The sequence below is a fragment of the Carlito syrichta genome, unplaced genomic scaffold (assembly GCF_000164805.1).
Source record: "Carlito syrichta isolate Samal-C Ts95f unplaced genomic scaffold, Tarsius_syrichta-2.0.1 Scaffold304415, whole genome shotgun sequence".
NCBI lineage: Eukaryota > Metazoa > Chordata > Mammalia > Primates > Tarsiidae > Carlito > Carlito syrichta.
This window is the reverse complement of record NW_007248511.1, coordinates 140523-212611: the sequence shown is the minus strand read 5'-3', so window position 1 is coordinate 212611 and position 72089 is coordinate 140523.

Sequence of the window (72089 nt, the reverse complement as noted above, 5' to 3'; positions counted from 1 at the left end):
TCCTCTGGGAAGAGGCTAATTACTGTAAGAAGTCATCTCTACTTTATGAAACCCTGCCAGATGGGATTCTGCTTGTGACTTTTTCTGCTTCATTCAGGCGTGGGAAGAAGACTTTCACAGGATGAGTTCTTTTTCCCACTAGTTAAACTTTGGCAGCGATCACTGGCTCCACATCTGCAGAGTTCTGTGTCATAACATTGATATTGTTTCTATAAAGCTGAAATGATATTTATTGATCTCTGGGGGATGCAGCGACAAATATAACATGAACTCTGTGCTCAAAGAATATACAGTCAGGTGTTGAAGACAGATACGAGGTAACACATGCACAAGACAGTGGAGTGTTCTGTATTGGAGAGAAGTGTGGAGTGTTAAGGACACAAAACCGAGGGTGTAATGTGACTTGTGCTCCTAAGACTGCATCCTGAAGAATGAGTAGGAGTCAGTTGGTCAAACAAGGGGAGGAACCTCTTCTTTATAGAAGAATTTAAACCAATGCTTGGGACTCTGAGCCAGTATAAGGTCTTCAAAGGAGTTGGGTGAGACAGTGAAGTGCAAGGTACAACTGAAGTAGGACACCAATCCCAAGACATTTTCCAAGCCCAAAGAAGTTTAGGATTTGTATTGTGATGCTGGGAGAACCACTGAAAATTAGAATAGATTTTTATTTTAGAAGAATTATATTGGCTGCAGTAGAGAGGAAAAAATGCAAAAGAGAAAGATTAAAGGAAGGGAGACCAGTTGTCCAGCTGTTGCAACAACCCTGGCAGAGATAAACGGGGATCAAATTAGGATATACATATGGTGGGATGTAATAACCAATTGTGTGATGAGAAGGTGTGAGAGAAATTCAGTTTGACTCAAAGATTTCTAGTTTAGATCCTGGGTAGATAGCCATGCTGCTGTACAAGCATTACAGAAGCAAAAGCTAGTCTGGGATGGTATGTGTGTGTGTGTGTGTGTGTGTGTGTGTGTGTGTGTGTGTGTGTGTGTGTATGTGTGTGATGAATTGGCTTAAGATTTGCTTGGTTTGAGGTATCCGTGAGTCTTCCCGGTTAATATGTCCTGTAGAATGTTAGATTCCATAGGAAAGGATTGTTCTGGATCTGAGAAGAGCAATCTGGGTTTGAGATGAAGATTTAGACACTACGAACATATAAAAAGTAGTTGGGAGTGGGGAGGGAGGAAGGTGATTGAGTTGTCCAAGAAAAAATAAGCAGAGAGAGAGAAGACAAAGAGTTGGATTGAGTGATTTCTCTATTTGAAATTATAAGTCAAAAACTTCAGATCTTATTCATTGTTGACACAGCCTTGAATGTTTTCCCAATGGGCAGACTTTGGCTGACAACAAAGTGTGAGTGCCAGGAACTAGATTTAATCTGTGAAGAAATTCTTCCCAAAGCAGGAAATTTTGTCTCTCACTCTGAGACAGTGTGTGCTCAGGCTCCAACAACGCTTGGTAGTTGGTAGTTGGAATCACATGTGGGCCAATATTTTCACACTAGTATTTTGAATGAAATAGCTTTGGAGCTTAGAAATGAATGGACATGCGCTAGGCCTCACAGCTAGTTAACCTGTCTCGATCTGAATGAGTTTGGCATTTGATCTTCAGGTTTTATTATGAAACAAATTGGGATTTTATCTTTGAAAATGAAGAAACTAGAGACAAAGTCACTTGTCCTTTCTTCTTCAGAAATAGAGCATGGGAATATTTGAGATTCCTAATCTGTCTTCCTTTCTCTTTCCATTTTTTTTCTTCTTTTCTCTATTCTTCTCTAGGAATACTAATAAGACAACTAAAATGTTCCATGTATTATGATGGGAGATTTTATGAACACAATACAGTTCTGGCTCTTCAGTAGTGTAGTCTACTAGCAAAGATGGCAATGTAAGCAAATAAATGCTGGGAATGTTTGGGGTGCTATAATAGGGATGAAAATAAATAGATAATAGATTTGTTCTGGGGGCGGGGGTAGGGCTGGGTATAGAAGACTGATGTCCTCTGGTCAGCATCCCTCCCAGAACTTCTTATATGGTCCCCTCTCACACTGACTCTTGTGTGGTTAGCTTTGAGTAATAAGTATACACTGGCAAATATAATGTAAGCAGAGGATTGATGAGCACTTGAACAGTGGGTCTTGTCTTATTGTAATGCTCCTTCTTGTGACCTGGCCACCATTTTGTGAGAAGCTCAACTAGTCACATGGATAAGCCTGCCTTGGGGAAAGTTGAAGCTCCTAGCCTACAGACACAGCTGAGTTCTGCAATAGTCACTACTAGTAGTAACTGCCAGCTATGTGAATGAGATAATTTGTGTTACCCAGCTGTCCCAGTACCCCAGCTGACATCATATAAAACATAACAAACAGAATTATGAGAAATAATAAATTGATGTTATATTCAGTCACTAAGTTTTGGATTGATTTACTGTTAGATAACTGAAAGACTTGTCACAATTTCTTGACAGTGGCTCCTTCAGTGATCAGAGCCTCTTAGATTGTTCTTTCTTTCTGACCCACTATAGCCAAGCACTCATCAAACCATGCTGTTAAGCTCTTTCTTATTCACCTTCTTTCTACATTTTATAATTTGCATTTCTAGATTCATCATTTTCTTCTTGGATTACTGATACATCTACCTTACTTGTTTTCCTTCTTCTGGTTTTTGACCCTCTGTGAAGTCATTCTTCCCACATCTTTCAAATCAGGGTTTCTCAATCTTGACATTACTGACATTTCAGACTAGATAATCCTTTGTTGTCATGGTAGTGGTGGAAAGCTCTTCTGTGCTTTGTAGGATGCTTAGCAGTATCTCTGGTCTCTACCTACTAAATGCCAGTAGCGCTCTTCCAGTCATAATAATGTAAATTGCCTTTGGATATCAGCACATATTCCCTGTGAGGCAAAATCACCTCCAGTTAAGAAACCATTTAAAATTGTATCTAGAACATTTTTATTTCTCTGTTCAAAAACCCTTTGATGGTTAGACATACTCTTTGGTATGTTTCCCAGATAAGTCCCAGATAACCCCATGACAGGGAAATTAATGGTAGGGGAGGTAGGATAATGTTTTGAATGTTTTCACCTCACTTCTGATCTGAAATCAGGAGCTTCATTTGGTAGCTTAATCTCTCTGCTCCTGGGCAGAGGATGTAAAAAATCTAAAGAAAGGTGCTTCATGTAAAAATACAAGTTTTTTTTTGTGGGTGTCAGAATTACACTCACTCTGATCTGCAGAAGATATGATCTATCTTTCCACTTTGTAAAATTGCTAATAGATCTTACTTTTCAGACTCTCACTATGTGCTAGACACCACCATGCTCAGAACTTTAGGGGAATTAATGTATTTAATCCTCACAGAAGCCCTGGGAGTTTAGTACTATTTTTGTTCCTTTTTTTCAGTGAGAAAACTTAAATTATCTTACTTCCCTTAACAGCACAACTAACCAAGGCCAGAGTCCAGAGTCCAGTAGCTGAAACCAACTATCTCTAGAGCCATGCCATATATTGTTGTGGATATAGCAGTAATGTTAGGAAATGCGATCTTGGGCTAACTCTGCCACTTACTAGCTTTGTGTTCCTGGCTGAGTTAATTTACTTGCCTGGATTTAGTTTCTTTTTCAGTAAAAATGGGGGGAAATAATTTCTATACCATATGTGGTTGTTATAGTATTGAATAAGTTGTGTCTTGTACAAAATAGATGCACAATAAAAATTCATTCCTTTTACATTTTTTATTTTAAAGAAGTGGCACACAAGTCAGAATTTGGTACATTAGTAGTCTACATACAGGTGAAGCTTGGGCCTCCCACTGGTCTTTACTTTGCCTGGTTTAAGATCAGATAACCTTAGTGATGTCATGTGCCCCCTCCCCTCACCCTTGCCAGTGTCCTGCTCTTGCCAATCCCTTTCTTGTAGTATTAGGATAAATGTTCAGGATCTACTTATGAGTGAGAACATGTGGTATTCAGATCTCTGTGTCTGTGATAGTTCACATTCTTCTTGATGTTTATATAATGGCTATAATAGTTGACCTAACTATGTCATCTATGGTTGGGAACAGAATATATGTATGGTAAAAGGTATTAAAACTGTAAAACAATATATACATATTTCAAATTTTAAAAATAGTGTGTGTGTGTGTGTGTGTGTGTGTATGAGAGAGAGAGAGAGAGAGAGAGAGAGAGAGAGAGAGAGAGAGAGAAGAACAACAAGATAGTACTAGACCTTTGGAACATCTACTACGTACCCAGTACTTGCATGAATTGTTTCACTTAATTGTCTTCAGAATAGTTGTTATTATCTTAATTTCTAAGAAAGCAAAATCTCACAAAAGCTATAGCTAGTCATGGACACTAAACAGCATGATGCTGAACAACTACTGGGTCAACACTAAAATCAAAGCAGAAATTAAAAGATTCCTGGAAACAAATGAAAATGAAGAAACATCTTACCAAAACCTCTGGGATGCTGTGAAAACAGTTCTAAGAGGGGAATTTATATCTCCATGAGCATACGTCAAGAAAATGAAAAGATCACAAGTGGAGAGCCTAACAAATCACCTAAGAGAGTTGGAAAGAGAAGATCATCCAAACTCCAACTTTAACAGAAGAATCCAAATCACCAACATAAGAACCCAAATACAGGACATAGAAGACAAAAATATCATAGAAAACATCAACAAAACAAGAAATTAGTTCTTTGAAAGAATTAACAAGATTGATGAACCCCTTGCCAGAATGACCAAGAAAAAGCCCAAATAAACACAATCAGAAATACAAAAGATCAAATCACAACTGACCCCGAAGAAATACAAAAGATTATCAGAGATTACTATGTATACCTATATGGAATCAAACTTGATAACATAAATGAAATGGAGGACTTTCTGACATCACTCAACCTCCCCAGGTTGAAACAAGAAGATATTGAGTAACTAAATAGACCAATAACAAACCAGGAAATTGACTATGTCGTACAAAAACTACCTACCAAAAAAATCCCTAAACTGAATGACTTTCCAGCAGAATTCTACAAAACATACAAAGAGGAGCTATAGCAATCCTTTTGAAAATATTCCAGGCAATTGAGAAAGATGGAATTCTCCCCAAATCATTTTACGAGCTAACATCACACTAATACCTAAACTGGGTAAAGATCCAACAAAAAAAGAGAACTACAGGCCAATATCCCTTATGAACATAGAAGCAAAAATACTCAATAAGATTCCAGCAAATCAGATCCAAAAACACATCTCAAAAATCATCCACCATGACCAAGAGGCTTCATCCCCAGGATACAAGTTTGGTTCAACATTTGCAAGACCATAAATGTAATTAAATACATCAGCAAATGTAAAAACAAGAACCACATGATTATATCATTAGATGAAGAAAAACCTTTTGATAAAATCCAGCATCACTTCTTGATAAAAACCCTCAAGCACCTAGGTATAGAAGGAACATACCTCAAAATACTAAGTGCCATCTACGATAAACCCACAGCTAACATATTGCTAAATGGACAGAAACTGAAAACATTTCCCCTAAAAACTGGAGCAAGACAAGGCTGCCCACTCTCACCCCTCTTGTTCAAAATTGTGTTGGAAGTCCCAACTTGGACAATTAGACAAGAGAAGGAAAACAGGGGTATCCAAATAGGAAAAGAGGAAGTCAAGTTATTTCTCTTTGCTGATGATATGATGCTATGCTTTGAAAATCCAAGAGAATCTGTCAAAAACCTGCTTGCACTGAAAAAGGACTGGCAAAATCTCAGGGTACAATATAAATGTGCAAAAGATAGTTGCATTTCTATATACTAACAACAAGCGGTAGAGACCCAAATTAAAAGCACGATCCCATTCACAATAGCCACCAAAAAAATGAAATACCTCAGCATGTTCCTAATCAGAGAAGTGAAAGAACTTTACAACAAGAACTACCAAACACTGCTCAAAGAAATCCCAGAACACACAAACAAATTGAAAAATATTCCATGTTCATGGATAGGAAGAATCAACATTGTTAAAATGTCCATCCTATCAAAGACAATCTATAGATTCAACGCAACACCCATTAAGTTACCAACACCATTCTTCTCAGACCTGGAATGACAATACAGAAATCCATATGGAAACATAAATGACCATAAAAGGCCAAAACAATCCTTAGAAAAAGAAACAAAGCAGGATGTATCACACTTCCAGACTTCAAACTTTACTATAAGCCTACAATAATCAAAACAGCCTGGTATTGGTATAAGAACAGGCACATAGACCAATGGAACAGGAGAGAGATACCAGAAGCAAAGCCTCAATTCTTCAACCAACTAATCTTTGACAAAGCCTCCAACAACAACGACTGGGAAGAGGAGAATCTATTCAGTAAATGGTGCTGGGAGAACTGGTTGACCACATGCAGAAAATTGAAACAGGACCCCTACCTAACACTATACACAAAAATTAACTCTAAATGAATCAAAAACCTAAGTGTAAAACCTCAGACTATAAGAATCTTAGAAAACACAGGAGACACCCTTATGGAAATTGGAACTGGCAACCAATTCCTATTCAGAACCTAAATGTCTACACCTTAAGAAATAGGATAGACAAGTGGGACCTCATCAAACTAATGAGCTTCTGAAAAGCCAAAGATGCCATCAAGAGAGCAGGGAGACATTCCACAGAATGGGAATAAATATTTGCCAACTGTATATCTGACAAAGGCCTAACATCTAGGACCTACAAGGAACTCAAACTTGCTGAAAGGAAAAAACAAACAGGCCCATTAAAAATTGGGCAAAAGACATGAATAGACACTTCTCAAAAGAAGATATATGGGCAGCCAACAGACACATGAAAAATGCTCAGCCTCACTCATCATCAGAGAAATGCAAATCAAAACCACATTGAGATACCACCTAACCCCAGTAAGAACTGCCATCATTAATAAATCAAACAACAACAGATGCTGGTGAGGATGTGGAGGAAAAGGAATGCTTCTACACTGCTGGTGGGAATGCAAACTAGTGCAACCTCTTTGGAAGACAGTGTGGCAGTATCTGAAAGAACTAGAATTTGACCTTCCCTATGACCCAGTAATTCCCCTATTGGGAATATACCTGGAGGAACTCAAATCATTCTACAAAATAGATACCCACACACACATGTTTGTTGCAGCTCTATTCACAATAGCAAAAACATGGAACCAACCATGTTGCCCATAGTAGCTGAACTGCATAAAAAAAAATGTGGTACATATACACAATGGAATATTATGCAGCCATAAAGAAGGACAAACTTATGGACTTTGCAGCAACCTCATGGATTTAGAGTTGATCATATTCAGTGATCTATCACAGAAACAAAGAACAGAGTACCATATGTTCTCACTCATAAGTGGACCTTGAACAATTATAATACTATAAGAAAGGGATTGGCGGTAGTGGGAAGCTGTCGGGGAGGAGGGTGGAATTGGCAGTCGAGGGAAACTGCTAGGGGAGGGAGGGGCATACCTCATCAACCAGGGTACCTGCATAATCAATGTTTGTATACCTAACCCTGAATTGTACCCCACATATTTATAATTTTAAAAAAAGTTGTAGCTTATGTTCTATTGAATGGTAGAGCAGTTATTCAAGTCTGGATCTATTTGCTCTGAACTCCAGACTTTCATCACCACTTTGCCTTTGTGTGATATTTTAAGTTTTGTATGAATAGCTGTATTACATGTTTTAAGATAGGTAAGTGTTTGAAACCCTGATTATATAAACAAATCTGTGGATGTTCATGTTCTTCCTGAAATGTTCCACAGTGTTGATGTCATATAGCCTATGTGGCAGAGCTGCCCCTGAAACCTAGCAGATCCAAGAGAGAAGCAGATACAGGGGGCCTGCGATATTCACCCTGTTTCACTCTCCCTCTGCCAACAAGGAATTTGAAACGTCATCAGGATAATGTGAAGGGCTGTGGATAATTGTTTTATGTTATAAGTACCTGGAGAAAACAAGAAGCTTGGACATTTATAGAAATTTTCTACAAGAGAAGCTCCAGGGAAATTAGGCTCCACAATAAATATAAATTACCCTGAGATAATTGCTAACTTTGTAATCATTCCAAAGTTCAGTGAAAAATTCAGAAAAAAAATAGAATGTGTCAGGATGGAGAAATTTAAAAAATTATGTCTTGGAGGCTGAGGTCAGGTGCCGTGGCCTTTGGCACCCACCCCTTCTCCAAAGGTACAAGAGAAAGACTGAAGGTCAGGATTAGGAGTCTTTGGAGGAGGGGCCGGTGCCAAAGGCCACGGCACCTAACCCCAGCCTCTAGACTTCTCAATCCCCTTTTCCCCCACTGCTTAATAACCTCCTGGTGGCAGCCCTACTAGCTGCTACAATGTCTGATGCCATGAAAGTAGTAGGCATGTCAGAAACCTTCTGATATTTACATAGATGGGCCTCAGGGACACACTCACTCTTTGGATCCAAGTAAAGAAATACATCATGTAAATAATTTGTTTGTTAGTGTAGGGTTTCTGCTATTGTTTTTTGTAGAGAAGCTTTAAGATATCAGGAGATTACAAAGAAAACAAAAGAAAATGTGATGCAGAATTTCACAAAAATAAATGAGCTGAGTAGAACATGTACCCCCAGGGAGGTCTGACAACTAACTGAAAATAAAATGGAATGAATTTTATAAAGAAAAACTGCCTTGGCAATGCAATGGAATGATCAGCATTGTCTCAGAGACAAAAAGACAAACTGGAGATCATTCTCAGTCATTTAGGAGCATTTTCCAGAGAAATTCGATCCTGCCAAACTTCTTTTCTTTAGATTGTTGGTCTTTGCACATTTTAGTAATCAGGATGATTTAGATTTTTTAAATGAGTGATATATTTCATTGATTATTTTGGCTAAGAGTAAAGGTTTTTTGGCATGTGATTAGTTTCATAGGCAATGAAAAAAATTGGAAATTGTAATTCTAGGGTACATGTTCATGGGTGAGAAACTCTAGGGAACTATGAGTGGTTTGTATGGCTAGAACACAGGTGGGTATGTGGTAGAAATTATATGGAATGGCTCCTTTAGAGTGTGATAAACTAAGGTGATCAAAATGATCATTTATGCCCAAGAATCTTCCAAGGATAGATAGGTTGAAACATTTGTAGGAAATAAAAGAACTATATGCATCCAAGCTCAACATTTCTACACACATACACAAAGACACGTAGTGAAAGATCATGACACATGAGATAGTGGAGGTAATAACCTTCAGGACCTAGAAGGTTCACAGTCTGAAAAATTTCAAGGTGTGGTCCATGAATTGTTAGCTTTATCATACTTGGAAACTTGTTTAAAATAAAATTTTCAGTTCTCTTTTAAGGTCTACTGAATTAGAAACTCTGGGGACAACCATCTGTTTTAAAAATTCACCAGAAGCCTTCCTACATTCTAGAATTTGGGAGCCACTGATCTACAGCATGTTGTAACATCTGTGTTCATTGAAGTGGGGGGTGGGTGTATGAGACATAATGCTTGTCCTCAAGAAGTTCTCAATCTAGTTGTGGTCTAAAATAGGGTAACAAGTGCTTATCAATTTTGAAGGGTGTTATAGTGAATATGAGCTATGAAAATAGAGATTAAGAATAGATGGATTCTTGTAGATATAAGTGAAAGTTTGAAAGTAGAGGTGCACTTAAGGATGAATAGGAGCTTTCCAACTGAACAAAAGCAGGAACTAAAACTCAAGCAAGAGAAAAATGGATGCCAAAGCAAAAAGGCATGAAAGAAATGATCTGTATGGGGTGTGGTAGGAGCCTTAGTGTGACTGAAGCACTGGTGAATGAATGGAATTTTGAGAGCAGCACTGCCATAATTCAGAAAACTATGATCTTACCTGGTGGCAACTGATGCAACCTCCTCACTGGTCTTCGTGCCTCCAGGATTGCTCCCCATCAAATCCATATTCTACACAGCAATTAGAAGAACAATTTGCAGGGACAAATCTGGCCACCACACCTTCATACTTAAAACTCTTTCATGGCATATAAGGTCTTGCATGATCTTGCTTGCTTTCCTCTCTACCCTCAACTCTTTTGTCTCTTCCTAGGTCTCCTGAATCTTTAATATGCTGCTTCTCTAATTGCGACTCCCTTGAGAAACTATTTGACCTATTTAAATTTCTCCAAGATGCCCTAGGACCACCCTCCTCTCCCTAAAGCTTACTAGAGAGATCTTCTCTGCTTTTGCAACAGCCCGGGACGCATTTCTCCTAGTACTTATCACACTGTACTGATACTGATATTGTCTTCCTGTTCTTCCCCATCTGATTCTGATCCCGCAAAAGATGAAGACTCAGGATCTATAGTTCGTAGCCTCAAATCTGAGCACAAAGGTTGGTACATTGTAGATGTGGAGTGAATATTTATTGAATGAGTGAACTATGAAGGGATTTGTGTTTCAGGAAAAAGCAACTGTGAGAAAATCCTAAGAAAATTACTTTTTTCTTCTAGTCAACAAGGTCATTCTGTTTGGGGAAACAAGGATGCTGGAAGTAAATTCATAATTCTGAATGCCCTTCAAACTTGTTCTTTTTTCTAGCTACTTAACCTTTCCAATTCCTTTCCAGTAACACAATTATATCTACCTATTTTATTATCTTTATTACAACTACATAGCTGAATTATTTCTTCCTTTCATCAGACTGAACATGGCATGAAAAACCTCTGAGAGAACATAGATATTTATGTACTTTACATCATAGCTAAAATAAAGTCTATTTTCCTTATTTCTCATAGTTGTGTTCTTGAAAGTCAGCATGCAAATTGAATTAGCAAATATTGAACCATTACTTCTAGGAGAAATAAAGGGTTAGGCTCCTATAAGCCTCTGGTCACAATATTTTGTTAACTGGTTGATTTGTATTTTTGTTTTGATGTGTATTTCTCTGTAAAGATATCTTATATAACATGTCTTGTTGATTCATTAACATGGAACTCACAGCCTACCGCATAACTCACACCTGAAGGAAACTTACCTAACACATACTTTCTCTATAAAGCACATCACAGCCTTCTTGTGCTTAGAACACTGGACAGAACTTCAGTACTATGCTTAGGGGCCATTTTAAACAGTAAAGCCACTGATAAAAAGCATACACACACAAAAGTGGCATTAAATAAACTGAAAAGGACATTTGTTTATAGGATGAGAACCGAAACAAGAAGGCAGAGGTAGCCTCGTACAACCTCAATTGGGCATGCGTTCATTGTGTAACTTAGATGTTTCACCATTAAGTGTTTGTTTGCAAATGTGTCACAAGTACTGACCCTAGGATTACGAATTAGCAAGTAGATGAATTCAAAATTCATGAATAATGAGGATAGACTACATGTACATTTAGAATTTGTATACGTTGGTCAAGATGGAGTGTGGCAGACCAGATTTTCCTTTTCATCTGTAACAACTGAAAAAGACAGACAAAAATATGAACAACAATTTTTAAGACATTGAACATCAGACAGTGAAGGTCAGTGATCCCTGGGTGATGGGAAACAAATGAGATAAGCTTTATAACTGTCTTAGCTTATTGCCTGGGGAAAGATTTCCAAAATGTAGTACAGAGAGAGGAAACTCAAGAAGAGCCCAGAGGTCTCTAAGAATCAAGAAGGAGCTTAGAGTCTTAAAAGACTAAGATAGCTAGCTGGAGTACACAAGGCAAAGTACTGGACAGGATAGAACTACACAGAGAGAGGGCTCCAGAGACCTGCAGAGGGTTCCCCTAAGAGTACTCATCTAAGTAGTAGTCAGCACATATGGGTGAAAAAAACCACTAAGGGGATTGCAGGGGACAATCCTTAGAGCTCACACAGGGCCAGGAATAATGTTTACTCCCTCCTGCTAGAGCACAAACCTCAGATTTCATGGAGTATTAGAGAAAGTATTCAGTAACAATTTTACTGAGGATAACTTATTCCTAGACTACTATGTTACAATGGTTCTGGTTAACAAAGTTTAAGCAACCCCTTCGGGTCCCCTTCCACTGTGGGAGCTTTTCTGTTCTCTTAATAAATCCTGCTTTAAAAACAAAAAAACACCAAAGTTTAAAAAGGAAGCTTCAAAGTGTCAAGTTGTTTTTAGAACGATTCGAGCTCCCCTAGGTATATTACCAGAATGGACATTGCTGGGTTATATGGAAGGTCAATTTCTAGTTCTTTTAGAAATCACCACACTATTTTCCACAGAGGTTGAATTCGTTTGCATTCCCAAACACAATGTAGATGCATTCCCTTTTCTCCACATCCTAGTAAGCATTTGTTGTTTTTTGTTTTATTAATGATGGCCATTCTTACTGGAGTTAGGTAGTATCTCAATGTGGTTTTGATTTGCATTTCACTGATGATTAGTGAGGCTGAGCACTCTTTCATGTGTCTGTTGGTGCCAATATATCTTCTTTTGAGAAGTGTCTATTCATGTCTTTTGGCCATTTTTTTTTTTTGAGGAAGTAGCATTTATTAAGAAGACAGAAAATTTCCTACAGTGAGAGGGTCCTGAAAGAGGTTGCTCTTTTGCCCATTTTTTAATGGGGTTGTTTGTTTTATTTCCTTTCAGCACATTTGAGTTCCTTGTAGATCCTGAATGTTAGGCCTTTGTCAGATATACTGTTGGCAAATATTTTTTTCCTGCACATGCAAGTTTATTGTAGCACTATTCAAAATAGCAAAAACATAGAACTAACTATATTACCCATTGAAACTGCACTGGATTAAAAAAAACCGTGGTATATATATACATGATGGAATATTATGCAGCCATAAAGAAGGATAAATTGTGAACTTTGCAACAACTTGGATGGACTTAGAGTCTATAATACTGAGTGATCTATCACAGAAACAAAGAACTGTGTACCACATGTTCTCACTCATAAGTGGACCCTGAACACCTATCATCATATTACACAAAACAGTTTGGCAGTATTGGGATGCTGCCAGGGGAGGGAGGGAGGCACATAATATCAGTAAGGGTGGCTGATCCTAATCCAGGTAAAGTGAGGTCCAACGGGAGACCCCAAACTTCACCTGTACCTAAACCACTTTTGTACCCAATCTTGATTTGTACCATGCAACTTAAAAAAAAAATGTTGGGTTTATGATTTTTCAATGGAAAAACATGAAACTAATTTGAGGTGATAATGCTAATATTTGTAACTTTTAAACAAAATATATTAAAGCCGAAAGGGACATTATACAAAAATCCTTTTTTAAGGGGAGAAAAATAAAGGTTAATATGTCTACAAAAAATTTTAAAAATGGAAAATTGTTTTAAAATAATTTAATCACATCCCAGAATAAAGTTCTAAGATATTTATAGGAAAAATAAAAATATCTAGTAACCAACATAATAACATTTACATGGTTGAAATCCAATAAATATTACCAGGTATGCAAAGAAGAGGAAAAACATGACCTATAACAAAAGGAAAAAAAAAAAAATCAGTGAAAGCAAACTCTAAAATGACAGAGAGGATAGAATTGTGAATTAATTACAACAATATCGAAACAGTATTCCATATATTCAAGAAGCTATAGAAAATATTGAATATATTAAAGAAATAAAAGATAGAATAAAAATAGACCTATTATTTTCTAGCAATAAAAGCTACTATGTCTTAGATTAAAAATATATTGAATGATATTAAGAGTAGATTAAACATTGCAGAAGTGAAGATTGGTGACATTGAAATCATAGCAATAGAAACAATTTAAAATGAAATATAGACAAAAAGTTTTTTAAAAAGGGAACAGAGCAGTGGAGCAACTTTAAACAAACTAATATATATGTAATTGAATTTCTTGAAGAATACGAAGGGAATGAGAAAAACCTTATAATCAGAAAAGAAATTCAAACCAAAACAAAACAAACCAATCCCTCTCCCTCAGACACCAATAAAGGAAAATTATATTAAAATTACTTAAAACCAATGCTAAAGAGAAACTTTTAATGAAAGTAGGTGGGGTGGGAGGGACATTACATACAGAAAAAAGGATGAAAGAAATGTACCATCAGAAATATTACATACTAACTGAAGTACTGAAAGAAAAAATGTGTCAGCCTCGAATTCTATACCCAAAGGAATACAGTTCCTAATCAAATAAAAGCTAAAATAATTCATCACCTGCTGAGCGACACTATGATAAATATTAAAGAAAGTACTTCAAACACAAGAGAAATGATACTAAATAAAAATTCTGACCGACACAAAAGAATGAAGAGCACTGGTAATGGTAAGTAGGCAAATACGAATGCCTTTTTCTTTTAATTTAAATCTTTAAAATCACCCATTTAAAGGGAAAATAGTAGCAATGTTCCATGAGGTTTACAAAATATGTAGAAGTAAATTATAAAAAAACTGGTAGGGAGAAATGGAAGTATATATGTTTCTGAGGTTTATAAATTTAATGAACTGTCACAACTTGACAGTTATCACTGATACCATGATAAGTCTGAAGATGTATACTATATGCCTTAAGTCAAGCACTAAATAACACAATAAAGAGTTTTAACAAATAGGGCAATAAAATATATAGCATAGAGTTATAAAAATATTAATTTAACCCTAAAGGAAACAAAAGATACATGAAATTAATCTAAAACAAGTACCAAAGTGCAAGATTTATATCCAGCTATATCTATAAAAACATACATGCAAGTGGTCTATGAATTCTATTTAAAAGGCATATATTGTCAGATTGGATTTAAAAAAAGACAGAACTATGTGTTGATTATAGGACACGTTAAATATAAAGACAAAAATAGATTAAATATAAATGTATGGTAAAAGATAATCCATACTAACCTAAACAAAAGATGACTGAAGTGACTATATTATTATCAGACAAATTACCCTTTAGAATAATGGATATTATCAGAGACAGAGGATCATTTTCTAATGAAAGATTTGTCAATTAATCAAGAAGATAAAACAATTATAAATATTTATACACTGAGTAATAAAACTTAAAAATACATAAAGAACAAGCTAATGGAACTACCAGGGAAATAGAGAAATACACAACTGTATCAAGAGACTTTATCACCTCTCTCTCAGGAATTGATGAATTCCTGTAGATGGAATTCATCCGTAGATGGAAACTTGGTAAAGAAACAGATTATTTAATTAAACAACATTATCAGCCAATTTAAGCTACTGGTATTTTAGAATAGAGGACAAACAACAGCAGAAATATACATTTTTTTCTACTCAAAATAGAACTTTTACCAAAATGGATCATAAAATAAGCCATAAAAAAGCCACAATAAATTAAAAACTATTCAAGGAAGACAAATTTTGTTCTCTATCAATAATATAATTAAAGTCAGTAATAGATAACTGAAAAATCCTTAAATATTTGGAAACCAAATAAAGTTCTAAATGACCCATAAATCAAAAAGAAATCAAAGTACAGAATGTATTTTGTACTGAATGAAACTGAACATGTAATCCATCAAAATTTGTGATTGATAGTGATCAGAGTTAACTATTAAGCGAAAAAGGTAAATTTATGGCAGTAAATGCCTATTTAATGAATTAAGAAGGATCTCAAGTAAATGAGCTTAATTTCTATCTTAAGAAATTAGGAAAAGGAGGATAGATGATGCTCAAAATAAAAGAGAAGAAATAATGAACAGAAATCAATAAAAAATAAAGAAAAACAAGAAAACCAAAACCTAGTAAAATTTTCGCTAAGAATATTACAAAATTTTAAACATATTGGTCAGAAAAAAAGATACAAGTTACCAAAATCAAGAATGAAATAAGCTGGGTGTGGTGGCTCATGCCTGTAATCACAGCAATTTGGGAGGCCAAGGTGAGAGGATTGCTTGTGGCTGGGATTTCAAGACCAGCCTGGGCAATATAGTGAGACCCTGTCTCTACAAGACATAAATATAAATTAATCAGGCATGATGGCATGCACCTGTAGTTCCAGCTACTCAGGAGCCTGGAGCAGGCAGATTGCTAGAGTGCCTGAGTTTGAGACTTCAGTGAGCCATGATCATGCCATTGCATTAGAGTGAAATCTTGTCTTGAAAGAAAGAAAGAAAGAAAGAAAGAAAGAAAGAAAGAAAGAAAGAAAGAAAGAAAGAAAAAAAGAAAGAAAAACAGTTTCTATAGATCTTCAAATGATAATAAACAAATATTATGAATAACTTTATGCCAATAGATTTAGTCACCTAGATGACTGAATAATAATTTGAAATATACAAATTAACAAGCCTCACTTAAGAACAAGTGGATAACCAAGGAGCCTTACATCTTTTGTCTGTTTTTTAATAAACATGTAGCTAAGATTCTTTTTACAGAGAAAACTTCAGGCTCAGGATGAATTTACTGGGGAAATCTACCAAATATTTAAGGAAAAAGAATACTAATTATACACTAACTATTCCACAAAATTGAAGTGAAAGGAATATTTCACAACTCTTTAAGGCCAGCATTATTATCATTATTATTATTAGTAGTAGTACTTTTTATTTTTTATTTCAGTAGCTTTAGGGGGTACAGATAGTTTTGATTACATGGTTGCATTGTGTAGTGGCAAAGAAGTCTGAGTTTTAAGTGTACCCACCACCCCTGCCTGTGCTCATTGAACCCTTCACCCCTTCTTTCTCCTTTCTGAGTCTCCAGTGTCCATTATATAATTCTCTGTGCCTTTGCAGATCCTTAGTATAGTTTAAGACCATGTGCTTTTTTTTTCTATTTTTGTTTTAATTCACTTAGAACGATGTTCTCCATTTCCATCTAAGTTGCTGCAAAAGTCATTATTTCATTCTTTTTGATGGCTGAATAGTATTTCATAGTGTATATATACCACATTTTCATTATTCACTGACTTGTTGATGGGCATTTAGGTTGATTCTACAACTTTGCAATTGTGAATTGTGTTGCAATGAACATGTGAGTACAAATGTGTGTATAATAATAATAATAATATATACCTATGTATATGCATATATATATATAACAACCTCTGTTTCTTTGGGTAGATACCTAGTAGTAGAATTGCTGAATCAAATGATAGATCTACTTTCAGTTCTTTGAGAAATATACATACTGATTTCCACAGAGGTTGTACTAATTTACACTCCCACCAACAATATACAAGTGTTCCCTTTTCACTGCATCTGCACCAACATCTAATTTTTAAAAATTTTTAGTAATGACCATTCTTACTGGTGTAAGGTGGTATCTCACTATTATTTCAGTTTGCACTTCCCTGATGATGAATGATATTGAGAGCATTTTTTTCATACGTTTGTTGGTCATTTGTATATCTTATTTTGAGAAATGTCTATGTCATTTTCCCACTTTTTAATGGGGTCATTTGCTTTTTTTTCTTGCTGATTTGTTTGAGTTCTTTATAGATTATGGATATGAATACTTTTTTAGATGTATAGCTTGCAAATATCTTCTCCCATTCTATAGGTTGCCCATTTGCTCTGTTGGTTATTTCTTTTGCTTTGCATTGGTCCATGTGTCTGCTCTTGTACCATGCTGTTTTGGTTACTACAGCCTTTTAGTATAAATTAAAGTCAGGTAATGTGATGCCTCTAGATTTGTTCCTTTTGCTTGGAATTTCTTTGGCTATTATACCTTTTTTTTAGTTCCACATAAATGTTAGGATTGGTTTTTCTGATTCGTGAAAAATGACATTGGTATTTTGATAGGGATTGCATCGAATCTGTAGATTACTTTGGGTAATGTGATCACTTTAATAATGTTTATTCTTCCAATTCATGAGCATGGGTTATTTCTCCATTTGTTGATGTTCCCCACAATTTCTTTCATCAGTGTTTTGTAGTTCTCCTTGTAAAGATTTTTCATCTTCTTGATGAAATATATTCCTAGGTATTTAAGCTTTTTGGCTGTAAATTGATTTGAGTTCTTGATTTGATTCTCAGCTTGGTTGCTATTGTTGTATAGCAGTGCTACTGATTTGTGTGTGTTGATTTTGTATCCTGAAACTTTACTGATTTCATTTATCAAGTCTAAGAGTCTTTTGGAGGAATCCCTGGAATTTTGTAGGTATAAGACATCGTTGGCATACAGAGATAGTTTGATTTCTTCTTTTCCAATTTGGATACTATTTATTTATTTATTTATTGCTTGATTGCTTTGGCTAGGATGTCCAATACCACATGGAACAGGAGTGGTGAAAGGTGGCATTAGTTCAGAGGGGGAATGCATTCAACTTTTCTCTTTTTAGTATGACATTGGCTGTGGGTTTTTCATATATGACTTTTATTGTATTGGGGAATATCCCCTCTATATCTATTTTGCTGAGGGTTTTTATCATGAAATAATTTTTGTTTTTAATTCTGTTTTTGTAGTGGATCACTTTTATTTTTTTCTTTTCTTTTTTATTTTAAAGATGAGGGGTACAGCTCAGGATTAGGTACAGAAATGGTCATTATACAGCTAAAGTGTGGGTACCATTATTAATGTTATGTGCCTCCCCCTTGGCAATGTCCCCCTACTGCCAATCCCTTTCTTATAGTATTATGATAATGTTTGATTTGTGTGTGTTGAATCATCCCTTCATCCCCGAGATAAAACCCACTTGATCATGATGGATTATTTTTTATGTGCTGTTGAATTTGGTTTGTTAATATTTTTGTTGAGGATTTTCACATCTAAGTTCATCAAGGGTATTGGTCTGTAGTTTGTTGCTATTGTTGTTGTGTTCTTTCTTGGCTTTGTTATCAGGCGATACTGGCTTTATAAAATGAGTTAGGGAGGATTCTCTTCTTTCAATCTTATGGAATAGCTTCAGTAAAATTGGTACCAGTTCTTTGGACTTTTGTTGTTGTTGGCAGACTTAATTACTGTTTTAATCTCACTACTCATCATAGGTCTGTTCAGGGTTTCTGTTTCTTCCTGACTCAAGATTAGGGGATTACATGTTTCCAAGAATGTATCCATTTTCTCTAGATTGTTTAGTTTGTTAGCATGGAGGTACTCATAATAATCTTGAATGATAGTTTGTTTCTCCTGTTGTGTGAACTGTAATGTCTCTATTTTCTTTTCTTTTTTTTTTTTTTTTTTTGAGTTGGAGTCTCACTCTGTCTCCCAGACTGGAGTGCAGTGGCCGCTCCAGGCTACTGCAGCCTCGACCTGCTGGACTCCGGCGATCCTCCCGCCTCAGCCTTCCAAGTAGCTGGAACTACAGGCGAGCGCTACCACACCCAGCTAATTTTTTGCTTTATTGTAGAGATGAGGTCTCGCCAAGTTGCCTGGGCAGGTCTCGAACCCGTAGGCGCAGGCAAGCCACTCACAATGTCTCTATTTTCAATTCTGATTGAGCTTATTTGAATCTTCTCTCTTCATTTATTAATTAATTTAGCTTGTGGTCTATCACTTTAATCTTTTCAGAGTACCAACTTTGTTTTTCATTGATCCTTTGTATTTTTAAATTTCAATTTCATTTAATTCTGCTGTAATCTTTGTTATTTCTTTTCTTCTGCAAACTTTAAGTTTGATTTGTTTATTTTTTTGTTTAGTTCCTTGAGATGTGATGTTAGTTTATCAATATGCAATCTTTCAGTCTAATTAAAATAGGCCTTAAAAGTTCTATAAGTTGTCCTCAGCACAAAATTGGCTGTGTCCCAAAAGTTTTAATAACTTGTTTAATAGTTCTCATTCATTTCAAGGAATTTTAAAATTTCCATTTTGATTTTATTGTTGACCAAATGATCATTCAAAAACAGATTGTTTAACTTTCATGTTTTCTATTTGGTTTTGCAAGTTCTTCTTGGAATTACTTTCTAATTGTACTCCACTGTGGTCTGAGAGGGTGCTTGATATAATTTCAATTTTTTTTTTGCATTTATTGAGACTTAAGTTGTGGCTTATCATGTGGTCTATCTTGGAGAATGTTTCATGTGCTGATGAGAAAAAGAATATATCCTGTAGTTTTGGGGAGGAATGTTCTGTAGATGTCTGATAGTTCCATTTGCTCTAGCATCTGGTTTAATTTAAATATTTCTTTGTGAACATTCTGCCCTGATGATCTGTCTATTGCTGTCAGTGGAGTGTTGAAGTCTCCCACTATTATTGTATTGGGCTTTGCAGGACACTAGTCCTTCACGAAAATCTGCCTTACCCACAGCCATGCTCTATCAACACCCACATGGAGTTGTAAAGAAAAAAAAAAAAGGCCTGATCAGTTCCAGCTGGTAACTCAACCTTTGCTGGTGGCTGTTTTCTAGTCTGGGAGGAGATGGGCTCCAAGGGCAAACTCCTTGGTGGCAGATGGGTCCTGGCTGTGGTGGGCCAATGTGAAAATATCTGAGGCCAGCTGCACTTTGACATTCTGAACACTGTCTCCCTGAGGCTAATGTGGGGGAGCTGGATGGGAATCATTGCCCTAGCAACCTTTCAATTCTAAAGTAAACTCTTTCATGCAGCTTTAGCACAACAGCATTATCTTAGTGGCCAGGGGCTCCCTTCCAATTCCCACTGAAGTAGCCTAGAGTGCACACAGTTGAAGAGCTGGAGCTCCTTTCCCCAGCACCCCCTCTAAGACTCAAAGCAGACAGATAACTCGGGTAACCCTCACAACCCCACTCACCATCTGGGTTGGCTAGGCATTTCCTTGGAGCAACATACTCTAAGCAGAAAGCCCAGAGTGACTGTCACACCTGGCTCTCTCCTGAAAGTGCCACCTCTAGGCCAGTGGTCAATAGTTTAGCTCATCACATCTGACATAATACCTCAGCTTTGGTGAAGGTCTTATCCTAGAACCCAGTTAACACCACTATCCAAACCACCCTGGTCATTTAGGATGCCTTAATCCTATTCAGATACCCAGCACAGAATTGCCATGCTGACAATTGAGGAACTCAACACATCAAAGCTGTATGTATCTAAGGGAGCCATACAGTGCCTATTGTCAGTCCCCTGCCAACCTCAAATAAGAAGAAATAGTGTAGCCAAATAAGAAGGAACCAGAAAAATAATTCTGACAATATAAAAATAACAGAGTTATTCAACATCCCCAAAAGGCCACACTTTCTCCTCAGCAGTGGACTCTAACCAAAATTATTTGGGGAGAATTATATTTATCTTTCTCATTTGCCTGGAGTACTTTCAATAGAATTGGTATCAGCTCCTCCTTGTATGTTTTGTAGAATTCCACTGGAAACTGTCTGGCCTAGGTCTTTTCTTTCATACATAGTTTTCTTATGATGGAGTCAATTTCCTGTGTTTTTATTGTTCTATTTAGTGTCTCAGTGTCTTCTTGTTTCAATCTTGGAGGTTGTATAATGTCAGAAAGTCCTCCGTTTCATTTAAGTTATCAAGTTTGTTTCCATACAGGTGTGCATGTTAATCTCTGATAATCTTTTGTATTTCTTCGGAGTCAGTTGTGATGTGATCTTTTGCATTTATGATTGCGTTCATTTGGGCCTTTTCTCTCTTTTTCTTGTTCAGTCTAGCTAGGGGGTCCATCAATCTTGTTTATTCTTTCAAAGAACCAGCTTTTTGTTTTTTGATTTTTTCCTATGACATTTTTGTCTTCTATGTCCCATAATTTGGCTTTTACTTTGGTGACCTGGATTCTTCTGCTAAAGTTAGGGTTTTGGTTATCTAGTCTTTCCAGCTCCCTTAGGTGACTTTTTAGTCTATTAACTTGTGATCTTTCCATTTTCTTTATGTGTATTCATAGAGATATAAATTCCCCTCTTAGAATTGATTTCAAGGCATCCCAGAGGTTTTGGTAAGATGTTTCTTTATTTTCATTCTTTCCAGGAATCTTTTAATTTCTGTTTTGATGTCTGTGTTGACCCAGTAGTCATTCAGCATCATGGACATTATTTAGTGTCCATGTCTTTGTGGGTTTTGGGGGAACTTTGTTGGTGTTGATATTTATTTTTATTCCACTGTGTGGAAGGTGCACAGCAGTATTTTGATCTTATGAAGTTTATTTATGCTTGATTTACAGTTGAGTATTTGATCAATCTTGGAATACATTCCATGTGGTGATGAGAAGAATGTATATTCTGTGGTTGATGGTTGGAGGGTTCTGCAGTTATCTATTAAGTCCATTTGGTCAAGCATCAATTTGAGTTTCTGGATTTTTTACCTCAATGATCTGCTCAGTGTTGTTAGTGGGATATTTAAGTCCCCAGCTATAATAGTGTTAGAGTCAATTCCATTTTTTAGTTTACTTTGTGGTTGCTTAATGAACACTGGTGCTCCTGAGTTGGGCGTATATATGTTTAGGATAGATATTTGTTGTTGATGGATTGAACCTTGTATCATTATGTAGTTCCTTCTTTCCATTTTAAAAAATTTTTTGATAGCTTAAAGGTTATTTTGTCTGATATTAAGATAGCAACTCCTGTCTCCTTTTGCAATCCATTTGCCTGGAAATTCATTTTCTACTCTCTAACTTTGAGTCTGTGTGTGTCTCTTGTGGTGAGATGAGTTTTCTGGATGCAGGAAATCATTGAATCATGATTTTTTATCATTAAATCATGGTTTTCCATTCTGTATCTTTTCAGTGATTCATTTAATCCATTCACATTCAGGTTGATTATTGAAATGTAATTGCTTATCCCCATCATGAGGTTCTTATAAAGTTTTTTGTTTGCTTGTTTGTTTTCTTTTAACTTTTGAGTTGATATATGTAAGTGTTTCCAAGTGTACAGTTGCACTGTATTCTCTGTCGATTCTGTGCTTTCCTATTCTCTTGGGAAGAACGTGGTCATTCTTTCTTTTTTCTTTCTTCTGTGCTTAATACCTTGTTAAGCATTTCCTGTAAAGGTAGTCTGGAAGCTGCATAATCTCTTAGGGATTGAATGTCTGGGAAGTTTTTAAATTTTCCATCACTGATGAAGTTGAGTTTGGCTGAGTAGGTAATTTTTGGCTGAAATTGTTTGTCTTTGAGGACTCTGAATATTAGACTCCAGTTTCTTCTAGCTTATAGTGTTTCTGCTGATTGGTCTTCTGTTATTTTGATTGGTTTTCCTTGGTAGGTAGTCTGATCTTTCTCTCTTGCTGCCTTTAGGAACTTTTCTTTTGTACCTACTTTGTGTAGGCAAATTACTTTGTGTCTTGTGGGGGTTCTCTGTATCTCTTGTGTTTGGATGGTCACATCTCTGATGAGATGGGGAAAGTTTTCTTGGATAGCCACCTGGAATACTTGTTCCAAGGAGTTCTTCATTTCCATTTATTCTTCTGGGATACCAGTCAGGCATGGGTTCAGCCTCTTGATATAATCACACATCTCTTGGAGGCTTTGTTGTTTCCTTCTGAGCATTCTTTCTATGTTTTTTGCAGATCAGGTTAATCCCATGTTTTGTTCTTGATGTTCTGAGATTCCTTCTTTTGCTTGAATAATTCTGCTTTCCATGCTTGTCATCTTGTTATTTATTTCCTGAATGAATTTTTTTTTAATGGCCAAAATCTCTGTTACAAGTTCTTTCAGTGTTGCATCTTGTCTTTCTTGAGTCTTATTCACTCTTTCCTTCTATTTCCTAATCCCTGTTGGATTCTGGGGCCAGTAATTGGTGACTTCCATTGTTTGGGCTCTGAAGTCTGATTTTTTAGGTGTTTTCTCTTTGTTACACTGGGAATTACCTGTGTTCTTCCATTGATTTTTCCTCATTTGTGACAGATCTCTTTATTTTCTCTTTAGTTCTGTTATTTACTGGCAGTGGGAGAGGCTTTTGCTTCTGATGATTGCTCAGTCCTCTGTTCTTCCCTGATTGGGACTCCAAATTTGTTCTATTTTGAAACAGGTTGGTGGGTGGGAAGCTTTGTGGTCTGTTGTAGTTTTGAGAGTCAAATAAAGTGGAGGATGAGGAGCTACGATTCAGAAACAAATTGCAAATTGCAGTGTTCACTGATTTTGGTATGGGTTACCTGAGACCCACTCCCCCTCACCACTCTATATAATAATGCAATGGGTATGTGTGTGTACTCCCTGAGTCCAAGATACAGGACCAGCTATGAGGAGAATAGAGAAAAGTAGAATGGATGAAGATGAAAAAAAAAAAACCACAGAAAAACCAAAGCAAAAAACAATTCATACACACACACACATGCGCACCCAGAAAAAAGAGAGAAAAAAAGGAATTCAAATTGAACTCTCACATACATTCACACACATTCTAAAAAAAGAGAACAAAAAACAATACAGACAATCAAAAAACTGAAAGATGAACACTGAATCATTCACACACATACATAAACAGAAAACACAAAATGTAAGGAGAAAAAAAGAAAAAATGAAGAAAGAAAGGGTGAAGGGGATTGCAGATTGAACCCTCACATACAAATTTATGCACAAAGGAAAAAGATAAAAATTTGAAACAAACAAACAAAAACCAAAAAAAATCCTGTTTTCTTATGGCAGGTTCTGTAATTGTTTCTCTCAGCTGTTCACAGATAAGCCCCTCTATCATCTCCTGGGGGAGCTGTGGCCTTATTCACAATCTACCCAGTGTCCAATCTGGGGAAGGAGGTGGTGGGGGTGGGTGGGGCCTCAGTCCTCCCCTCCCACTCTTGTATGGTCTGAGGGGATCCCTCTGGTGGGGAGGTGTGGGATTGTCTATTCTCCAGGTACTGGTGGTAGTGGGGTGCTTCAGCCAGGCTTTTCCTGGAGTTGAGTCTTCCTATTTTGGCTGGCACCCAGAGTCTACCTGGGTTCATCCCTGTCAGTCATGTCCCAGCCATGCAGGGTCTGATGTTCAGTGGATTGCTTGAGGGGAGGGAGTTGGGTCAGTCCTAGGCTCACCGCTGATCTCTTCAGGACTCTTTCTTAGCCTTTTCTGGCCACATCCTTTGTCCTATGGCTGAATCAGGGTAGGGGTGCAGTGCCTGAGACTCAGCACTTGTCCTGTCCCTCTGGAGTTCGTGCTTTCAGGATATTCCCTCTTAGACATGATCAATCCCTGAGGAGTTAATCCACCAGTCACAGAGATAGGGTCTGTCACTCTGTGGTGAGCAAGCCAGAGTACTTTCCTGCTCAGTTTTTAAGATGATGGCAGGGTGCCTCTTTCATCTTCTCCAGTGGGACTCTGCCTCTGGGCTCCCTTGCTGTGCATCCTCCATGACCCTTGCTGCCAGTGTCTGGCTAGGCACTGCAGTGGTGAGGCAGAACCTGGAGCCAGCAGTAACTCCGAGCAGCTTCTTCCAGGGAAGGGTTTTGCTTATTTTTTAAAAAATGGTACTCAGCTTCTGCACCCTGGGAAGTGCTAGGGTCCAAGCAGAGCAGCTATGGCAACTTGCTCCAAGTCCCTTCTCAATCAACCATTCACATACCCACTTACTCATAGACATGTACTCAAAATTTTCCATACACTCACTCACTCACTCACACTGTGTCTAGCATAGTCCAACTGGCTCCATTACTATCTTCTTCCCTTGAAGGAAATAATTTTAAGAGCAGCGAGACAAAATCATCAAATAACTTACAAAGGTAAGCCTATCAGACTAACAGCAGACTTTTCAGAAGAAACTCTACAAGCCAAAAGGTATTGGGGTTCCATCTTTAATTTCCTCAAACAGAATAATAGTCAGTCAAGGATCTTGTATCCCATAAAACTAAGCTTCACAAATGAAGGAGAAATGAAGTCTTTTTCAGACTAGCAAACACTGAGAGAATTTGTTACCAGTAGACCGGCTCTACAAGAAATACTCAAAGGAGTTCTAAATACTGAAACAAAAGGTCAAAATACAGCATTAGAAGAACAGTGGAAATCATAAAGCTCACAGGGCTTATAGAATGCTGACACAATTGAGAAAATAAAGAAAGAAAGAAAAAAAAAAAAGAAGTAAACTACACGAGTAATTCAAAAGCCAAAGAATCATTTAGAATGTTAAAATCACTTAGAAATATTCAAGACAGTCACAGAATTAAAGGATTAGAACTATTGTTCATCTACTCATTATAAAATGACATGTAGGCATTTTGATAAATCTAAGTATGCATTTGTTGTAGTTCCAGACTGAAGTCACATCATAGCTATGAACATTTATAATGCAGTTCATAATGTTTTATAAATTAAGTGATACTTTAAAAACTGAAATATGTACAAAACATTTTTTGAATTTGACTTTCAAGAAAACTCTCTGTTGGTGATTACAAAATATACCAACCATTTCACACAGCCCAGACAACTGCTCTGTCAATATGTATGCTGTCTCCAGTGCACATTTGGCAGATTTTTGTACCATCATGTTCATACATAAATGCTTTTAAGAGTCCCCAAATAAATATATATAAAGACATAAATGTGCTTGTAAAGATATTCACAAAAAATACTATCTAGATATCGACACTAAATTACATGTGAATTGTATCTCTTGTTATTACGATTTTGTTAATAAACTCAATTAAAACTGTAGATATAAAAAGTAAAAATAATAATAAAAAAAATATATATATACACAGCTAATACCAGAGCCACCAGTTTTATAAAAAAGTTTTTCTAGACCTAAAAAAAGACCAACATTATTCTGATAGTAAAATAGTTCGTTATTTCCAAAAAAGACAGACAACTGCATTTACAAACAGTTACAAAAATTTTAGGAAAAATTTCAACAAATTGAATCTGCCAACATACATTAAAAAAAATATTATGAACAAGTGGAGTTTATCCCAGGAATGCAAGGTTGATTTAACATTCATCTATGTAATTCACTATATTAACATACTTAAAAATAAAATCATGTTATTATCTCAATAGATTTAGAAAAAGCATTTGACAAAATCCAATGTCTATTCCCACTAAAGTATCAGAAAACAAAGAATTAAAGATTTTCTTAGCCTGATAAATGGCACCTACCTTAAGCCTATAGCTAATATCATACTTAGTCAAAGATTGAATGCTTTCCTCCTAATATAAGAAATAAGGCAAAGATGTTCATTCTCATCACTTATTATATTTGCATTGTACTGAAGGTTCTAGGCAGTAGAATAAGGCAAGAAAAAAAGTAATATTTAAACATCTCTGTTAACAGATGGCATAATCATCTCTATAGAAAATCAGATGGATTTGACACATACATTACCTGAAATAATAAATGAGTTTAGCAAAGTTGCAGGATATGAGGTCAGTATACAAAATTAATAGTATTTCTATATATTAACAACAAAAAATTGGAAATTGAAATGAGAAAAATAGTGACATTGACAATAGTATAAAATTGGAACTATTGAAGGATAAATATTACAAAACAAATGAAAGATTTGCGCATTAAAAATTATAGAACATTGCTAAGAGAAGTTACAGAGGACATAAATAAATGGAGAGATACACAATATTTATGAGTGGGAAAATGCAATATTGTTAAGATAGCAATTCTTTTCAGATTGATCTATAGATTGAAGGCAAACAATCATAATCCCAACAGTTGCTTTATGTAGAAACTGACAATGAAATTCTAAAACTCATATGGAAGTGCAAAGGACTAGAATAGTCAAAACAACTTCCTTTGAAAAGGAAGAACAAAGTTGCAGAACTTACCCTACCTGACTTCAAGAGTTACTGTAATGCTTCAGTAATCAAGATAGTGAGTAGTGTCAAGATAGATAAATAGATCACAGGAATAGAAAGAGAGTCCAGATATAGACCTGCAAGTAGATGGTCAGTTTTTCTTCAACAAATTTGCAATAGCGACCAATGGAGAAAGACTATCCTCTTCAACAAGTGGTTCTGGAACAAAGTAGACTTTCAAAAAGCAAATTTTAACACTACCTATATCATATACAAAAGCTAACTAAAGCTGTGTCATAGACCACAATGTAAAACCGAAAATCATAAAATGCCTATAAATCTACATAGAAAAAATTATTTTTGACTTTGGGTTAGGCCAGTGATTTTCTCCCAGGGGCAATTTTGTCCCCTCTGCCAGGTGATATTTGGCAATATCTGGAGATAATTTTAGTTGCTACAACCAGGGTGGGGATTGTCATCTAGTTATAGAGGGTAGGCATGTGGGTAAATAGCCTACAATAACCAGGGCAGTCATTACCATTCATATACCTACCCATAACAAAGAGTTATCCAGTTCAAAATATTAATAGTGTTAAGGTTGGCAAGTCTTAGGTTAGACAATTTTTTTTTTACATACAATACCAAGAACATGACCCATAAAAGAAAAAACTGATAAATTTTATTTTATCAAAATTATAGACACGGCTTAGAGGATTAAAGTCAAGCCATAGACTGAAGACATTATTTGCAAATCATAAAGAACTTGTCTCTAGAATACATAAGTGTATATTGTGGCATTTCAAAACTCCACAACAATGAACAGTACAAATATGAACAAATATTTGAATAGATATTTCACCAAAAAAGGCATGTGGATATCAAATAGGCACACAAAAGATTTTCAGCATCACTAGATATTAGATAAGTGCAAATTCAAACTACTGTGAGGTCTTACTACATACCTCTTAAGTTATCTATAAGACTGACAATACTAGGTATTTGTAGAGATCTGGAGCAACTGGAACTGTCTTATATTGCTAGTGAGAATATAAAATTTGTACAAAATTTTGGAAAACAGATTGAAATTTTCTTCAAAAATTAAACATACATCTACCATATGAACCAACCATTCTATTTGTAGGTGTTTACCCAAGAGAAATAAAAGCATATTTCCAAACATAGATTTGTATGCCAATATTCATAGCAATTTTATTTAGAATGATCCCAAACTGGAAACAACCTAAATGTTAATTAACATATGAATAAATTAAGAAATTATAATATATTCATAAATGAGATATTACTCAGCAATAAAAATGAAATATTGACATGAAACAACATAGGTGTATCGCAAAATAATTATGCTGAGTGAAAGAAACTGAACATAAAAAAGTACATACTATATAATTCCATTTAAATGAAATTTTAGAAAATGCAAAATAATCTGTAGTGACAGAAAAGGAATCAATTTTTGACTTGGAATGGGAAATTAAAGGAGAGTCAGAAAGAAAACATTACATTGGAGAAGGAGGAAACTTTTGGGGATTATGAGTATGCTCGTTGTCTTGATTGCAGTGATTGGTTCAAGAGTATACATATGTCAAAACTTATGCAATGTATATGCTTTAAATGTATGCAATTTATTATATGTAAACTTTCCCCAATAGTTTTCAAAAACATGTATAAATGAATAAATAATAAATACACATTTATTTATCAGTGAATAAATATTTACTGAATACCTTTTACAATGAATGGCTCTATGCTTTCAATAAATTTCATTACTTGTTATAAAATGCTCAGAGTTTTGTTAAGAAAAGACAATAATAACAAAAGCAAAACAATAACTAAGTTTAAGCAATTACTTGGAATATAGTGAAGTATCACATATACTTAACTCGATAGTTGGTATATTCTGGATGCTGATCTAGATACTTTAAATAGATTGTCTTATTTTATCTTAACAACAAATCTTTGATGTAGGTACTTCTATTATTCTTATTTTATAGGTGAGAGAATGAAGGCTTGGCTAAGTAAGAAACTTGTCTGAGGTTATATAATTGAGTAGAGTTAAGAGTCGAGTCCAGGAAGTCTACATTGAGAAATCCATATAGGTATCTTTATATGATTTATAAGCAAAAATATTAATTAGAATACAGTCTAAGTGCTATGAAATGTTTATGGAAAATTAAGATCTCTTTGGAGTACTGAAGAAGAAGTAATAATTCTAACTGATGGCTTTAAATAGGGCTTCAAAAGAAGATGATATTTAATCTAGCCCTTGAAGAAGAATATGCCCTCAATTCTGTTTTTTCTATTAGAGGATAGGTCTTTGAAAGGCAAAAGTTTGCTGTTTCTTATCCACTTCCTTAAAATTAAAAATTTATTGAGACAGTTGTGTATTCCTATACAGTTGTAAGAAATAAAACAATAAAAAATTAAAAATAATTTTAAAAAATGGAAAGAACCCTTGTATGGGTTACCTAGATTCCCCTTAATGGTGATATTTTGCAAAATTATAGTTTTGTAACAGAAATGGGGTATTGACATCGATACAATCCACTGATATTATTCTGATTTTCTTATTTCTTGTTTCTTTTGCTTAATCTGGGCTTATTTTGCTCTTCTTTTTCTAGTTTCTTGAGGAGGAACTTGAAGTAATTGATACTTTTTTTCTCATTTTTAATATACTAATAAACATTTAGTACAATAAATATTCCTCTCAGTACTACTTTATCTATATCCCCTGTATTTCTATAAGTTGTGCTTTTATTTATTTGTATTTTAAAAATTTTGGGGACTTTTTTTGACTTATGGACTATATAGAAGTGTATCATTTAATTCTCATGTGTTTAGATATGTTTTTGTTGCCTTTCTGGTATTGACTTTTAGTTTGGTTTCATTTCATTATAATCAGAGACCACATTCTGCATTATTTTAATTCCTTTAGGTTTGTTGAGGTCTGTTTTATAGACTAAGATATAATCTGTATTAGTGAATGATTCATTAGTGCTTGAAAAAATAATAATATGTAACCTGCTATTGTTGGGGAAAATGTTTCATATGTTAATTAGATACCATTGGTTGATTGTGCTGTTGGATATTCTGAATCTTGCTGATTTTCTGCTATTAGTTCTAACATTTACTGGGAGGGCAATATATCAGTTCCTAGTATAATTGTAGATTTGCTTATTTCTTTATTGGGCTCTACCAGTTTTTGTTTCATGTATTTTTCTCTTCTATTGTTTGGTGTATATCATGATGTGACAATGATATGCATTCAGTAGAAATCATACTTCAAATATTGAATTTTGTTTCTTTCCTGAACTAGTGATATGTGGTATGATACTGTCTCCTGATGCTGGCAGTCAGCCAGATGATCATGAGGACAAAAAACTGATACTCTACAGTGTGTTGTGTTGCCAATTAATTTTGCCCAACTGTATGTCTAAGATAGGCTAGGCTATGATGTTTGATGGGTTAGGTGTCTCAAATGCATTTTCAACTTGCATTGGGTTTATCAGAATGTAACCCCATTGTAAATCAAGGAGCGTCTGTACTATTGAGCTACTGTTCCAATGAGAATTTAATTTGAGAACCTGTGTGGTGTTATTTTGATCTTCTTGAGTAAATAGGTAATATTGGGGCTCCCTTGGTCCCTGCTGGTGCTGCCTCAGGGGGCAGAAGTAATTTTCTCAGGTTAGGTCAACAGATATTTCTTCACTGGGGAGGGACGTAGTAGGATCCCCCTTATTGATGCTCTGATGCCATCTCCTCTCCCCACTTCAGTCTCCTCTAATGTCTCTGGTCAGAAGAACAGAGTCTCAAGTTCATCAAGACAAAGATGTTTCCTGGACCAGGCCGTTTGCTGGGACTGGGTCCTGTTTTCTAGTTCTTTCCACTCGTACCACTCATATCATTTTAAATTCTCTTTCCCTTGCCTGCATTTTACCACTCAGTACAATGTTTTACAGATAGTGAATGCTCAATTGTTACTTCACTCGAATTACTCAGCTATTTACTCACTCTTTAAGGGGAAAGAACAACAAAACAAACTGACAGAAACAAAAAAATCATTGCTTCCTCCCCCTGATTTTGGATTTTAAAAAATGAAGCCTAAAGGATATCAGAATGAAGTTTTGAGCTCTTACATTGCAAAACAGACTACTTGATTAGTATACGAGGAATCCATAAATGGGGAACTATTTTATCTCCTGTCACAGAGGCTGGCTCAAAAGGAAATGTCTTTTAATTTTGGTTGATAGGATTATAGAATAACAGAACTAGATGAGACATTAGAGGACAGCTGGTCCAAAACATCTTACATTACCAGTGAAGAAAATGAGACTTATTTAAAGTAATGGTTTGAGTAATATCACAAAGAAGTTAGCGGTTAGTGGGCAGTGTAACACAGTTTTTAAGTGCTTGTGCTCTTGAATCAGAGAGCCCTGGACTGGAATCCTGGTTTGGCTATTTCTTGGCTTTATGATTTCAGACTCATGTCCTTACTGGGGACCCAGTAAGATATTTATATTTAGTGTCTGGCAAATAGTAAGAGCTCAGAAATGTGTCTACTGCCATTCAAGGGATGGCTCAGCATTAACTTGGACAGTTTCCTGCTCCATTATTGCAAGTGAGTAATACTTCCTCTATTAGGTCCTGTTTCTGGTTTCATTCATTTATTCGTTAAACATTTGCTGAGCACTTGTTGTGTACAGCAGCACTGGAGACACACAGATGAATAGAGGCCCATTTGCCTTCATCTCATGAGGTGATGGCCCTGTAAAGAAATAGATCAGAATAGAGGCATAGACAAGACAGGGGAGAGAAGATCTTCCCATCTAGAGAAATTACTTTCAGAATCATTTAGTTTCATCTGTTCATTATAAGATGTCTGAACCTACATGTATTGGTTGGAAGTAATGAATGTCTGCAAGATAATTAACTGGCCCAATAGTTTTCAGAAATTAAGATTTCTAATGTATTAAAAGAGTTCCTATCAATATATGCCTTGTTACCCATAGGAGACTAGAATTTTGGAAGTTAGAGAAACTTCCTGTTCTGAGCTTCCAGCAACCTGATTAAGCTGAATAGTTAAGTTGAACTCAATTTCCAGTAAGTTTAGTAATGACAAGGTGACTAGGAGTTCATTCAGAGTCAGTTTGCAGTTTCATTATCAGACTGAATGTAGAAAACCCAAGTTTAAGTACAAGTTCTAATTAATGAATGACTAGCTTGGTAAGCAGAAGCATGTGTTATAAGAGAAATGCAGAGTGCTGTAGATAACAGGGAATGTTGAAGTTGATTTTATTTATTAATTCAGGACCACGGAAGACCTTTGACCTGGGTTTAAAAGGTAAAAAGGAGGGATGGTCATTATGATGGACAACGACATCCCAATCAGTGGAGTTTTCTTAGTGGCAGGCAGGCTTCAGGAATAGCATGCAGTCTGGTGTGGCAAATGCATGAGCTTGATGAGGTGGAGGATGAAGATACAGATTGGCTTGGAGTGAAATCATTATGGTCATGTGTATAACCTAAAGAGGATGGACTTAGGACTTCTTGCCACAGGAATTAGAGAATGCATACTGTTAAGCGTGAGAATTGCAAAAGCAAGCTTTCAGGTACTAGCACTATCAGTTAATCATCTGCTTTTTGCATCTCTGCATTTTAAAGGATGGGGTATTAAGCATACTCAATGCCAGGTTTTTCTTGCCACAATAGCCCTTACAAATAGATCTTTAACACGAGAGTATATTATAAAAGTACTCTCAGAAAGTTCTTATGATATTTAATGAGGGGCCTCAGTCTGAGTATGGCTCTCAGGAATGTCATCTAAAACACCTTGCTATGCCCCATGCTGATTGATAACTATTTTGACCTGGCTGCTGTGGCCCTGCCTCTGGATTGAATTATGATGTCCTTTGCCATTTTCAGGAAAAGAAATGACCAGAACCTGCCATGCTGTAGTTGAATTTTTTCCCCCATAGTTTCTTTTGAGCAGCTCAGGTGAGAAACGAATGGTCTCTGTCGAGAGCCTTTATGCAGTTTGGGCTGAAGTCCATGCATGAAATAGTCATTACAAGATGAAAATAGAGTAGTCGCTTTTCAGGATTAACTGGTTCTGGGATCTATTTGCGTAAGCAAATTAATGGGCTGGAAAGTCTCATTTTTGCAAGTACTAAATTGTAAAGACACTACAGGGACAGAAGCTTCACTGTTATTGATGTCTGTTCAAATGAGAGAAGCAAATCTCATGGAATATTAAGGAAGCCTCCTAATTTAAAATATGTCTTCTAACTATTAGCAACATCATTTCAATCCCAGCAGTAAGGGAAATGGCAGAAAATATTTTTCATTTTGTTTGTTGCATGTTTTCAAATGTGCATGCATAATGTCAAGTTCCCAACTAGAAAAAATACCTTATAATATTTTTCTGTCCAAGATGGCTACATTAAAATTTTAAAGTAGAATCTTCTCTCCCTAGCCTCCTCACTGCCCTTCCTTCCTCCCCTATTTCTTTTGTTCTCTCTTCCTTCTCTCTTGTCTTCTCTCTTTCTTTTCTTCTTCATTTATTGAGCATCTATAAAACATCAATCACAATTAGTGACCACATTTACAAAGATGGAAAATATATGTTTGATTTTTAAGGGACACCAACTAGATTGGAGGAAATAGATGCATAAACCACACAAGCAGATGATCACAACGCAACATGATGAAGATCTGACTCTAATTATTTTCAGTCTGAAATAGGTTCCCTGAGTTATCTGGGCTGGGAGTAGGATACTAACTTATCCTTTGAAAATGTCCAGGAGCTGAAAATAGATGGGTTCCTCCTCTAGTGAATGTCTGATATGTTTGATAGAAGTGAACTTTCTTAAGAAGAACCAACTAGTCATTCTTCCAAAACACACAGCTAATTTGATAATTTAAAGATCAAATGATTTCCAAATCTCTATATCCAACTTTTTAAAGATCTTTTATGCTTATGTTTGCATCTGGCAGTGCCATTCTAGAAAGTCTTAGCTCTTTAAATCAAATGAAGGCCTAATTTAGAAGAGACTGGGCAAGATTTCCTGTTACAGAATTTCATATCCTGCAGGAATGCAGACTATCAACTTCCAGATGAATCCATAATCCAGGCTAAGTTCTGCTGCAGAAGTAGCAATTACATGATTAAAAGTTTTGGCTTAAAAAACCTTCTATGTGTTTAATTGGTTAAGGCCCATAAGTTACAGCAATTTTAAAAATAATTTTTCACATCGCATTTAAACATCAAACTCATTCAAATTTCAAGCCAGCCCAGGATGAAGTTACTATTATTCCCATTTTATTGCAAAGTCCTGAGGTTTGGGAAGGTTAAATGCTTATGTTAACACAGACAGTCTGAATATTAAAAGAACTTGAAGTCTCCTTTCTTCCAGTTTTGCTACACTCCAGATCACTAAAAAGAGATTGGAGCAGACTGAGTACAAAAAAGAGATTGGAGCAGACTGAGATTGGGAGTCACAGTGACTAGCACCTGGCAGGTCATTAAGTGCCACCCAGTGACACAGTAATAAAGCAATGCGTGCTTTTGTCTTGCAAAAGTTATATCCAAACAACAAATAAAAAACTTATCAGTGCTGTAAATTCACCCATTCAGTCATCCAACAAACATAATTTGAAATCCTACCATATACAAAAAACACTTGTAGGACTGGGGTATAGCAGTGAAAAAGACAAAAATATGTTTTCATCAGGTAATTGTCCAGAAGTAGGAGTCAGGCACTCTCCCCCCCCAAAAAAAAGAAAAAAAAGAAAAAGAAAAAAAGAAAAAGAAAAGAAAGAAAGAAAGAAAAATGCAATATATAAAATGTAAGATGGAGACAAGTTTTTGGGAGAACATTAAGACTGTTAGGAATGGCAGGGGTATTGCTCTTTTAAATTGAGCACCCAGGGAAGGGCTGGTAAAGTGAGAACAAAAGGGGTGAATGCCCAGGAGAAGGTGTTCTAGGCAGAGAAAACAGCTAGAGCAAAGGCCCAGGGGTGGGAGCCAGACTGGTGGGTTTGAGTCACAGCCAGGAGCCAGTTTGCAGGGTGGAGGGAGCACAGTGAGGAGCTAAGGAGATAAGGTCAGGAGTGTCAAAGAACAGGTCACCAGAGCCTGCTGACCTTCACATTTGGACCCAGAGGGAGCAAAGGATTGACATGAGCTAATGTCTTTCAACAGGTTCATGCTGACTGCTGCATTGAGACTAGGCTGAATTGGTCAAAAGCTGAAGCAAGGATACTTAGGAGGCCACTGCACTCATCCAGGGGAGAGAAACATGATACAATGGACCAGAATGTTAATTTTAAAAATAAGACCTGTGATCTTGTCATTGACATCAGCTCCTCTGTCTGGAAGATGCCCTCCCAGCATCTCTTGTTCCATCTTCAGTCCCTGGATATTGGTGTTCTGCTGTTCTCTCACTGAATCAATTACCTAAACTAAGAGATTTCAGACTCCAAATCAAAAGCTCAGATAGTTTTGGACATGACTTGAACTCTTTGTGCCTCTGAATACTCATTTTTATAGAAGGGTGAGAATAATATCTAACTTGCTAATCTTTCAGAGACATTCTGAGAGATGTATTAAATAAAACTTGTTAAAGAATGCTGTATATCAAGAAGAGGCATATAGACCAATGGAACAGGATAGAGATTCCGGAAGCAAAACCTCATTTCTCAACCAACTTATCTTCAACAAAACCTTCACCATCAACCACTGGGGAGAGGAGAACCTATTCAGTAGATAGTGCTGGGAAAACTGACTGACCATGTGCAGAAGATTAAAACAAGACCCCTACCTATTACCATACACAAAAATCAACTCTAAATGGATCAAAGACCTAAACACAAAACCTCAAACTATAGGAACCTTAGAAAATGCAGGAGATGCCCTTATGGAAATTGGAACTGGCAATCAATTCCTGAACAAAACCCCAAGTGCCCATGTCATAAGAGGCAAGATAGACAAGTGGGACCTCATCAAACTGAAAAGCTTCTGCAAAAACCAAAGAAACTCCCCATCAAGAGAGTTGGGGGATAGCCCACAGACTGGGAAAAAATATTTGCCAACTGTATATCTGGCAAAAGCCCAGTGTCCAGGATCTACAAGCAACTCAAATGTGCTGAAAAGGAAAAATAAAACAAAATAAAACAAAAAACAGCCCCATTACAAAGTGGGCAAAATATATGAATAGACACTTCTCAAGAAGACGTACAAGCAACTAACAGATACATGAAAATATGCTCAGCCTCACTAGTCATCAAAGAAATGCCAATTTAAACCATACTGAGATACCACCAAACTCCAGTCAGGATGGCCATCATCAATAATTTAGAAAACAACAGATGCTAGAGAGGATGTGGGAGAAAAGGAACACTTCTACTCTGTTGATGGGAGTGTAAACTAGTACAACTTCTGTGGAAAGCAGTTTGAATACCTAAAAGATCTAAAATTGACTCTCCATATGACCCCACAAACCCCCTACTGAGAATATAGCTGGAGGAACTCAAATCACTCTATGAAAAAGATACCTGCACATGCATTTTTATTGCAGCATTATTTAAAATAGCAAAAACATGGAACCAACTGTGCTGCCCATTGACTTGATACAAAAATGTGGTATATATACACGATGTAATATACACAGCCATAAAGAAGGACAAAATTATGAACTTTGCAGCAAATTGAATGGACTTAAAGTCTATAATACTGAGTAATCTGTCACAGAAACAAAGAACTGAGTACCACTCATAAGTGGACCTTGAACAATTATCATAATACTATAAGAGAGGGGTTGGTAGTAGTAGGAAACTGCCAAGGGAGGGGGGCACATCTCATTAGCCAGAGTATCTGAATAATGAACATTTGTATACCTAACCCTGAATTGTACCCTACATCCTTAAAATAAAAAATTTAAAAAATACTTTACAAGGGATTCTCATATACTTCATAACATTACCATTATTTTCTCAAATGATGCTATATAACTGCATTCCATTAGCATTAACATGAACCAGCTACAACTGTTGCCTTTCTTTTGTTCCTCCAATCCCTGTTTCCTGAGCTTATCCAAATTTTCTTTAAGAATGTCTTTCCCATTTGTCCTTCCTTTTTAGACACTGAAATCCAGGTCCTTTTGTGTGATACTGAGGTGTCACTTGTGGGGAACTTGCCTACCTCTTCTCTTATCCTTGCAGCCCATGTTTCACACTCTCCCCCTACATTTTAAGTTTTTGGCCAAAGAGTTGGCCTCCTTTCCAATGCAATCTCATCCTCTTCTTCCAGTCTCATTTCTTCTGGTTCTAATTCATGAACCTGATGATTCTAGCATTTACTTACAGTTCCCTACCGTGTCTCATGTTTTCCTATTTCTATAGCTAGAATTAACCACTTCAATTTGAAATAGTCACTTTCTTTCTTCCTATCAAAAACCATCCAATCTTTCTTAAAGTACTTTCTGTTACTCCTACCTAACCTAGTTCCTCACTCATGGAGCAACTAAATGCTTATGCCATCTGATATTGTCTACCTTCTTGTATTCGTGTGTTATTTCCCAATAAGACAACCTTCAGGTAATCCTTAATCCTGAGCACAGTACACTAATTTTTCAGAAAGTGAAATATTTGGGGATCCTATAAGTCCCTATAAGTATCTGAGTTACTTTAAGAATCTGAAAAATACAGCATGGTTCCTGAAAGACAAAAGGAGATCAAGAGCTAAACAGAATATATTTGATTCCCAGATCCTCTGACTATTCAGTGTGTGATCTTGGATAAATTACTTAACATTTCTGAGCCCAGTTTAATGGTTATAATAATAGCTTACCATATGGGTTGCTCTGAAGACTAGACCTACTTATGTAAAACGCCTATCCAGACTAGTCATAGGTGTAAATGCTCAATAAATTATAGACATTATTATAACTATACTTTTATTATCATAAAATATTTGTCACTTACCATCAGGATGAATTTTAGGACTTCTTGCTGGCCTCAACTTCCCCACTGTTAGATTTAGGGAGCTGAACTTGATTGGTGTTTTTCAAATACTTTAAAACTGTATCACTTCCACTTCTTTGAAAAAAATCTCACACTTAAAAAGCTAATATTGCACTAAAAAAGCATGCAGTTTTGGGGGCAAAATAATCATGTTAAGCCACAACACAAAGACGGAACTCAAAGAACTAGATATTCCCTTATGTTCCTTCTAGACCTAACATTTGGCCCGATCCTGTGACTTTTGAGGGGGAGAAAAGCCTCACCTATGTCTATTTTTTTCTGTCATGAAATGCTATTAGACTTTGATTGACTGGCATCTTTTTCTCTCCAAAAAATGTTTTTACATGAAAACTGTATTTTCACCATTTAAACACATATAGGACCATGGAGTTTCTTTTCTTTTTTCTCTGTTATTTGCTTACACTGGTATAACCCTTGCTCTGAGGAGAGTCAGCACACATTTATAGCATCAAAACTCCTTCCTCATAGCATGCTTTCTAGATGGCGCCTCTCTTTAAGTTGGAAGCAGTGGGAACTGTGGGCTCTAGATAGGAAAATTTACACATGGTAAATACTATTGATTTTTCTGGCCCGGAGATTAATTTAGAAAAAAGAATCTGTTATTAGTATGAAGGTGATGTGTGATGATGGAAGAAAGGAAGGGGACAGAAATCAATACCTGAGAGCCACCAGTAATGTACTACTGTCACTATCATTTTGACAGGTTTACAATCAAATGCTATTGATTTTTCATCAGCCTTTTCAGTTGGCTTCAGAAGGTGAGGTTTCTGGATTTTGAAAAACCAAGAGTTTCTAACAGATATTTTTGCTGTAGCTTTGGCACCAGGAATGAGTACTTGAGATTTGCTGAGTCAGCCTTCCACTTCTGTTGTGTTTGTGTGCATTGCAGCTTTGCTTGATGGTTTAAAAAAGGGAATTTGTGTGAAGGAAGGCATCTGTGTGGGTCCAAGGTAGGCATCTCTGATGACAGGGACAGTGTTGCTTAGAGAATGGAACTTTCCTAAAGCAGCATCACATAAGCAGGAAATGGGTTAGATACTCAGGATGGACCTGAGGACTATGGAGTAGAGTGAGATGTCACTGATTAATAATCTCTGAGCACCTGCCATGTGCTGATGACGTACCTGTGTCATATCATTTACATCTCATAATTTCCAATTCTTTCTGTATTCTTTACAGATGAAGAATCATCAGAGTTCAAATAACTGTCCCCTGTTACACACCTGGAAAATGAAGTTGTGATTTGAACCCAGGACTGTTTGAGATAGTTTCCATTTTCCCCCTAGAAGTTTTAGTTCATTCATATTCTCACTCTAAGTGGTGGGTGCTGAGTTGTCTTTTGCATCAATTTGAGGAAATTGAATGAATCAGAAAAGGCTGTAATATTGATTGACTTTTTTTCCTGAAGTGGCCCATAACTCTAACTCCTTTTCCCTGACCCTAACTACTTATATCTGTAGTTCCTACTATAGTTAGTAGGTGTCGTGCTTACTGAAGTAAGAGCTCTACCCATACCAGTTGATGATGAGGGTTCTTGATCTTGACACACATGTCCACACAACAATGACAACAAAATTTGTGAATTTATCCTGTGTACATACCTGTTGATCACTAATGGGAATTTCCTGCCACCTGGATATTTTTTTCCTTATTTTTCTTTGTAAACCTAAGTGTGTAGTTTGAAACAAATTGTTCAATTTGAATGGTTTCTTTCCCTACTGGCCTTTTCAGAATTCAAATTTGGAAAGATTACTCGTGCTCAAAAAATAACTAAGAGTCCCTAAGCATGAATGCCTCGTTTCTGTGCTGTAGGAGTGAAGAACATTGAACTTGGATTTAAGAGGATGAATTGCGTGAGCTCTAGACTTGTCTCTGACATTAAATTACTGTATGGCTTAGGACAAGTCCCTTCTTTCTCTAAGCATTTCTTCCCTCATCTATAAATGAAGGGCTTGGGGCAGAACAGTGTTCACAAATTTGTTTAGATAGTAGAGAAATGGAGAGTTTGAGTGCGTATATCCCAAATGCAATGAAATAAATTATTTTAATTCATATATACCAACAGGGAAGAGCTTCTAGAAGAAAAACATATTTTCTGGACTTATTTCTGATTTGCCTGAGTCTCAAATTGGAATGCCACAAAAAATATTTTTAAGGAATCACATATGAGCATGACGAAAATAATCTAGGTCTGCCTACTGCATATAGAGTAAAAGGTGAACCTTCCAGACTGAGCACAAACAGCTGATAACAGGTGTGGTATTCAGCAACTCAATTTTTATTTAATTTATTGCCTAGCAGCAGACAAGCAACAGCAGGAGCTAAAAGTTTAAGAAAAGTTGTGCAAGAAAATTTTATAATTGAGAGAATTCTATTCAGTAGCTGCTTTTTCCCCCATGAGTGCTGGGAAAAGACCTTGTGGGTTTGTTTTTAGGATAGAATGTGATAATGTGTGTAAAGCAGCTAATTTATTGCTTTACATGCAGTAGAATCTCCCTTAGGGTTATCTCACTTGATTCTAGTGGCAGGATTATCTTTGTTTAATTCTAAATTCTTCAGAAACATAGTTTAAGAACCAAAGGATTAGGGACACCTTGAGATCCCTGCCGGAGCAGACATTCTGTGATCCGTGGATTGGTTTTCTCTAAGGCAATAAACTAAGACTCTTGGGAGTTTGGAGTAGGGCTAGGAGTGGGGGTGGATCTGAAGATGGGGATGGGACATTCTGGGTAAACAACAGTCATGACTGTATTCATCAAGGTCTTTACTCAGTCCATCGATTATGTGAAGACCATTCTCTCTGATGTTCCGAATTCTGTAATGTTTGCTGATTATATGCAATGCCATCTGTCAGTTCTGTGACTGGGTCCGTAAGCTGCGTGAGATTACTTCAAGAGAAACAACTTTTGCACTGAAATAAACCTAGATGTGTGCTATTGAATAGGCATCTTGCTAGGCACTGAAATGATTAAGAGTTTATACATTTAAAAGCACAGGGGTAAGTGGTCTTAAATGGGGTTAGTTAAGATCATCATTCATACATTTAAGACCAAAGCAGACACACAATGCACAGGGTAGACCAACGTACTTATTTTCACATGGGAGGAGCGGTGGTGTCTTTTCTAGGCTGAAGTTTTAATTGCTGATCCCATCTTCTTTGTCCCTACCATGGAGATTGTGGATGTGTTAGATGGAAACTCTGTGGGCTGGGTGGCCTGTGTACTGTTAACAAGGTCTCCTTCCAACCAGTGCTAGACATAAATGAGAAATTAATCCGTGTTATATTAAGCCACAGACACTTAGGTTGTTTGCTACCACAGTGCAACTTAGACTTTGCTCACAGCTACAGCCAGAAGGAAATTATTCCCTTTATTTGCTCTCAGTTTCTACTTCCTCAGCTTTTATTCCTGAAACTTCAGTAACCTAGACCTTTCTGTCTTTAATCCTTAAAAATGTCTTGCAGAAGGATACCAAGGACCTCCTATTTCCCAGATCATGGAGAGTTTTTCAGAAATTATTCTATTTCAACTCTCTATGGTATTTATTTCTGTAAACCAATACTTTTTTGGAGTAATTTTTATCCCCTGGACACTATATTCTATGAATTATTTTGAAGTAAAGAGAAGATAATAAATCCTGGGGTGTTTTCCTGTTACTATAAAAATATTTATAAATTGTTATATAATAACATTTTCTGAAACCAGTAGATAGCTGTGTTGGGGTCGGGTGTAGTGACTCAAGTCTTTAATTCCAGCACTTGGGGAGGCCGATAGGGGATTGCCTGAGCTCACTGGTCCAAGAGCAACCTGGGAAACTTGGGGAGACCTCATCTCTACAATAAAAAATCAAAAAATTAACTGGGCGTGGTAGTGCATGCCTGTAGTTCTGGCTACTTGGAAAGCTGAGGCAGAAGGAATGCCTGAGCCCAGCAGGTCGATGCTGGGGTGACCATGAGCATGCCATTGCACTCCAGCCTGGGTAATGGGGTGAGTCTCCAACTCAAAAAATACCAAAAAACAAAACTGTATTGTCAGAGTCAAATTGTTCGGATCCAAATATCTCTGATAATGGGTAGTATGGTATGTACATTTAAAAAAATTCTAAACAGGTTAAATTTTTAAAAAAATCTTAAAGCTAAACCACTCTGATAGTTAACTTTAAAATGCTCATATTTAATCCTTATTAATATTTAATTCAGATAAGTATTTGATTTGATAATCATATAAGTGAGTCAAAATTATTCTTTTTTTTGAGTAGGAGTCTCACTTGATTGCCCAGGCTAGAGTGCAGTGGCACACTCATGGTCAATCCAGTGTCAACCCGCTGGGCTCCAGTGATCCTTCCACCTTAGCCTTCCAAGTAGCAAGAACTACAAAGATTATTCTTAAAGGTAACACACACTTTCTTTAATCACTATCATAACCTCATTTATAACCTCATTGATTATAACATCAGTAGATGACCAAAATTTTCATTGTACAAAAGAAGGATGAGTCAGAGAAATAGAGAATGATTTTGTCATCGTGAAAATACCCTAAATAAAGGGAAGCTGAGATGGAAACAATTAGCCTGTACCTATAAAAACGTCTTAGATGAAATGTTGTTGTTCCTGCAAATAGAACAAATACTAAAAAAAGAACATGTATACATAATATATTTATTTTTGTATGTTGCAAAAAAGCCTCCGTTTTGTTACTTGTTCTTTTCTCTTAGAAACTTTCTCTCTTTTAGTTCTGGTCGATTGTTCTGGTTTATCATGCACCAGATTTCTCCTGTGTACACGTATATATAGTGGCTGGATCTGTGCAGCCTCCACATCCTAAGAAAAACAGGATGTTTCAGCCAAATAGCCAATCTGGTCTACTAGATGTTCAACATATGTGCATAAGAGAACATGAAGACCATTGATTACATACTTATAATTTAATAGTTTAACGCTTATTTTAAAATCTGTGTTTTTAAAAAACATTTTATTTACATTTTAAATACATTTTATTTTATTTAGCCAGGTCTGCTCATTGGTTTTCAAGGACCTACTGCCACCTTGGAAAGACACACCAGGTTGTGAATGTGAGAAACATCCAGACTAGTTTCTCAGCATTTACCAACTTAGATTCTGAATCTTCATATTTGACTTGCTCAATGTTCTAATCCTGTCTCTACTCCATCATGTCCCTTGACAACTGTTCTTATTGTTTTTCTGCTATTTAGATCTTCATTTTTCTGAATGAGTCTTTATCTTTATCATTCCTCATCCTTGCAATTTTACCTCTTTTCGGTTCTAGCCACAGAGAAATGCACCCTGTCGGTGCCCCAGCAGCCAGCCAAGGAACTGATACCATGGAATCCAGGGAAAGCATAAGGCTGAAGAGTAGCTAAGATCTCAGGGGGACTGAAACCGAACTAGCAGTTTTAGGCCAAGACCTAGATTTCTGAAAAATGGTTTTTGTCCCTCGCTCAGAACCTCCCCTGAGAGGGCCCTGGTACTTTCAGGAAAGGAGAACAAGTGGAACTGTTGCTTTGCCAGTAAGTTCAGAGGAGCCAGAGCACATAACTGGGGGCAGCCAGCATGCAGGAAACTAGGAACTTCTGCTTCTGCCATGGCTGCCTGGGCTAACATCTGGGCTCTTAGAGGAACATCTGGGAGCCTTGGAGCAAAAGGCAAGTTCTCCTCTCCTCACCTCCCTCTCACCCTCCCCCAATTGGGAGCTGGTTTCAGCCATTCCCTAGGGCTTGGATACCTTCAGTAAGAAAGACAGACAAGACAGTGAGTGCCCATTTGGTGGGAGAAAGAGGGCGGAGGTGTAGCCCAGGGTTCCTATTTCCACCCATGCTTTTCTAGATCTGGAGTCACGGGTGTTTAAGATTTGTCACTTCATCATTTTCCTTCCCTGGACTCCCCGGAAGCCAACTCTGTCCATATGCCTATCTCCCCACTCACACACAGAAACACAGTCACAGGGCGCTGGGCTGGGAGCCTGGGGATGGGGGTGGGGCCTTCAGAAGGCAGGAGGGGCAGGAAGGTCTGAGGCCTTTCCTGCACCCTCCTCTTGTCTCAGTCACCACTTCTCACAAATGCCATTTGCTGTCCTCCCACCTAAGTTCTCCAACAGCAGTGCTGCTTCTTTCCACGAATGCCTCCTGCAAGCGGACTCCTTGCTTCTTCTTGTGGTTTTTTTTTTTTTTTTTTGAGTTGGAGTCTCACTCTGTTGCCAGGTTGGAGTACAGTGGCACGCCCACAGCCACTGCAGCCTCCACCTGCTGGGCTCAGGCAATCCTTCTGCCTCCGCCTTCCAAGTAGCTGGAATTACAGGCACACACCACCAGGCCCTGCTAATTGTAAAGATGAGGTCTCACCAAGTTGACCAGGCTGGTCTCAAACCCCTGAACTCAGGCAGTCCTCTTGCTTCAGCCTCCCAAAGTCCTGGGATCACAGGCTTGAGCCACCCACGCCTGGCCGTTCCTGCTTCTTTAACACTGTAGCTGATGTCTGACCTTCCAAGTATGTGAAGTGAATGTCATCCTGCCTGTACGTGTATATATACGTTGGATGACTGTGCCTATATGAGTATATGCATGAATATGTACAATCCTACTTCTATATGGGTGAGTATGGGCATATGTGTGGATGGGTGTTCAGATGGAAGTATATATATATATATATATATATATATATATATGCATGTTTGGGGGGAAATATTGTATATCCTAAGAGTCAGCACTCAGCAAATATTTGTAAAGTGAATAAATTATTTCATTTATTCAATTCTATAAATATTTATGGAATCATTTAATGCTAATTAGAATCATCATAACAATGCAAACAAGGAAAATCTTCCTCTGGAATATTTTTGGGAAGAGAGGCTTGCCCCGATGTCTGCTCAGAAGTTGTCCATGAGGCATCTGCTTCTTTATAGAACTATAAATCCACCCTTGCTTTTGTCACTTTGGACATGCCTCAATTTTTTCCATGCTCATTACCTGGAATTCTGGTCCATTATTTTCTTTCCCTTAGATGTTGTAGTTACCACACTGATCCTATTAGAAACATTTTATGTAGAAAACCCCCTTTCCCTTGCTACCTGACCCCTAATTCTAAATAATTCTGCCAATACTATTCTGTTGTGTTGTCTAAGACTTTTTATTTGGGGATAAGTAAAGGGAATTTCAACATCGAGAGTAAGATCCTGAATATCAGATGCTAAATTGATGGTTTTCAGCATTGAATAAGAAGGGGTCCCATTATGGGAAGGTAACTCAGAGAGATATCCATTCTCTTAATCCTTCCCAGTGTGGGTTTCAGACCATATGCAGGGATTGGTCTCCCTGTAGATCCATCTCCCCCACCCCCACCTCAGCAAACAGCTGTCACAAATATGCACAACAGTATACATTTCCCAAAACCCAAGTTGCTCTATCAAAACCAATGCCATATGGACCCTCTATACAACAGTTCAGGATAAGTATTTACACCCCAAGACTGGTCACTTTTCATATCTATCTACTAGTATGAAGTACACATACTCCTTCTTCTTGGGGTCTTTTGGTCTCATGTGGATAAAACTTGAACTGAACTTGCCTCTACCATACATCACTCCAAGAACAGATAATAATTCTCAGAGACAGTACAGTCTTAATAAATATAAGAGAAACACTTTCCTAAAGTATGTTAATCTACAAGGATTATTCTTGCTCCCATGGTGGGTAATATTCACATTGTAAAGCACTTTTCAATTTCTTTCTCGCCTTCTCCCTTTTCATGTCACACATTGGTCTATGACAAGGGATCCACTATTATGGCATGAGGTTCATAATAGTGTCATTTAAAAGAGCTCTTATTTATCCCCAATCACTCTTAGTTAGCTATGAAAAGACCAGGAGCATATTTTCAGTTTATATAATTTTACCTTTTTCTTGCACCAGATTAAATTTTTTGCTGTTATTCTTAATACCTTAGGAAGAAAAAAGTATAAAGATATATTTCTCCATCTGTAGGGAATAGTGGGGAACAGTGGAGGCAGAAACACTCTTCCCATTTTAATAATAATTGTTCTTAATTCATATACTAGTTTATAATTTACAGAGAACTTTTACAACTTGCATCTGAGAAAATAAAGCCCGTTTAATATAGCAAAGTGGGATGAGTATGGTGGCTTATGCAGTAATCCTAGCACTTTGGGGAACAAAGGCAGGGAGATCTCTTGAGCCCAAGAGAGTTAGATACCTACCTCTCTATAAAAAAAAATGAGTCAGGCATGGTAGCTCATGCCTGTACTCTCAGTAACTTGGGAGGCTGAGGCAAAAGGATCACTTGAGCCCAGGAGTTTGAGGCTGCAGTGAGCTATGATAATGCCACTGCACTCAGCTTGGGTGACAGAGTGAGACCCTATCTCAAAAATAAAAATAAAATAACAATGTAGTTTTACATACATTGCCTCACTTAATGAATTATCTGGGACCCAAATAGAAATAGAAATATTCTCCCTCAAACAACATAAGAAAATTCATCTAAGGCTCTTATAGTGTGTCTTGTGGGAGAGATAGTTGAGGAGTAACTACCTTTTTTTATCCACTTCTGAGGATGATCACATAATTTCTCATCAAGATGTGTATCCCTTTATTAAAAGTTTTGACTTGAGCTTATGACCATGCCCCTCAATCATCTCAAATCTATACGATGTTTAGGTGCTAATAGAAAAAAAACAACAGTCATTACCTGAAGAAACAATCTCTCCATTTTCTTCTGTGCCACAGTCTCCCTTCTTGCTTTCCTTCTGAGCCATAGGTAAGGGTGAAAGGAGCTCACTGCCTTTATGTTACTTCTCAGAAGGTCACCCGTTATGGATGTAAAATGAAGCATTTCCCCTTTAAATATTTAAATAATTTAGGTTGCTTTTTACATAGCTCCATTATGTAAAACAGCATTGATGTGGCGAAGTTTGAAAAGGGCTGTGGCTAGCCAGACACATAGGGAACAGAACTAGGAAGGCTTTTATGAGCTTTATTAATTTTGCACCTTTATACATTTCATAAAGAGCTGTGTCTAAATTATGTGAATGTTCTTGAGAATGAGGCATGGGTTTTTGGAACCTTTAGTATCTGAGGATATTTTAACTGCAAAATAATAACTTGACTGAAGCTTATTTGAGTGGGTAAGTAGTAAAAGTGACAAGGGGCATTCAGGGATGTTTTCATTGTTTCCATTCATCATCTGAAACTTTAATATCATCAGGATTTACTGAAAGAATAAAATACTCCCATATATTAAATGCTGGGAGTGTTACAACTTTGAATGTTCTTGAAAACCATCTATCCAATTACATATGTTCCTCTAGAAATTCAGCTAACATTACTGGCATTGCACTCGATATAAGTGATTTCAGACTACTCCTTTTTGCAAATAATGACCTCTATGTTTCCTTTTACTTTCTTTCTAGTTTAGTTTATGGATTAGTCACAACTGTAGTCATGGCTATGTGGGATTTTCCAAGGGTGAAGGGAGATGCCAACTGAATTGCCTTTGAAGAGGGAGCTCTCTTTGGGTGGCACATAATGGCAGATAACATTGCCATGTCAAAATTACTTCAGTCATTAAATAAATCTTCGAGTAGTGAAGAGCCAATCCAGTTTAAATCCAAAATAACAACAAAGAAAAAAGCAAAACAACACATAGGTTTGAATCTTGGCTTTGTCTTTAATTCTATAGCCCTGGCACGCCACATTCTTTCCACCAGTCTCGGGGTCTTCAGTAGAAAATAAGGCAAATTCTGTCAGAGCATCATTTTGAAAATTTTTAAAAGTATAAACATGGAAGTTCTTTATGTATTATAAATTACCATACAACTGCTAATTGTACTCAAGCAGTATTAATTGAGGTCTTTTTGAGTATCAAACATTGTTTGAAGCGCTGGCTTTAAATAAAAAGATGAAAAAAGACATCGTTTCTGCTTTTGAGGAACTTACGTTCTATGATAATATTAATGGTTAGCATTTACAGGGCACTTTGATTTAAAAAATAAATAGTGATAAAAAAGGACTACATACAACAGAGGGTTTGGACAGCCTAATTATAAGAGCTAAGTATGCATCAGAACATAATAGGATCCTGGTTAAGTTTGGTAGAAACTGTAGAAAGCAAAAAAGCCTAGTGTATATAACAACCATACTTTTTTCACTAAGAAGTCTCTAGCAAGGATCTGTGGCATGCACCACTTGCCCATGGGGAGGAATCTTAAAACCTTCACTACTAACTGCTCATGTATGTTTCAGAGCCATGCAGTGGCTACTTGTAGGTCTGCCTGATTGCTGTCAAACCATAGCATGGTAATCATAGAAAGCTTCCTGTGACATCTAAGGAGCATCCCTATAGCCGCCCTTGCATTATACAGCCTGCAAACCCCAAAGAAAAAGGTGGCCATGATGGGGATTCTGTTAAGTCATGTGCTTAGCAGAACGGAGGTTACAATGACTTCTTAATTTATTGGCTAGGAGCAGTGGCTCACCTGTAATTCCAGCACTTTGGGTAGCTGAGGTGGGAGGACTGCTTGAGCCCAGAAGTTCTAGACCAGCCTGGGGAAACATAGAAAGATCTCATCTCTACAACAATAAAAACAGTATTTTACATAAACAAACAAATTAGCAAGGCATGGTGGCACACCAGTAGTCCTAGCTGCTTGGGAGGCTGAGGCAGGAGAATTGCATGAGCCTATGAAGTCAAAGCTGCAGTGAGCCATGATCATGCCCTGCACTCCAGTCTTGACACAGACTTTGACTCAAAAAAAAAAAAATTCTCATGTAAGATTCTTTAGAAGCTAGGTGTCTTAATCTAGAAGTCACAGATGCTAGGATCTGGGTTAGATACCACTGGGATAGTGACTGATTCAGTCTAATATCTGGGGGAAACATGCTTGGGAATGGGTATTATACTTTATTTTTATTTTTACTTTTGAGTTGGAGTCTCACTTCATCACCCAAGCTGGAGTACAATGGCACGCTCACAGCCACCCCAGCATTGACCTGCTGGGCTCCAGCAGTCCTTCCGCCTCAGTCTTTCAAGTAGCCGGAACTATAGGCATGCACTACCACACCTAGCTAATTTTTTATTTATTGTAGAGACAAGGTCTTGCCAAGTTGCCCCGGCTGGTCTTGAACCTATGGGCTCAGGCAATCCACTCATCTCGGCCTCCCAAAGCGCTGGGATTACAGGCTGGGCCACCGAATCCGGCCTGGTATTATACTTTAATTTATACAACACCCTTTTAGTTACTATTATTATCCTCATTTTAAAGTCTACACCTAGACACTTAGAAAAAGTGAGGCACATAAGGTAATACAGCTTCTGTGGCTGATATTCAAAAACTCTTAACCATCACATAAACACATATGAAAGCAGCACAAACCTCTGCTTCAGGAAATTTGGTTGGGGAAGTGACTTGCTTGAACACACTCCAAAGAATAACAATGCAACCTGCAGGAATGGGAATGGTCACCTCAGGGGAGGGAACCACTTGTACAAAGGTACTGAGATAGCAGCAAGCTGGTGGAAACATAAGAAGGTTGGCGTGATGTCAAAATGTGAGGCTTCAGAGGGCATGAAAACCAAGTTTAGGCAGGCCTTGGTTTGCCATTTTAAGGACTCTGCCCTTTATCTTATAGAAGATGTGGATTTATCAGAGGCTTTTAAATAGGGATGTGACGAATTTGAATTCCAAATTTAGAAAGATGAGCCCTGAGGGCGATAAAGAATTAAGACTTAAAGTAGGGAGAACCATGAGGCAGTTGAAGTACTGGAGGATAAATGAAGAGATGACTGATGATCTGTAATCTCCTCCTTCTTGACATTTACATCACGGTGTAGCCAGAAGGTAGTGGGGATAAAATGTTTAAACATAAACGCCTGAGCTGTTACAGCTAGGGAGGGTGCTAACAGTATAATACAGGAAGTGTGATGGATTTTGTTTTTGAACATTGGGAGATTCATTTTCAGTTTGGAATCAACCATGATGTTTCTCTTTCTATCAGAGAGAATGTGATTTACCATTACACTTTCCCACGCCGGCATGTGCGCACGCACACACACATGCACACAGAGCAAGGCAGAACACTGTCTCAGTGTGCAGAGGAAGAGATTGAGACCTCCACCACCTCTCTGAAACAAGTACATGTGCCTCACCTTTCAAAGATCATATTAAATAAATGTACTTGATGACAATGCTACATTAAGTGTGAAATTAAAACAATTACAGCTGGAGACAGAAATATTTGTATTGTTATTAAATCCTTCCTCTGTGTGAAATCACACTTCCAATGTAGGTTATGTGGGACGAGGATGGTGTGTAAGAAATAGATGGTTATCTGTAGGATTTGAGCAATGAAAAGAGATAATTTATTTTTTTGGTTAAGGGTTTTAAACCTAATTTAGGAGAATTGTTAAGTTAATATTAAGGCCACAATATAATCTCAATTATCTGGAAGCCGAAAGTCCCAGATACATCAAGTGCTTTGCTTTCATGAATGAGCAATCATTTAGCAAATAAGGTAATTGTTAATAATTTAAAATGACTCTAATGCAAGAATAACCTGTTACTAATGCTAACTTCAAGATATGGAAAACTCTAGGTTGATTTACTGACAAGAAGTCATAGACCATCTTACTGAATATTCAACTTATCTACCTTGGAATGACCAATTGTGCCAACTCAGATTCTACAGTAGCAAATGTCCAATACTGTATGGCAATTTGCTGAAGGACCTACCCACATAATACTTAGTCTACCAAAAAATATATCTTATTAATCACCTAGGAAGTTTATAGCAGCTACGCTTGCTTTACTGAGACTAGCTCAATGTTCTGTGCAATACTTTTTGCATTATATTTTGTAAATTTTGAACTTAGCTTTAATGCATAGCATGAATGTCAAGGATTTTATAAATGAATGGAAGGACTCTCCAATCACATTTTAAATACAATCTTTTGTCTTCTCTACTTCTCTCAGTACATAGATTTGCTTTGTAAAGTAGGGGAGAAATGGGTAGTTTTATATACCAGGATTTTGTGCTTGGGGATGATTTTGCACAAGTGGTTTCACACACTCATCATACTGTACATGCAGCACTCAGTCACATACATGTCCATGACCTGGCTGATACAGAGGTTGTTCTTTATTCCTGGATAATCTTTGCAAGTTGTTCATGGTACAGAGCAAAACAGCACTATATTCCTCATTGCACATGACCATTGCTTGTCAACATAGGACACTATTTACTAATGTGTTGTATCTCTATCATTGCTTCCATTGGTACTGTATGATTTATGTATCATTAAAAATAAAGAGCAATTGAGTTCCTTTTGTGTGGCCCCCATACACAATCTTTATGTCATATATTTGTCACCCTCACTAAGCAAGTCAGGTATGTGGAGATGTTGGCTTGAGTGTGTGTTTGTGTAAGGTGTGTGTGTGTGTGTGTGTGTGTGTGTGTGTGTGTGTGTGTGTATGTACTGATTTGGTGGTGTTTATTAGGTAAAGATAAATGAGTGAAATATTCCCAATCTTGGTGCACTACCCGGGCACCACCCCCTTTCTCTCAGTCATAAAAACAAGTCAGTAAATCAATGAAGATGAAATGGCAGGAACCTGGATTGATAATACACTCATTTAAATAAAACTTCTCTATCATTTATAAAATACTTAACAGTTGTGACCTAACATCTGAAATTCAAAATATATTAGAAATTGCAATCCAAAATGTTACCTAATATTAGCTATTCTCAGAGAAAACAAAAGAGCTATACACTTGATAATTGGTTAATAGAAACTTAAAAGCAAATCAATAATTTAACATGTTTGTCATTTGGTGAGTCACTGAGCTAGTGAGCATTGGTATATTAATTGGCTTGGAGAGTTTGATGGACTATCTCTATAACAAAATCACAGTGGTCTTGCCAGTAACATTTTTGTTGTATATTTGCTAGGTTTATATGCAGTAATGAATAATTACTTGAAAGCATTTGAAGATGCCATGGACTGGAAATTTACAAATGTGATTCATGCAGGAAGGAGAATTAAGAAACAAAAAGGGGGAAGATATAGCCTCTAAATTAAGAAAGCAAAACTTTTCCATAGATTTTCAGCAGACTTCTGCTTATGTCTCATTGGCCAGAATTATGTCAATTGGTCCATCCTAGTTGCAAGAGAGTTTGGGAAGTGCAGTTTTTAGTTTAGTCCTTTACTCTCTCAAGTATAACTGAGTTCTGATCATGAGGAAGAAAGAGAAATTGGATATTAGAAAAGCAAGTGGTGTCTTTCTTCTCACTATTTTTTTTTCTCTCACACTTTGTAATTCGTTACTCTGTTGGCTTTTTCTTTCCCTCTGATTTTAGTAATTGCTTTCTTCCCAGCTCCCCACTGTGTTATATTTTACTTAGAATTGTAGCTGTTCTGAATAGAAGGAATAGAGCTCATTTCATTCCACCCCTTTATTTTGTTGATGAGAAAACTGAGGCTCAAAATTGGAGTTTCTTATCAAGGTTACACAGTGAATTGTAGAATCCAGGAATAAAACTCCAGGCTAGTGCTTTTCCCTCAAGGAAGTGTTGCCTCTGGGGAATAAGAAAAAAAAAATGGGCAAATTTTCACTTTTATGTTTCCTAAATGAAAATCTCAGTTACCAGCTCCTTTAAATTTTAATTGATTTGCATTGCTATTGTTGAGTTCAGGGTCTAGTCAGCCACACATAATTGTAACACATTGCCTGTTTTTCTTATTAAACTTCCTACACACTTTGTTATAGGATCACGGGACTGCCAGAATAGAAAGGGGACAGGTCATAGGGGTGTCCCTTTACTTGTTAATCAAAAAGAATAAAGCAGAATACATAAGAATAGCCTCACAGAATGCCAGCAAAAACCATTGCCAGAGAAAATTTTCAGGTAAGATTTGTAGCTTCCTGCCAATTTTTGGACAACTTTTTAAGATTGCTACATTAAAGACTGTGGGATGAGGTGGGAAGGTTCTCAGTAATGATCAGGGAATATGGTCCTTTTTCAATCTCTTCCCTTAAATGAGTGATCTTGTGCAGGCCACTTTTTTACTCTGACTCTCTTCTTCTACAAGTAGAGGTTGGACGGGAAATTAGGTCTCAGTTCTGGTTGCACATTGAAATCACTGAAGAGTATTTACAATGATCAATATCTATGTTTCTTCAACTATGTTGATTATATTTGTTTTCAGCAAAGGGCATAGGCATTGGTAGGTTTTTCTGAAGCTCTCTAGGAGACACTAACATGTAGCCAGAATGGAAACCCTCTGGGTCTGTATGAACACTAATATTGCTACTCAAAATGTAATCCACTGACCAGCAGCGTCGCATAACCTGAGACCTTGTTAGAAATGCAGAACTTCAGGTTTTACTTCAGACTGCAGGATTGGAACCTGCAAGAACCTTAGGCAATACTATACACTGTCAGGTTTGAGAAGCCCTGGTGAGATTCCTCTCAGCTCTCTCATTTCATGATTTTATAATATTGGGTTGCTTCCTTGCCCCCAAACCTTCAATAGCGCCCCATGAAATCTTCAACCAGGTATATCAGGCTCATCATAATCTAACCCAGCCTTCTCTCGAGCCATTCCTTCCTTCACCTGTCCTGCTTTCTGGAGACCCCTGTTGCTTCATTGCCCTTGAACATTCCTCAGTTGTTTCTGCCTAGTTGGCATGGTGCCACAGTTCTTCCCGGCTGTGCAACTTCTAAATCCTGCCCAGACCAGGCCTACCATGTGTCACTAGTACATACTTCCTAAATGATTTGTGAGTTACCAGATGAAACTTGAGTTATTATCTTTGAATTTCTTTTTGTATATTCCTACTTAGACTATGAGGTCCTTGAAGGCAAGGACTGTATCCTGTTCATCCTTGAATTCCAAGTACATACTCAAAAAATATGATGGACATTCAATAAATATTTATTATCAGGGCTTGCTGGACTGAAAAGACTAGTGACTTAGAAGTTAAGCATGGTGGATTTTATAATTTCAATGGTGTAACTTACTCTGGATCTTTATTTTTTTGTATACAAGGGACATTAGATACCTTCAGCTCTGATAATCTGAATCAAGGGCTTTACTGGGACCCAGTTTTATCAAAGTCATGGTATCTGAAGATTTAGTCCTCAACTTGTGTATTTTTAACCGCAATAGTTTGCACATATGAGAATTTTTAACTTATTCAATCCTTCATGAGGTATATAAATATACTATTTTAACCTGTCCTTGAAAATAAGCACTGTCCTATAGGTCTAAAACAAAGACACCAGGGAAAATTAAACAAGAATCAGATAGATGAATGAATGAGAAACTATATTTGGCTTGGTCTTTTCATTATCTTGTTTGGGTTTCAGAGGAATCTTGTGTGTATTTTTTTTTTTTTTTTTGGTCCCTTAGGATATAGTCTGGGATCGATCAGAAACATGGTTTTGGTCCTGCAGATTTTTTCTGCTCTGAGTTACAGCTACTATCTGGTAAATCATAATAAACATCCTTTACAGTGCTTTGCAATTTACAAATTACCATTCTCTTTTGCCCCATAAAGCTCTGTAAGGGTGACACACAGAGAGTGAGATTATCCCATTTTGGAGTTGATGAAGCAGACTAAGAGAGATGAAGTGATTTGCCAGTAATTTGCAGTGTTCTTCAAAAGGCTGGTTCTTTTCCATCTTCCTCAGAAGCACCTTGGGGTACTTATCAATCCTGTAGGGTCCTTGGCCCCACCTTAGTGGAATCTCTGGGAGGGGGAGGTCCAGGATCTTTCAAGCTTCATAACATCCTGGGGAAATTCTTAAGCATACCTAAGTATGAGAACCACTTTGCAAGGACATGTCCTCTACCTCTATAGAGAACAAATCTAAATCTCAGGGCTGCCCTGTTTTCTTGTTTTCACAGGTAGACAGTCTCTGAAACTGGGTATGTTATAACAGTCACCAAGGAGGTTTTAAGAAAGGTCACACCATTAAATGCCACCAGGCCAACTCACAGTTTCTCCATGGAACAGCCCTGGAATGTTTATTTTGAAATGGTTGTATGGATGACCCTGTACTCAGCAAGGATTGAGAATGATCATCCATCTTATAGCTCAGTTCATACTGGACTGGGATATTTTTTAAAGGCTGCAGTCAGCAGAGAGAATAATTTGTAATTGTATCATGTAACATATTTAAAATGGGGTCTCAGGGCTGCCCCTTTCTTCCAGTTTATCTCCTTGTGGATGAATCTTATTCTCATAATCAATAGGAGTGCCCTGAAGCACAGCTAAACTTTTTGAAGTCCTTAGAGGAGAAGCAAAACACATGGAGAGTCGTCAAAATCTTGGTTTTCTCTCTGAGGCCCTGCCACTCAGCCAATGTACCTTGGGAGACGCCTGGCTTTACTCAGCCACGGCCTTAGCTATGGCCTACTGGGGTCCATTGAGAACGGCATCAATGTTAAAGTAGAAATAACAAGCCCTCACATTTTATAGCACTTTCCAATTCACAAAGCACATTCTCATCTTTTTATCTCATTAATCCTCACAGCAAACCTGTGAGGTAGATGTCATTACCCACATGCTACAGATGATGAGACTGATGCCAAAAGAGATAAGGTGCCATGCTCAATCATGGTTAATGAGTCACAGAGCTGAGCAGACATCCCTGAGTTCTGATTTCAGGTCATTTGCTGTTTCTACCACACACATTTGCCTGCTACTTCTCACAATAGCCCTGGTGAAGCAGATGTTCTATTCCCATTCTCAAGTGGCAGAAGTGAAGTTAGAAATGATTAGCCCAAAGTCACACAGCTAGTAAGTGTGAAGGTTAGGATTCAAACCCAGTTCTTTCCAACTTTAAGGTGAACTCTTTTTATTTCATGACTGTAGCATTTTCCTTGAAACTTTGAGTCATAAATTGTGTTTCTCAAGCATTTTTGACATCATCTTGTGGTAAAAAAAATTAACATGGCTCAATGCATGCACTCCATACACACACACACACACACACACACACACACACACACACACAACCAAAACAAAAGCTTTTTGGGCTAAGACTCTACTGCCACATTGTTTTCTATTTATCCTTTCATTTGCAAATTACTAGTCATGATCCATGAAATTTGTTTCCTCACCCCTGAAGGACCATGACTAACAGTTTGAAAACCAGTCTTCAAAGTACTCAACCCTATGCTTGTGTTATTTATTCATATCTTTTGTGTTAGGTCAAAACCACAAGTGAGGAGAATGAAATATATTACTTGATGGTCGCTGCGAGCTGAGAACCTGTCTGGCTCCTCCTGGTTCGCTCTGGCCCTTGGGGCAGGCCTCTGGCTCCTGGCTGCCCTCCGGGGAGCAGTCCTGGCTCTCAGGCTGGCAGTGAGGCCGGCAGCATAGGGGATCCCAGATAATGAGCACATTCTTCACAGCTTACCCTTTCCTGACGACTGTGAACAGTAATAAAAATGTGAGCAAACAGGGAGAGTTTAGTGTGTTTATTGCTGCTATTGAGAAAATAATGTGATAATAAACAGGGCCAGTAATGGAAATTGCTTCTAAGAATAAAATTATGTTATTATGAGTTACACGCAGCCATTGGAAAGCATTTCGTCTCTCCAAGTGGGAGCTGCCTGACTGCTTGGCGCTGTTCTGGGGCCTCCCGGCTGGGACTGTGCTCCTGGCTCCACTCACCAATTTGAACTTTTAGCCTCATTGACTTCTTGGCATTGCTGATCTTTGGAAACTGGGTGGCTTGGGCAGCATTGCATTTTAATTAGTGCATTGAATCCCTTGGCCGGTGTGCTGAAGCCCGTTACCTTTCTGTGCGGAGTCTCATTAGGTCTGGATGAGGAAACTCTTCTTTAGTACATGATGAAAGAATCAACCCTGAGCACAGTTTAAAGGTCTGTGTGGAAGAGAATCACCTTTTCTATCAGCTACCTGTCATTATCAATCCTGTCATTAACATGGGCATAGGAGTAAAATTAACATTTGAGAGCTAAGCTCCTATACTCATTAGAAAGAAAATGACAGAAAAAATGTCAGGCTTGAAGAGCTGAGTTGGCTTTGATGACATCCAGACATTCATAGGCTAAGCATAAAATGCCCTTTAAACCTTTTCCTTTACACTTTGTGCATAATTTCACCTTATACCGCCTTTTTAAAAAAACAAAACAAAACCAAAAAACACATTTGCTCACATTCTTCTTTCTGCTGAGACTCTTTCCACTTTCAGCTTCACCTGTCAAAATCTTGCTCATCCGTCAATCTGCCTCCCAACTGTGATGTCCTACTGGAAGCCATACAAAGCCCATGGAGTCATTTCTTCCTGTGTCATCCCTAGTTGCACAGCCCTCTGTTAGGGAACTTGACATGGTCTCCTGAGAATTAAGCTAATTGTATCACATCCCCTGTTAGATCATAAACTTGTCAGTTCAGACTCTGTCCCAATTCATCTTTGTTTCCTTTACAAAGGCCTACTAGGCTAATCAGAAGCCAGCTGGGTGCATGATGGGGCAGCAGATCTAAATCAAATTTAATTAACTACGGGATTTTCATTATGCCTGATGGGGCGAGGCCTAGAGTGAGGCAAGAGAGGCACCTAGCACGCAAAATCGAAAGAAACACTTGCACCACCCTTAAATTTCTTTAATTTTCACACTCCTTAAATTTAAAGTATTTCCCTAAATTTCACACTCTAAGCATCTTTCTTGCCTTTCTCCAGTCCTGTTGTGAGTGAATGACTGGGAAAAGCATGGAGGTCTCTCTTGAAGAGAGGCATTTGGTGAATACCTTTTATAATGTGTTTAGTCTTCTATTATCAGATTCTTACAATCAACAGAGGCTAGTCTGCTTAACTCTGCCACTGCTCTTAAGGGCTGTAATTCTACAGTTTCCTTTCTTATTCCAATCCATTGAGCGTGAGGGGTTGGTGAAGCAGGGAGGGTCCAGGTTCAGCAAGGGCTTTGGACTCTATTCATAGTGGAATTGAAACACTTGACGGGTGTTGACCAGGAGTGCAACATGATTTGATTTATATTTTCACAGATCACTCTGGCTTATGTGCAGACTGAATTATTAATGACCCAGAATACCACACAGCACTCCCCACCCCACAGACATGTAACTACCATCTTAGACAAAACACAAATGTTTGTAACACAGAGAGTACATAGAGGACTCCTTGATTTGTAGATATTCTCTGTATATTTTTTCTTGACTAGAAACTTACCTTTAGTTTAAAAAAAGACCCTGCTCTTTGTTTGGAGCAAGTATTTATGATACTCTTAATAATTGTTGTAAATCATTGTGAAATTTGGTTATAAATCTTTTTTTTTCTTTTCCTCCTCATTTGATAGCAAGTTCACGACACCTCCATGCTGTTTTACATGCACAGATTATATGTTTAGCTTTTGGCAGTGTCCTTTTCCAAGAAAATTGAATGTACATCAAGTGGCTTTAGGAACAGATACCATTTCTTTGGATTTGTCACACAGAAGAACATGTTATTTATGGATGTTCAATTTTATTTGGTGTTTGGAATAGCAAACAACTTTAGGGATAAGTACAAACTTTCACAGACCTTGGACATTATACAATATAAATCACTCTATTGGTAAATATAAACTCTGGCTCTTACTGTAGTCACCAGTGGGGAGTCAGTAGATGTGAACCCTGATGCCAAGTCGAATATGTTCCCTCTTCATAGCAAACTTCTGTAGATATCCCCTGCCCAACCACACTCCAATCTTCTTTCTCCTTTGATCTGAGAAAATGAGCTTAGGACAACAAAGAGGAGGTATTTTGGGGTGAGAGGAATGAGGAGGAAAAAAGGCATGTGTTTGTATGAGTGTGCATTTTAATTTCTTCCTGTGATGGGGTTTATCAAAGGGTGATACCGCCATTCTAAGTTACACTTATCTACCCGGGCAGGTAACTCATCTGGGCCATTGGTGGAATCCCAGGTAAAGAGGTTGAACTGTGTAACCCACAGATTCCTAAGTCCTAGCTCTCAGTACCTCAGATGTGACCTTGTTTAGAAATGGGGTGTTTGTAGATATAGTCAGTGAAGTTAGGATGAAATCAACTAGATTATTATGGTTAATCTAATATGATTTGTGTCCTTAGGCCAAGGGGAAATTTGGACACAGGAGCACACCCAGGGATAATATGCCTTGTAAAGACGGAGGTAGGGCGATGCAGCAGAAGTTAATGATTACAAAAGATGGCCAACGATCACTGGAGGTCGGGGGAGGCCTAGAACAGAGTCTTCCCCACAGTTCAAAGGAAATGACACTATCAACACCTTGATCTCAGGCTTCCAGGCTGCAGAACTATAAGACAAATTTCTGTTGTTTAAGCTACCTAGTTTGTGGTACTTCATTACAACAGCCCCAGCAAACTCACACGCAACTAAGGCTAGGTATCTGAACTCTTTGCGAGCCCTTCAGTGGCTTCTGAGGATGGAGTGGGGCTTGAAAACTCTGTTCCATCTGTCCTGGGTGCTGTCCCTGGGCAGCCACAGGAGATACCCTCACATACGAGCTCCTACACCCTCACAAACCCACTCAGTCTTTTCAGGGGTCTTGTGGGATGTGTGAATATGTTTCAACTACTGAGTGAATTGGTCAAGATGGGATTGTTCACTTATTAAAATAGACATTTGTTGACATTCCTCTGGCTACAAAGAAAAAAAATGCTGGTATACCGTTCTACTGTATAATGTCATATGCAAAAAAGCCAAATGTACAATTGTATTCTCAGCACTTGGTCTTGCACAGACTACGTACAAGTCCAAAGATTGTTAAAGATGATAGTGTTTCTAATTTCAAATAACTTCAATGTACTTTGAAAACTACGATTTCCTGGGTTGCTAGTTAACTACAAAGAAACTGTTCTTCATTCTAAAATGTCTACAGCATTCAGTATTCTTTCTGACAAACAGGTCCCACCAGGTTTACTTCTGTTTCCTGTGGAACTCTGTAAGCAAAGGAAAGAAACATCTTCCCAGACAAGTCCAGTTAGTGTGTATATATAGACCCAAAGGCTGGAGGGAGCTTTTAATTTTTCTTCCGGCCAATCTGACCTCTGAGACCAGACTGCTTGTCCGACAGCACCAGTGTTGCTATAGTTATCATTGTGGAGTCTTTTTATTATAAGTCTGAATCTCGGCAACCTTTAACGTTCTTTGACTCCCCCTTTGGGCTGGAATTTATCAGGCTTATTCTGAACCCAAAGGTGATTTTTCTTTTTTTTTTTTTCCTTCTGAAAGTTTGGTAAATTTCTGCTCAGCCATTTTTATACTGTTGAAGCATGAAGCATAGTTATCATGCTCTGAAAATTGTTTAGATGCTTTCCACCCACCTCCAGCCGCATAACAGGAGCTAGTTTTTTAAAGTAAAAATTTTCCATGGCCTCTTCTGAGTGCCAGAACTGCTTCTTTGTCACAGTGGGAGATTGGCTCCCTTTGCCTGAAGCAGTCTAGGAGAAGATATGTGGACTGGGTAGAAGGCAGACTTGAATTTGAATCTCACTTTTCCAATCATTACTTGTGTGATCTTAAGGCAAGATATTTAACCTGTTAAAGCTTTGTTTTTCTTACTTACAAAATAGGATAATAACACTCGTCATGTTTATGGTCAGGATTGGAGTTGATAGATGTAGAACAACTGGTGGTGTGGTTCTCAAACCTGGATGCCTGGAGAAATGTTTGTTTTTGTTGTTTAAAAATAGACTTTATTTTTAAAAGTAGTTTTAGGCTCACAACAAAATTAGGAAGAAGATGAAGAGATTTTCCATATACTTTTTGCCTTCACAGTACTATTACTCCCACCAGAGTGGACTTTTGTTACAAAGGGTGAATCTTCATGGATACATCAATATCGCTGAGTCCATAGTTTACATTAGGGTTTACTCTTGCTGTTGTATATTCTATGGGTTTGGACAAATGTGTAACGACACATATCTACCAGTATCGCATCATACAGAGTGATTTCACTGCCCTTAAAATCACCTGTACTTTCCCTAAACTCTGGCAGTCACTGATCTTTTTACTGTGTACATAGTTTTGCCTTTTCTGGAATGTCATATAATTGGAATTACACAGAGTGTAGTCTTTTCAGATTGGCTTCTTTCACTTAGTAATAGGCATTTAAGTTTTCTCCATAACTTTTCATTTCTTTATAGTGCTGAGTGATATTCCATAATCTGGATATTCCACAGCTTATTTATCTATTCATCTACTGAAGGATATTCTGGTTGTTTCAAAATTTTAGCAATTTTGCATAAAGCTACTGTAAGTAACCATGAACAGGTTTTGGTGTGGACATAAGTTTCCAGTTCCTGTGGAAAAATACCAAGGAGTGTGAGTGCTAGATTGTAGGATAAGAGTATTTTAGTTTTGTGAGGAACCACCCAACTCTCTTCCAAAGTGGATGCGCAATTTTACATTCCCATCTGCAAGGCATGAGATTTTCTGTTGATCTGGATCCTCACCAGTTTTTGGTATTGCCAGTGTTCTGAATTTTGACCATTCTAATAGGTTTATAGTTGTCTCTCATTATTTTTTAAATTTGCATTTCCCTGATGACATACAATGTAAAGCATCTTTGCGTATGCTTAGTTGCCATCTGGATATCTTCTCTGGCAAAGTGTCTGTAAAGGTCTTCGGCTCATTTTTTAATTATGCTGTTTGTTTTCTTATTATTGAGTTTGAAAAGTTCTTTCCATTTTTGGATAATGGTCTTTATCAGATATATCTTTTGCAAATATTTTCTCTCAGTCTGTGGCTTGTCTTTTCATTCTTTTGACAGTGTCTTTTGTGAAGCAGAAATGTTTAATTTTAATAAATTCTAGCTTATCAATTCTTTCTTTTGTGGATAAGGACTTTGGTGTTGTATCTAAAAGGTCATCACCATACCCAAGGTCACTTAAATTTTCTCTTATGTTATCTTACCATGGGAGCTTCCTTAAAAAAAACGACAAAACTGCCCTTCACTCTAGACAAGATAATCTTGATTTTCTGAAGGGTGAGGCTAAACATCTGAACAATATTTACATTTACATGTCCCAAGATTCTGAAGGTCCCTGAGGAATAAGAAACAGTGGGTCTAACAAAGCTGAATTTCAGAATCATTATGCTAAGCAAAGGAAGCCAGATAAAAAAGGCCACGTTTAGCATGATTCCATGTATGGAATATTCTAGAAATAGCAAAACTGTAATGACAGAAATCAGATCAGTGGTTGTCAGGGCCTGGAAACTGGGGAAGGGAATTAATGCAAATGTCACGGAGATGAAAATGTTTATAAATGGATTTGCCAATACTTATCCACCTATACATCTCAAAAAGTAAATGTTATTGGATTTAAATTGTATCTTAATTTTTAAAATGAGCCAGCGGAATAGATGCTCCATGCCATTGTTTTGATGATGACGATGACGATGATGTTGTAGAACGAGGAAGGTAGCAGATGTCTGGAAATAATTTCCAAAGGTTGTCATTTTGATGAGAACCTGCTTGAAACTCTTGAGGCATTACCAGATAGATAGTCATCAGTCCATTGTTTGAAATGTACCAATTAAAATGAATGTTGTTTGACATGCCTTTGGTTCCAGATATCCAGGTAAGCATGTCAAAGGGGGCTTGCTGGCTCTTTCATTGTTAATGAAAAATAAATATCAGGTATTGGAAAGAATGCTAACATAGGGATAGACATGAAAGACAGATTTGAGCTGAGTTATCCCAACTATCTGAGACTTCCAAGAATATAGTCACAGAGAAGCAGAGACTCTTGGGCAATTCTTCCTAGGTCCCTTTTCTGCTGGGGCTAGTAGAATGGCCTTTTTAAACAATTCAGATTTGCAAAAGAAGTTTTGACCACATGAAGTGTCTGAAGGGCAAAAATGTAGGAAGATCAGCAGAGACCTGTGTGGAGATTTCAGGCTGAGAAAGATCAAGGATCTTGTTCAAGTGTTATTATTTAAACATAGGTGAGCAGAACTCAAGTTGCATCTTGGCTTGGTTCTTTGGAATTAATATTCTCTAACACAGGACAGGCCAAAATGTCCCTCATCTCTTTTTCCAGTTGTGTAGTCCTTGGCATGTGATTGAAATTTTCAGAGGGTTATCTACTTCACATTAAAAATGAGGATGCAGTTACTTACTCTGCAGGGTTGTTGGAAGAGGTCAAGCTAATGATACATGTAAAGTACCTAGCACTATGCCTAGTGCATGGTAACAACATTTTATATCTCATTGGTTAAATCATGTCCCAAGCACTGTTTCTCTTGGTTTACTTGTAGTATTAATTTAATTTTTACCACAAACTTACGAAGTATATATAGTTGTTATTGTCCCATTTTATTAACAAGGAAACTGGGGCACGGGGAGATTGGTAATTTGGCTAACAGTTGATGGAAACAGCATCACTCCAAATACCGTGCTCCTAATTATTCAGCTCTACCATCCCCAGCGCATGCAATAGTTTTGCCATTAATAGTGGGAATATGTAGAAGACTCAATATTATTAATTTATCCTTGAGTAGGATTGGCTCATCATGAATTGCTAGATACCATGGTAATCTGTGTTTGTATATGCACACGCATTTGGTGGAATAAAGTTGCACAAATTAAATGCAGTGAGTGTCACAGCAAGGAGTGAAAACCTAGGTTAGAATCTCATCTGCCCTTTCCAAGATGAACATTGGGCAAGTCATTCAATCTCTTTGGGCCTTTATTTTATGACTACAAAAGAGGAATATTTTTGTCTATATCATCAGAGGGTTCTGAGGGTTAAATAAAATGATGGATGCAAATGTGCCTAGCAGATTGTCCAACATATAGAGAGGATTAATAAAGATGTTTTTAAAAGATTAAAACATGAAGAAACTCTCAGGGAGAAACGAGATCATATTCCTAAGTTGGTCTTGCAGTTTCCATCTGGATGACTCACAGCCATAGCCCTCACCTCTGTCCTACCTTCTATCCCGAGGAGTAAGGGAGAAGAATGGCGCTCATTTTAGAAGTGAGAATATTGGACTTACAAACAGAATTGCCTGTAGCTTGTCCACAAAGTCCCTGAGTCTACTGCTCTGTGCACAGGATAGCGCCTGGAGCTGTGGACATGCCAGGGAAGAACGAGGCATGAACCGTGTTCTCGAGGAACTTATCAACTAGCTGTGGGTGGCAAAAGTGGTCAAGTGCTCAACACATAGTGCATGTTTCATAAGTGCTGAACAGATGAAAGTCTGGTTACTGCAAGGGAGGCTGACAAGTGCTCAAAAGGGCTGCAAACTAGAGGGGCAGGGGTCAAGGTGGAGTAGACAATTAAGCTTGGATTTCTGAACTCTGGGACTTCTCTTTATGGAAATCAACAAAGCACATCCTCTCCTGGCCTGATGCTCTGACATACTTCTGGTTGCACTGGGAAGTGTTAGCAACTTCCTCTAGTAGATGCTTCAGGAACAATGGAGAGGAAGTTTTCATTTCATGCTTGAAGAATTGCTGTCAGTGAAAAGAGAAACCCCACCCAGGCTGGGGTAATCTGATTTCACGGAAGCCAGAAAGTCTAGGCCTATGATGTCTGGGGAAGTCCAGTGGGCAGAGAGCCGACTGGCACTCAGAAAACTTGTGTCTGTCATCACCTAGCTTTGTGATCTTAGGCAAGCCACTCTGCTCAGCTTCTAATGTCTTACCTCATGAGTACTGATCTTCTGGTACTAAGACCGGCTATACCTATTGTGGGTCTACTGGGTTCCAGGACCTGTCCTGGGAATTGGTTAACTTCTTCTCTAAATAGTCCTCAAATCTACTCTATGAAGTCAGGGCCCCCATGTAGAAGGTGAAACCTCTGGACTCAAGACAAAGCTTCTGGAAAAGGACCTGGCTCCTACTCCCTACCTATATCCCTCAGCCACGTTGACCTTTCTGGAGATGATGGCCCAGCGGACACCTAGGGGGCTCTCAGACACAAACACAAAAACCCTTTTCCTTCTCTCAGATTCACCTTCTCAGCTATTTACTTATGAAAAACCATCCTTTTTGTGCAACAGAAGAAAAGTAAACTTTGATAAAACTTGCCATTCAAGACAACTCCAGAGATCAGCTGAGAAAGTTACTGAGGAGGACTGGGAAGAGGCCCCAGCTATCCTCTGGCTTTGTAGTCCATCTTGCTTTGTAAACATGGGTATTTTTTTTCTCTCTCTCTCTGCCTCAGTTTCCTCATTTGTAAAGTGGTGACAACGATCCATGCTTAGGTTTTAGGATGGCCAGTTTAGCAAAACTGAGACAGTGCTTCTGAAAGGACTTGGGGTTTAAAAAAATTATTGTGATGTAGGGAGACATTAGAGTCCTTGTGCCCTAAAATGTACCCCCAGCTCCTTATTGTCTGAAATCTTTTCCAGGACCTTTTCTTTCCTTGCTGGGGAGAAATCAGGCATTGAGTGCCTGTCTTATCTCCCCCATACTGGAGGTGGGAGTTGGGATCCCTGAAGAGGTGGTTCTTGAATTGGGATTCAAAGGCAGCTGGTTTTAGCCTGGAGTAGAGGTGGATACCATTTAAGTTAAATTTCTTAAAAAACCATCTATCCACGACCTGACAATATGTCTGTCCATTTCAATTAGGATTTAAACTTCTAGAGGCAAGAGATGATGTCTAATTCTATTCCTGTATCCTCAGCACTTACCATAGAACTTTGCACAGAGTAGGGGCTTTATGAAAACCCACTGAACTAAACTAAATTGAATGGAAACACTAAAACACCAAAACAGCTGCTGGACTGGGCAGTAACAGCAGCCCTGCCAATCCTGGGTGGAGGTTATTCTTGAAAGCTGGCGCATGTGTGGGGTGGGAGGTGGAGGGAAGCTTATTCTCTCTGACAAATAGACAGAGACTGTTTTCCTATACCCTTGGGGTTTAATCTTTTCTTTTGAATCTTGCAGGCCCGTGGTGTTGAGTGCTGAAACCCATTACAGAGCAATTGTCCTTGGAGCTCAAGTTCCCTTACAATTCTTTTCATGGGAGGCTCATATGACCGGTGCCGACATTACTCCATGAATCATAGACATTTCTGCTTCAGGCTCTTAGAAATGTTTTTCACCTGCCTGGGTCTACCAAGAAACAGAACTTTATTCCCCTTTCTGCACTCTGAATGCCCTCATCTTCAAGAAAGGAGCTTTCTTCAAAGCCTTCCCCCTGCCTCCTCTTTAGAGGAATTTCTAATCAAATACAGAAAAGACCATAGATACGAGATAGAGACACTCTTGGGATTGATATAATTGAAGTGGGGCAGGAATCTGATTCTATGAATCTCAGATTCAAGGAATGAGAGATCAGGAGGACTAGAGACCTGAAAGACACACCCAGCAGCAGTAGGTCTCTGAGTGTGCCTGAGATGCAACCACTGCAAGCCCGAAATCTTGGGATTACAGGGAGTTTCAGGGTCTTTGCTTTCCTGATGATCCTATTTGGTACTATTTCCCCATAAGTCCCTGTTTCAGTGTTTCTAAGTGCATGGAGTTCCCTGAACGGGGGTGCTTTCAGCTACAAGTCCTTTCCCCTTTGCCACTGCTTGTTTTGAACACTCTCTCTGATGGTTGTTTGCCTGCAGAGATCTCAGGATTCTTTATTATTTACATCAGACATCAGTTTGACTGGAAATTCTCCTGAACTTCTTTTTAGCCTGTTTGGGTGTTCCACCTTTGTGCTTCCCTCTATCAAAACACGTTGAACTTATTAATTGGTTATTTGCTTCCAGTAGTGAGTTTTGAAAGAGCTTTAAGTTGGGGAATGATGTGACCAAAATTGCTTTTTCAGAAAGTTTACTCTGCTGGTTTTTGTAGGAAGTGTGGCTGCCAGGGTGAAGACCTTGGGCAGGGAGCAGAGCTATTGGACTGGTGCAGGGGTATCATGAAGGCTTGTCCTGAAGTTATAAAATTAGGAGTACTGTTTGTTTGTTCAGAGAATGGTGCAGGATGAAGAAAGAATGCAAAGCACTTCCTACATGGGGGAGTGGCTGGATGTTTATAGGAAGCCTGCTGGATGTGCTACAGAGAATAGAATGGAATGGAACAAGAGACCTTCAGGGGTTTTTGGCAGGTAATCTGGCTGCAAAAGGTCTCAACAAACAAAGTAAAAACACTTGATCTGGTTTTTTGCTGAGGAGTTTATTGAGCCAGGTATGAAACCCTGGTATAGTGAATGCCTGCCTCTCTGAGGATTGCGTGTCTCCTTCACTTTTTCCTGAAACTTCCTGTATGTCCAAACCAGACACATTACCATTCCCCTTTGACTGAGTATGGTCAGTCAACACATTCTACCCAGAAGCCTTTGATCCCACGCTTGCCATGACCTCTGGGGATCCCCAGTCAAGTTCCTGCCTGTCATTAAAGGTTCAGCCCAAATGTCTCTTCTGGAAAGTAAGAAGTACTCTCTTTGATAGTGAAAAGTTGCATTTATAGAAGGCTGACATGTTTTACCTGCCCTGTGATTGCAAGGATTAAATGGGAAAATATGGAACATTTTGTACCATGCCTGTTCATAATAGACATTGGATAAAGTTATCTGTCTTTATTAGCATTGGATATAAAAAAAGAAGTACTTTCTCTCCTTTGGTATACTCAAAGCTAATTTTAAAGCAGGTATCATGTTCTTTCATGCATATGAGTTGTACAGGCATACAGTTTAGTTATTCCTTTCTCCTTGATAATTATTTTTGTATCCCACTATTTCTAGCTCCAATCTGACAGAGAATTTATTCATAGTAGATGCTCAGGACTATTCTGGAAATGATTAAGATGAAAATATCAAACCTAGTTTCTCTGGGTGCCAGCCACCCTTTTTAAAGGTAGCAATCAGAGAGGATCATGCTTTTAACTCCTTTTTGTAAGTAGAGCTAGAGGAATTTGGGAGTGTGACACATAAACCCAAAAAGACTCAGGGACAAGGGAACTAACACAACAAATTTAAATGTGTGTTAGTGAATATAAATGTGTATGAGAGAGTGTGAGTGCACATGAATGTGATTATGTGTGAGTGTAAGTACATACGTGAGTGTATGCACATGCATGTGTGAGAGTATATGTGAGTATGTGTGGTTTATGTAGGAGGAGAGACAGGAAGTCAGGGAGCCCATAGTAAGCAGCACAGAGCTGAGCACAAAATAAATCCTCAAATACTTGTACAACAGCCTCTTCCTCCCCTTTCTGGAGTGGAATCTGTAGGACTGTAAAGACAAAATGCCTTCAAAGTATCTCAGTGCAAGAGCTGCCGATACAAGAGAAAATCAGTCAATAAAATCTGGCAGAAGCAGCAGAGAAGTCACTTGGCAGGAAGCCTCAGATTCTTGCTACTGACACTGGCTTGAGAATTGGCCTCTGGTCAGAACCTAAGATTTCTGACTCCCTCTGGAATGGGCCTCAGTTACCTCTTGTCTGAGCATCATTGTCCATTCTTGGTGCCAACTCCAAGTTTTAGAAATCTGCTATGGTCCTGACCCATCACTACTTTTTGGTTCTGCCAAATCATATTGTGTGGCACTTTCTGTTTTCTTTTTGTCTTTGGCTCCTGTAAACTGTTATTCCCTTAGGAAAGTGGTGTTGGAGGAGCTACCTGATATGCCTTGCCTTAAGTTTTTGCAAGATGGTGAAATGACTTCCAAGGGTTCCTCCTGTTCTGATAATCTGTGGCTGTATTATAATCCCTATCACTTGATGACTTTTACACACACACAGGTCCTTCTCAGAGCAGAACAAATGATATCACTTTGGAGAATGACCCAGGACACTATGTCTTTCCCTGGGGTGCCACTTTGCTTCATGCTGTAGCATTCCTTTCACTCTCAGTTCATGGGTGAGGCTGGGATATACACCCATAGTCTTACTCTTTGCCGAATTGTTCACAAATTCTCTTAGAAATCCCATAATTCTTGCTTCTGCACTCAGAATGAAATATTTCCAAGGAGTCTTTTCTTTAACCTTTACATGAAAATAAGCCTATGGATGCAGGATGATTCTTAGATTGTCTCCTTGTCCTTTGAAAAATAGTGTGAGACATAGAATAAAAGACAAGCTCTATAACTGAGACAAAGTGGAAAGTATTTCATTCTATCTCCACAGGCCAATCTACCAGCAGATAAATAGAACAGTTTGGGAATAATTCAGTTATGCTCTGGGTCTGTCTATTAACTTTGCTTGGAACAAATATCCCAGATATCTTTGAGCAGAGGAAAGTGCTGTGGAAGAGGCCTTCCTTCTGGAATATTTAGCATAGTAAGGCCTTTCTGTCCAGCAGTTGGAGGCTAGATCATGTGGGGATTTTGATTCCAGATGTGATGGATATTTCCCACTCATGTCAGGTGCAGAGCCCTAGTGGATGTTCCTGTTCCCACACTATGCTCCTGCCATCTACCAATGATCAGTTGACATCAATCTGTACCATCTCTTTATAGGGCAGCCATGAGCTATTGGGGATTACCTCCATCATCAACTCCAGCAGTGGATTCTGATCCTATTCCTGATCAAGGTAATCTGATTGCCTTACTACAGTAATTGGTGTGGGCTACCCAGACCTAAAGCAAGCTCTCAATGCATAGCTGTTTTCCTGCTGGCCTCATGGTCCATTTCAGATCAATGAGAAGTAGGAGGAAGTGTGCCGAAAAATTTTCCCACTTTCTCTCATCCTCTGGAAAATATCACAGTTTTTTTTTTTTTTTTTTTTGCCTCTGTGAGCATTAAAATGACCCCAATGCATAGAGGAGAACAGAGCTGAGTGTCTAGCAGAGCTCAGCCTATGACACTAAACTCTGGCAACCAGGATGCCTGTTCTACTTCTGGGCTTCACGTTGCGTGAACCAAATCATTTGTTCATTATTTAAATTAGATGTGTTATTTTTCTGTTATTTGCAACATAAAACAAACTAATTGATTTGAGCAGGATTATAAACTTGGTGGGAGAAGGAAGGCCTATAGTCAAAGAAGACTTCCAAGAAAGGGTAAGCATAATGTGTTTTGAGAAATTGTGAGTGGGCCTGTTGGTCTGGGTGGTCCAATCCTTCCGGGAGGAGTGATTTGTGCACTGACTATTGTGCTCCTTGAAGATTCTGTGTCTTCTTCATCTATGAGTCCCTAGTACACAATACATTGCTTGACACATGCTTTGTGAGTGAATAAGTCAATGAATAAATAGTTCAATTGATGGATGTATGTCCTGTTGCCCCAGGTCATGAAGGTCAGCAGTATAAGAAGGGTTGAGAGAATGCAGCATCAAGTAGACATTGGAGAAATTAGTTGCCAATTAAAGACAGTAAAGGCCAGAATAAGATAATTTGTGATGCTCCCTGGTGACAGAGACTGATCTGGAGAGATCCTGAAGAACTGGAGTATCATGAGACCTACAATCAGAAGCACAACCTTAGAAAGAATATTTTTAGAGGTAGTGCCTGATAAACCCTTTTTCGATGTGTTCCATTAAGGAACTTGCAGGCATTGGATGGATTGCAGATTTGTCTGGTGGGGATGTTTTCCTCACATTGGTGGGATGTCTCAACCTCTGTGAAGAGTGACAGTCCCATGAGATTTCTCTGATGTTGGCTTCAGGGGAGCTCTGGCCCAAAGACTCCCAGAGTAATTATAGTATCAACTGTATTATCAGTGCCAGCCAGGCCTCCTGAGAAGACTGAAATCAATCTCTATCATTTTGCTATTTCTTCACCAACTGCAAGTACAGAAATCAACTGGGGATAGCCTAGAATTTAACATGTGCTTATCTCTTTTGTGGGCATCATTGAAATCAGAGAGCTCAATTAAGTCATCCAGTTGCCAATATAACATTCACTGATTCCTGGAGAGAGGATTTGAGACCCTACACTCCCCTTTCACTACCTCTGGCATCTCACTCCATCCATCATCCATTTGCTCTCCTGTTTCTGAGCCTCGTGTTCCATACTGGTGCTGTGCTTTTAGCATATGAATACACTCATATCTCTATCTTAGCACACACGAAACTTTACTTTTTCTTCAACCACATTCCCCTCCAGTTTGTGCCTCATTTTTCTCCTTTACATCCTCACATAAATCCAGGATGATAGCCTGGTCATAGACTCTAGGTTTCTTCCTCAATTCTGCACCTTTGCTCTGAGATGATCTGTGCTTGGGTGTTTATCCCAACCACTCCTCAAAACAGCTTTCCCCAGAAGCAGCCATAACCTTCAGGTTTCCAGGTTTATGGGCCATTAACATTGCTGAAGACATTTAGATGACAATACAACAATACAATTATCATTAAACTGGAACACTTTTCAGAAACTTTTCCAGCAAATGGAGGCGGGTGCTGGAACAACATGTACAATGTGATTCTCATAGAAGAACCAGGATGAGGGGTGCTCTAGCAATGACACACTTTACAAACATTTGTTCATTTACAGGTAATAGCAATGTGGGCTGAAGAGGCAAAACAACTTGCTCACAATCATATGGCATGAGTTAGGACTTGAAACTAGACCTCTTAACTCCATTCATGTAGAACTC